The sequence below is a fragment of the Hoplias malabaricus genome, chromosome 10 (assembly GCF_029633855.1).
Source record: "Hoplias malabaricus isolate fHopMal1 chromosome 10, fHopMal1.hap1, whole genome shotgun sequence".
In the NCBI taxonomy this organism is placed as follows: Eukaryota; Metazoa; Chordata; class Actinopteri; order Characiformes; family Erythrinidae; genus Hoplias; species Hoplias malabaricus.
In genome coordinates this window covers 27,050,845-27,122,933 of record NC_089809.1, presented here as the reverse complement: position 1 = coordinate 27,122,933, position 72,089 = coordinate 27,050,845, and the positions used below count along the sequence as shown (strand labels likewise).

At 38.2% G+C, this 72,089-nt stretch overlaps 4 protein-coding genes across 7 annotated transcripts in view; 3 read left to right on the top strand and 1 right to left on the bottom strand.

The window, feature by feature from the left end:
• stx12l (syntaxin 12, like) overlaps positions 1 to 895 on the top strand; it is a 9,745-nt gene extending 8,850 nt beyond the window's left edge. The window contains exon 10 of the mRNA XM_066682891.1: positions 1 to 895. This exon is cut by the window's left edge and continues 2,455 nt beyond it. The gene's annotated coding sequence lies outside the window, so the exon portion shown is untranslated.
• A 13,818-nt stretch (positions 896 to 14,713) lies between these two features.
• On the top strand, positions 14,714 to 35,344 carry LOC136708777 (blood vessel epicardial substance-like). 4 transcript variants are annotated; one of them, XM_066683568.1, is made up of 11 exons: positions 14,714 to 15,338; positions 18,227 to 18,335; positions 18,465 to 18,651; positions 18,774 to 18,785; positions 23,185 to 23,406; positions 26,414 to 26,538; positions 27,939 to 28,126; positions 29,279 to 29,387; positions 29,546 to 29,713; positions 31,606 to 31,747; positions 34,654 to 35,344. In XM_066683568.1, the coding sequence occupies exons 1-11, from the start codon at positions 14,842 to 14,844 to the stop codon at positions 34,776 to 34,778; spliced, it is 1,884 nt and encodes a 627-aa protein (XP_066539665.1). In that variant the 5' UTR covers positions 14,714 to 14,841; the 3' UTR covers positions 34,779 to 35,344. The 4 variants fall into 4 exon arrangements, with proteins under 4 accessions (XP_066539665.1, XP_066539663.1, XP_066539664.1 ...); XM_066683566.1 differs by lacking the exons at positions 14,714 to 15,338; positions 18,227 to 18,335; positions 18,465 to 18,651; positions 18,774 to 18,785 and adding exons at positions 22,078 to 22,195; positions 22,608 to 22,651 and having other exon boundaries at positions 23,154 to 23,406; XM_066683567.1 differs by lacking the exons at positions 14,714 to 15,338; positions 18,227 to 18,335; positions 18,465 to 18,651; positions 18,774 to 18,785 and adding an exon at positions 22,121 to 22,195 and having other exon boundaries at positions 23,154 to 23,406.
• Positions 35,345 to 39,541: 4,197 nt separating this feature from the next.
• LOC136708960 (protein lin-28 homolog A-like) lies at positions 39,542 to 49,543 on the bottom strand. The gene is made up of 4 exons (XM_066683889.1): positions 49,396 to 49,543; positions 48,677 to 48,864; positions 43,506 to 43,693; positions 39,542 to 39,964 (listed from the first exon to the last, which is right to left on the bottom strand). Exons 1-4 carry the CDS (start codon positions 49,403 to 49,405, stop codon positions 39,643 to 39,645), a joined length of 708 nt encoding a protein of 235 aa, XP_066539986.1. The 5' UTR covers positions 49,406 to 49,543; the 3' UTR covers positions 39,542 to 39,642.
• Positions 49,544 to 58,409: 8,866 nt separating this feature from the next.
• The window catches only part of hace1 (HECT domain and ankyrin repeat containing E3 ubiquitin protein ligase 1), a 19,364-nt gene continuing 5,684 nt past the window's right edge, over positions 58,410 to 72,089 (top strand). Inside the window, exons 1-19 of the mRNA XM_066682854.1 lie at positions 58,410 to 58,647; positions 60,051 to 60,105; positions 60,200 to 60,289; positions 60,545 to 60,649; positions 60,819 to 60,894; positions 61,179 to 61,310; positions 62,568 to 62,650; positions 64,946 to 65,042; positions 65,122 to 65,223; positions 65,322 to 65,428; positions 65,534 to 65,684; positions 66,602 to 66,918; positions 68,498 to 68,566; positions 68,684 to 68,771; positions 69,483 to 69,594; positions 69,991 to 70,088; positions 70,308 to 70,395; positions 71,602 to 71,751; positions 71,857 to 72,053. Of these exons, the coding sequence (XP_066538951.1) occupies positions 58,557 to 58,647; positions 60,051 to 60,105; positions 60,200 to 60,289; positions 60,545 to 60,649; positions 60,819 to 60,894; positions 61,179 to 61,310; positions 62,568 to 62,650; positions 64,946 to 65,042; positions 65,122 to 65,223; positions 65,322 to 65,428; positions 65,534 to 65,684; positions 66,602 to 66,918; positions 68,498 to 68,566; positions 68,684 to 68,771; positions 69,483 to 69,594; positions 69,991 to 70,088; positions 70,308 to 70,395; positions 71,602 to 71,751; positions 71,857 to 72,053 (2,208 nt within the window). The 5' untranslated portion in view covers positions 58,410 to 58,556. The remainder of the gene's footprint in view (positions 58,648 to 60,050; positions 60,106 to 60,199; positions 60,290 to 60,544; positions 60,650 to 60,818; positions 60,895 to 61,178; positions 61,311 to 62,567; positions 62,651 to 64,945; positions 65,043 to 65,121; positions 65,224 to 65,321; positions 65,429 to 65,533; positions 65,685 to 66,601; positions 66,919 to 68,497; positions 68,567 to 68,683; positions 68,772 to 69,482; positions 69,595 to 69,990; positions 70,089 to 70,307; positions 70,396 to 71,601; positions 71,752 to 71,856; positions 72,054 to 72,089) is intronic.

The window sequence follows — 72,089 nt, the reverse complement described above, 5'->3', positions numbered from 1 at the left end:
AAGAAAGATAATAATTCTGCTTATTTATGTCCAGGATGTTAAATGTCATAATTTGTATAGGGTGTATATGAATATAAATAAACAACATTTTCACACATGTAGCAAACATCCTACTGATGACAGTAATTGTGCAAGAGTCACTGTTTTTATTTCAACCACTGGGTGGCACTCACTGCACAGAAATAAACAGACATCTTCATTTATTTGTCCAACATTTACATAAAATGTAAATAAGCACAGAAATCCTAAAGGTAAAAACCATAGCCGTTACTGACCTTCAGCACAAATGAATTGTAGTTATGTCTGGGACGCTGGGACCGAGATGCAGGTTTAGTTTATTTCTCCATGGAACATCTTTTATTCTTACAGGTGTCCTTGACTTGGATATTAGCAATTCCCACAGCGCTGTCTTAATTCATATCTATGTTCTGGAAGCTCAATGGGGTCCAAAATGTACTGGTTTAAGCACCTCATTTTTTTAGGTGCCTATTAAATTGATTTATTTATTTTTTTCTGTATGTGCCATTATAGTGTTGTATACCGATCCATGCACATTGAGGATAACATGAGCCATCATTAATTTTTCACAACATACTCCCAAACTGTCCTCAAAGAGACAGAATAAGAACGTCCATAAAGATTTCCTCTGTGTACAGAGCCTGTAATGGTTCCAAAAGAGTGTACTTAATATGATTTAAAAATTAAAAAGTCATTAAACTTGAATAGTGTACGGAGATATCCTTTATGTCCTATGAATGAAATATAAAATTAATACAATTACTGTACAACAATGTGTTATCTTTTTCTGTTAGAATTGTATCAGGGTTTGGTGGAATCTCAGTGTTGCTTTAAGCAGACAGTAATCTGACTGATTTGTAATTTCACTAATGGAATTGCGTATTTGTTATATTTGATTTATTTTTAGCACATTTCTCCTTTATTAAAGAGGAAGACTGCTGCTAATTTGATCTGCTTGCTTTTTGAGGGTGCCCTACTTTGACCTTGGAATCTCAGAATTAGAGTTGTCATAGTGTCATGAATGGAATAAGGACAAGGCGTGAGGAAGCGGACGTAAGTGCTGAGATGAGATGCGCATTTTAATAAACAGAATAAACAAGAAACCCATAACCAAGCTGAACACACTGAACTAAAGCATACGAGTGCTATAAATCAAAACACAAACAGAGACCAGGATAGACAAACAGACTAAAACTAAACAGAGGCTGAGGTGTACCAAGGAACATAAAGAGACAGAGGGAAACCAGGAATAGAATATTAAACAGATAAGGGAGACACAACATGAGAACCAGAACACTTACTGGGAGAGGACACACAGAAACCTTAAATAAAATAAACTAACAGTGGAAACAAGGAAATACAGGGACAGCTAAAAATAGAAAAGGGCTATGAACATAAGAACAAAATGAACGTGTAATAGATAAACAAAATCAGATGCATGAACTACAAAAAAGAAGCATGATTACAACTCTAGAGCAGAGAGAGGGATGAATCGGTGAAAACAAACGTAAATAAAGACTGAGAGAAAGCCAGGAATGCATAGACTCTTGGAACCAAATACCCTGAGTGAAAAAAGCGGGAAAAAGGAGACACTTGGAGCAAACAGACTTTAAATTATGGACAAACAATTTAATCATTAAAGGAGAAGTAGTGGGAGTGGGGTAATCATGATACATGGTGGCGGTGTGGCTTAAAGAGCATAGGCATCAGAGGTATGAACAACCACATGGGGAAGGTAAACAAAGGAACACATGGAGAGCAAAACAGAAAAACCAAGATCCTAGACAGGGAAAGAGAGGTAGGACACACATCTGACACATATGTTATACTGTACTAACTACACTTTCTATAACCTGTTTAAAATGCTGGTGCTTGAGCTTATTTTGCAGTTAAAAATCCACAATCCTCTATAAAAAGGATGAAATCAAATGGGACAAATTGGAGCCAGTCACAAGCATTGGGGAAAGTGTTACATCAATCACCAGCACCGTTTCTGTAGAGCAGTGGAACTGTGCTTTCTGGAGTGATGTCTTTCAATGTAAAGCAAACTTTTAAATATAATTGGATAAACTTGTCCACAAACTTTTGTCCATTTGGCCTAGTTTGCTTCTTAAACATCTGTCTTTGGAATATAACTCATTGTGTTGCAGTGACTTCTTAGATAATGGTGTGTCCTTCGCAGAGAATAGCTTGGTGTCTTTTTGACAGTCTGAGTGTGTGCTGCAGGGTTTAGAGTGATTCTTGAGGTGCTTTTGAGTGTCCCTTTTCTCAATTTTGTGCGTCATGCGTGGTGACAATCAGCCAGAAACCACCCCCGCTGTCCTCCACAGTGCACAGGACTAAGACCCCCATCACTTGGGCATGCACTTCTCTTTTTGCGTTTGCAGCTATTAAGTGTGAGCTTCAACAAATATAGAGAAGAAACCCCCCTTCATTAATGCTAAGCCAACCCTTAGTGAAGGAGGCGCTCACCACTTACAGCCATGTTTGCAGTAAGGACTGTGTGGGTATGCTGAGGATGCATTGCTCATTGCAGTGATTCAGATGTAATTAGTGTTTCCCTCTAGAGATATGATCTTCAAATAACGTCTCACGGAGATGAATGATATTTGTATATTTGTCTGTGAAATCAGACCAGACCAGAAAATATTGGCATCTTCACTCTCATGACAAGAACACTGCTGTCAAGATGTGATTGCATTCCACCTTAAGAATATTAGTGAGTTGGACCTGCTGATGTTGGATGATTTGTTTTGAATCACAAATTGAACTGACGGAGCGGGTTGTGCCGCTGTCACACAGATCCAGGGTCCTTGGGTCATGGGTACAAGCCCGGCTCCGGGTGACTGTCTATGAGGAGTTTGGTGTGTTCTCCATGTGTCTGTGTGGGGTTCCTCCGGATGCTCCCATAGCCCAAATACACACATTGGTAGGTGGATTGGTTACATAAAAGTGTCCATAGGTGTGAGGTGTGTCATCCCAGAGGTATTGAATCATCATTTCCCATCACTCCACAGAAAGCAATTCCTCTGATTTATAAGCCAGTGTTAGGTGATTTATATCACTGTTGGCATTGAGCACTGTGAACTTAAGCTCAAAGGAGTTTATATAAGTTGTATTTACACAGTTATGTTTGCAATTTGAAAAACCACCACAATAATCAGCAATACACTGATTGGAACTGTGTCCTGATGATTTTGGGCATGTAACATATCACAAAATATTTATATGTCAAAAGCCAGTTGATGCTGTTCCTTCGTAAAGGGAAGAAACTACATGTGAAACATGAATGTCTCTCGTGTAATGATCATTTTGGCCTTATCATAACGGTCATTTAGGAGCAGGCACTCCAGTAGATGACATTTAAAGTCAGGGTCTCCTGTATTATAAAACAATGTTGCATCATACGCATATACAGAAGCAGTATTGTAGGGTTATTATACTGTACTACAAGAGATAAAAATAAGCCAGTGCATGATGAACTCAGCTACACAGAACCTGAGGTGATGGGAAATGATGTAGCAAATCTTAAAAGTAGTTGTGGATGTTATCGCCGTGCATTAGCTTCTCTCTAGGTGCATGAAATATGGAGCAGCTGTGTGCCTTGTTTTGCTCGAATGTAGAAACAAGATGGTTAGAGTTTTAATGGCATTGTACTGTTGCAGCCATTTCAGGAGAGCCGAGTCTTTCACTGAGTTTACACCAAGCTATGCAGTCAGTGCTGAAGTCTCTTAGTAAGAAAAGATTCCAAGTAACTCTTCATGCTACACATTTAGGCATCATGTGGACTCCAAACGCTGCTTAAACCAGATGATGCCGGTTTAAAAATCACAAATGTTTTAATAGGTTTGTGGATGTATGAGAACATATGCCTCCTGAAAACAGCTGTGTCTCAGTTGTTGATCACTCAAGTGCACCAAAGTAGAAGGTGAAATCGGTTGCAGTTGTTTCTTTGATGTTGTAGTTAAAATGAAGAGAGAACAGTTCAGCTATATTCTGAAAAAGTGATTCACAAATAGAACACATCCTCCTTTGTTAAACACCAATGTATCAAAAATAATAGTAATAATAATGACAGTATAGGTTTATCCATTTATTACTACATTTTTTATTATTATTTCTTTATTTATATATTTTTATATCAAAGGCTTGACCAAAAACTAGGTTTTCAACCAAGATCTAGAAACTGAGACGTGGTCTATTATTCCATAACTGGAGGCCTTGCAGCAGAAAGCCCCCTGTTGGAGCTTTCATTATTCTAGCTACTAATGGGGAGCCTGCACCCTGCGAACTAAGTCAACATGTAGGTTCATAATAGGAGACTGGCTCACTCAGATTCTGAGAGCCTGTGATTTGAGACAACGGCCTTGAGATGTCAGTTTTTTAAGTTTAAAATAGATAACGTCTGTTTTTTTTTTGTTTGTTTTTTTTTTTTCAGATAGAAATATTAAGCATCAAGTCTAACTAGGTCTGTGCTTCACTGAACATCTCTACAGTTCAGTGTTGCAGGGGTAGTAGCATGTACTTTAGATAGTTTCCCTCAGCAGGGATTGAAGATCTGAAAGCAAACAACAGAGCACACACCACAGAGAGACCCAGCAGGATAACATCTAGCTTGATGTTAAAATGAACATTCAACTTTCAGTAGGAGCATTTAACAAGCGCAAACCCAGCTCTAATGCACTGTAGTGAATCAAATATTTCAAAAGTAAAGAAGGCTGTAACTATTCAGTGCTTCACATCGCTGCTTTGATGGAAGCTAGTTTAGTAAATAGTTTACCCAGCTGTCGATAAGCTGAAACACATTAGCTAGGAGGGTGGCATGGTGGTTGTGAAGGTAGTGTTGCTGCTGCACAGCTCCATTGTAATCCTAATATGGTGATGCCAAATTCTGAATGACACAAGGCTTCAGTGAGGTATGCGAACTGCATTGTAACTGAAATTAAAATGAGGTCTTAGTTCTACATGGGTGGTTCCAGAATTTGTTTACTGTTTATTAAATAGAAGCCTGATATTCCAGCCTTAAGGGCAAGTATATATTTTGACTTTATCATTCCTCCTGCAGCTTGTCTGACCTGAATGTCTTGTAGTTGTCTCATAATGGCACTGCCCCTTTGGACAGACTTGAAGCCAACAGTAATGATGGCCAGCAGGGAGCATGTGCTTGTTCACTGCTTTTCTTCACCCTGCTTCACAAAAAGGAAGAAAGGACAGGGGGGAAAAGGAAAGCCCTTTGTACTTCAGTAGGAGTGTAAATTTCTCCCGAGTCAAAAGAGAGAAAAGGTCAGATAGAATTCATCCGTCTGCTTGGCCCTTATTATGCGGTCCGCATGAAAAGAGCAATGTTTGTTCTTCATATTCCCTTTTGTCGGAGATGACTTTTTCCTCTTCTGCCTCTCTTTTCATTTCCTCCTGCAGACAAAAAGTCCTCCCTGATTCCCAACTGTGATGGGCACTTCACTGCTGATAATGACGGCAAGCTAGTCCCTGGTTCTGCATGAGAGGAAAGGAAATGAGAGTAGCATGCACATAATGTTTGTGTGTGTGTGTGTGTGTGTGTGTGTGAGTGTGTGTTGCCTTGTTCAAATCTGAGAAAATGGAACTCCCATTTATCAAATATTATGAGTGTGTGTCCCTGAATGCACAAGAGATGCTGCCAGCGCTTTGTCTTTCCAATCAACACAGAAGTCTGTTCTCAGACCTGTTCATTCTCTTGACTAGTGTAGTTTCTCCAGCATCAAACCACATAGCATCTGCCGCACTTCTAGTGATTGATTTTCTCTTTGTTTTGGCCATTTCAGGAGAGCCCATACTGTGTGTCTTATGCCTTCAAATGAAGACAATTCTCTCTTTACAAAGTGGATTCTTGGAGGGTTCTTTAGCAAAGGTTATAGAAAGAAATAACACACACATTACTGTCTACATCTTGTGTGTCGTCCTGAATCCCCTGATGCTATGCTTTGTTTGTCTCTGTTTAAACCGTGCCAATTTGTTTTTTTTTTCTGGACCACTCAGCACAGACCATGGTAATCAATTCAAGGATATAGAAAACGTGCAGTTGTTATATAGGCAACAAATACAATATTGGCATATAATTATAAAAATATAATTGCTGTGTTGACACATCAAAGATTATATTTAATTAAATGCAGACAAAAATCAAACTTCTGTTATTAAATCATGGAGCTATTCTCAGTAAATCATGGAATGAAAGTAAAGTCTTTTTGCCTGAGAGCTTGCACTGACTCCTTGCAGGGAATAAGCTATAAATCCCTGAAAAGCTTTGAGACCAGTATAATTACCTGTTTTCTGAAAGCTGATGAGAGGACTCAGAGCATGTGTCATGTTAAACAAGGCACTCCACCACTGTTTAAAATGTCTCCCGGTCTTAATTTACCTCCCTTTGTGTGTGTGTGTGTTCTGCTAATAAGATTCAGCAGGCAGGTTTGTATCTGGAGCTGACAAAAAAGAAGGAGCAGGGTCACCTAATCAACATGCAGGCACCCATCAGCCCTGGTACCATTGCCATAATAGGACAAATTTAAAGGCACATAATTTTCCCATTTGCACCCAAAAATGTCATCAGCGCTGCGTGTACTGTCACTGCCACATTGGGTTCCTGGATTCAATCTTCGCCTTGAGCCAGGAAATTTGTGTGTTCTTACAGTGTTTGTATGGGCTTCCTCTGGATGCGTAATTGTGAGTGTGTAAGTGACTGGGTCAATATCTGATACCCTGAAATGGACCAGCACCCTGTCCAGAGTGCTTTGTGCCTTGCACTATCACTGCTCTACTCCTGGCTGATGTATGGTGAGTGTACTGATATGGATTGGCTGTTGCATCATCCAGGTTGGTGCTACACAATGGTGGAGGCTGAGGCGACTCCCTAAATTTCCTAACAGTGTAAAGCACTGGGAGTGTCAGGAAAATTATTATAAGTGTAAGGAAGTAACTTATATTGGTTGATTTGCCATAGCTTTGCGTGCTTTGTGACTACATTGGAAAGAAAATGTCATATACTCAGATTTCGCCAGTATCTGAAAAACAGCAGCTACAGCTCCATAACAAAACTCTTTTTCCATGAAATTCACTTGAACACAAATCCCATAATTTCATTTTTTTAGATAGTAAAAGTAATAGCTTGTCGAATTCTCCCTGAGCCAAGTGCATTGTAGGATTCATTGAGATCGCAGTCCACAGTCAAGCTCATGCTTCTATTCCCATACCTGATCTGCATGTTTTCCCTGCACTGATGCACCCACTTGTTCATTAGCTGTTTGTACTGTAAAGTCAATAACCAACATGATAAACAGTAATTCAGTTTCATTTGTGATTCAAAACTTGATTTTTTTTTCCTGCAATGTAAATGATTATGGAAGACATTAAAACTATAAAGAAACACATACGGAATTATGTAGTAAACAAACTGTGTTAAACAAACCAGAATATGTTTTATACTTTAGATTCTTCAAAGTAGCCACCTTTTGCTTTGATGAAAGCTTTGCACACTGTCGGCGTTCTCTCAGTCAGCTTCAGGAGGTCATCACCTGGAATGGTTTTTAGTGAACAACTGTGGCCTCATTAAGAGTTAATTTGTAGAACTGCTTACCGCATTAATGTGTTTGAGACCATAACTTGTGTTGTGCGGAGGTAGGGCTGGTACACAGTTCTATACAGTGAATAGCCCTATTCCACCAATGACTAATGAGAATGTGTCCAAACTTTTGATGGGTACTATATGCAGAGCAACAGATGGAGCAACAGTCTTTAATTGTAGTTGGAAAGTCCACTGTATAGTCTGTGGAATTGATTAGATTAAAAAAGTAATTCATTTGGCATGCCTTCTGAACAGCCTTCTGTTGGCATGGTGATAGAGATGGGGTCTAATTGTAGTTTTTTGAGACTTGTTGGCCCCGGATTCTACTCACTCTGCGAGGGTGCAAGATACACTTGTGTCCTCTTCTAAGCTGATTCACTTCGGCTCAAGTTGTGGTCCAATTCTTAATTATTCATTTCAGACGTTGTAAAGCCATTGCTGGATTTAGCTGAGATCGTTATAAAAAAGGCAATTATTCATCCATCCATCCATCCATTATCTGTAACCGCTTATCCAATTTAGGGTCGCAGGGGGTCCAGAGCCTACCTGGAATCATCGGGCGCAAGGTGGGAATACACCCTGGAGGGGACGCCAGTCCTTCACAGGGCAACACAGACACACACACACGTTCACTCACACCTACGGACACTTTCAAGTCGCCAATCCACCTGCAACGTGTGTTTTTGGACTGTGGGAGGAAATCGGAGCACCCGGAGGAAACCCAGGCGGACACGGGGAGAACACACCAACTCCTCACAGACAGTCACCCGGAGCTGGAATCGAACCCACAAACTCCAGGTCCCTGGAGCTGTGTGACTGCGACACTACCTGCTGCGCCACCGTGCCGCCCGCAATTATTCATGATCATGTTTATTAAGGGTGTCAGTAATGAAGAGTAAACTAAATTTGACGTTTATGTACTGTAGCTGAAACTAACATTACAACAGTCATTGGAACTGGTTCTTGAAATTGTTTCATTACAAGGTGAATTTAGCTGTATTTAGCAAGATAGATAGACACCCTGTTGACTCTAAACATTTATATATATATAGTTACAAGCGCTATTAAATGGACCATGAAAAGTACTAAAACATTTAGATTTATTTCACCAGTGAGGTGAGAAGAAAGCTATTTAAGCTGACTTGCTTTCTTCCTTCTCACTTCAAACCATCTCTCAAAAGCACACAGCTATAAATGTAACCAACTGAATCTGTGATCTGTTCAGATTCAGACGGTGAGTAGAATACCACTTCAGAATGCACTTAATTTCATTTCCTTTAAAGACGCTGTAAAATGAATAAAGGCGATATGAGAGATATAAGATACTGTATTACTCAGATTCAGAAAAACATTGCCAGTGCACATCTGCAACTTTCTTAGAAGGGCATGGATTAGATTCATTTACTGGATGATGAGATGAGATTTGAAGCTCTTGCATAATGATTTAGCATTGCTGATTGCATCATGTTATTAGCAATGTCAGCTTTTTGACTCTTGTGTAAAACTCCAGAGCAAAAGTCTGAATGTAAATCCGTGCCTGATTTACTAACAACACTCAAACCCTTAATTTATGAACGTGGAGCCAAATCTCTTCACTTTATTGTTGATGAACTACAAGTGAACCTGGCTATGGAAAATCACAAGAAATATTTGGTTACAGAGAGGTACTAGAAAGAACACTATATGATATATTCTGATATATTTGCTCCTGGGCTCCCACCACAGTTGCAGAGGGTAATCCTCTTTTACATCATTGTCAGTTTACAAAATGAAATTTCTTTAGTGCTGAGACCAGAGTAGGAACGACAGGGGCTACTTTGTCACTATTACAGCTCAGTGGAGCATTATGGTGATTCTGAAGCTGTAATTTTTTAGATGTCATTAATGTCATTTTAAAGAGCACTATTCTTTCATTAGTTTTATGAACTAAACAACACTGCTTTGACAAGGTTCAGAATGTCAGATATTTGTCCCTTTCCCAACACAGGCACAGAGCAGCAGCCCCAAATAATGGACTTTAAGAACCTAGTTCATAAAACTACTTTATAAAACACCTTATTGTGACTGGCCCTTATAAAACCTTACTGTTTCCACAGGTGAAATGTTCTAAAAAATAGAAAAAGTAATATTTACTTTTTAGTAACTACTGAAAATATTCTGCTATTAAATCAGTATGTAAGTTCATAAGATGTGATACTAATGATGAATATTTAAAGGGTTAACAAATGAAACTTTTCTACTGCCACAACTGTTCTCCCCAATCTCTCTGTATAACACATACATGTGCATGCACACACACACACACACACACACACACACAAACAGACAGCTGCATTCTGGTTCTATATATAAATGTGTTTGGTGTCTGATACCCTGTGCAAAGATAGCACTGGGAAGAGCTATTTCTCTGAGCTCATGTTTGTTTTGGACAGTAGAGCTGAGAAACATACTTATTATTCACAGTATTCTTAAAAATCATGGTGCCAGAAAGTGCTCTTAGCGTTGCATTTAATGTCTAAAAGACCAATGGAAATAACTTAGTAAAGATCTCATTGCAGTAAAGAACACTAATTGGCTAAAGGTGGGAAGAACCCAATATATTTGCCTTGTGTTCCCTCTAAAAATCCCTCTCAAAGTGTATTTACAGGCAGCTTGTCCTCTCTTTACTGCAGTAAAGTTGTTACTGAAACATGTCTGTTAGGGTTTGATTTCACTCAGCCACATACACATTAGTGAGGTGAACACCACAGCAAATTATTCTTACACTGCTCCAAAGCTTAAGGCTGGGGGGGTGGGGCTTTATACACCTCTAACCCACACATGCCATTGAGGGTGTGTAATTGCTGTTAGTGTCAGCAATGTCAGCTATGGGTATCCTTTAAAGTAGTGGAAATTACTAATTAAGAGAGGTGTCTAAACATTTTTGAACATACAGGTGCTGGTCATAAAATTAGAATATCATACTATTCATTACACACAGATTGATATATTTCAAGTGTTTATTTTTTTTTTTTATTTGAGAATTATAACTGACAACTAATGAAAACCCCAAATTCAGTATCTCGGAAAATTAGAATATTAATATTAGAATATTAAGAGCAACACAAAAAAATATTTTTACAAATGCTGGCCAACTGAAAAGTATGAACATGAAAAGTATGAGCATTATGAGAATTACTGCAGCAATGTGACGTGGCATGGAGTTGATCAGTCTGTGGCACTGCTCAGGTGTTATGAGAGCCCAGGTTGCTCTGATAGAGACCTTCAGCTCTTCTGCATTGTTGGGTCTAGTGTATTACATCTTCCTCTTCACAATACCCTATAGATTTTCTATGGGGTTAAAGTCAGGCGAGTTTGCTGGCTAATTAAGAACAGGGATACCATGGTCCTTAAACCAGGTACTGGGAGCTTTGGCACAGTGTGCAGGTGCCAAGTCCTGTTGGAAAATGAAATCTGCATCTCCATAAAGTTGGTCAGCAGCAGAAAGCATGAAGTGCTCTAAAACTTCCTGGTAGATGGCTGCGTTGACCTTGGACCTCGGAAAACACTGGACCAACACCAGCAGATGACATGGCACCCCAAACCATCACTGACTGTGGAAACTTTACACTGGACCTCAAGCAACTTGGATTCTGTGCCTGTCCTCTCTTCCTCCAGACTCTGGGACCTTGATTTCCAAAGGAAAGAGACGCTTCTGACACTGTCTCTTGTTCAAGAGTGGCTTGTAACAAAGAATGCGATGCTGAAACCCAATGTCTTGCATACGTCTGTGTGGTGGTTCTTGAAGCACTGACTCCAGCTGCAGTCCAGTCTTTGTGAATCTCCCCTACATTTTTGAATGGGTTTTATGTCACAGTCCTCTCCAGGGTGTGGTTATCCCTATCACTTGTATTATCATTGTATATATCACTTGCACATCTTTTCCTTCCCTTTGCCTCTCTATTAATGTGTTTGGACACAGAGCTCTGTGAACAGCCAGCCTCTTTAGCAATGACCTTTCATGTCTTGCTCTGCTTGTGTAAGGTGTCAATGGTCGTCTTTTGGACAACTGTCAAGTCAGCAGTCTTCTCCATGATAGTGTAGCCTACAGAACTAGACTGAGAGACCATTTAAAGGCATTTGCAGGTGTTTTGAGTTAATTAGCTGATTAGAGTGTGGCACCAGGTGGCTTCAGTATTGAACCTTTTCACAATATTCTAATTTTCTGAGAAACTGAGCCCTGTGAAGGACTGGCGCCCCCTCCAAGGTGTATTCCCGCCTTGCGCCTTATCCAGTTCAGGGTCAAGGTGGGTCCAGAGCCTACCTGGAATCATTGGGCACAATGCAGGAATACACCCTGGAGGGGGCGCCAGTCCTTCACAGGGCAACACACACACACACACACACACACACATTCACTCACACCTATGGACACTTTTGAGTTGCCAATCCACCTACCAACGTGTGTTTTTGGACTGTGGGAGGAAACCGGAGCACCTGGAGGAAACCCATGCTGACACAGGGAGAACACACCAACTCCTCACAGACAGTCACCTGGAGCGGGAATTAAAAGAAATAAACACTTGAAATATATCAGTCTGTGTGTAATGAATGAGTATAATATATAAGTTTCACTTTTTCAATGGAATTACTGAAATTAGTCATTTTTTTCATAATATTCTAATTTAATGACCAGCACCTGCAGTGTAAATGAAGCACATATTATGCCCCTTTATCCACATGTTAACCACACGTTCCCTAGGGTCCTAATTAAATGTCCATGACCTGATTTGATCCAAATACTTCAAGGATCAAACACCACAGCACATTCCTCCTAATATCTAAACAGCCTTTTTCAGAATGTCAGATTCCAGAGACTGTTAAGAACAAGTCTCTGTTTATTCCAAACAAAAGTAGAATCACATGGTTCTCTTTCTTTCTCTCTGCTCATTGTATGTTTTTTTTTTTTTTTTTTTGCTTTAACATAAATGCAGGTTCAGCACTGTGAGCTGCATACTGTCTACATAAGACAATAAGAAATAAACATGTATTTATTCAACCTTTAATATAACCAGGCACGTCCTTAAAAACAAATTCTTATTTAGCAGACTGGCAGCTGTATTTTTTGGTATAATGTATCCTCTTTAAATTTAAGCACATTTTCCACATCTCATCTAAGTGTACCATTTCTCAGATAAGATGTTCTGTTATGACAGTGATATATTGTTGAAAGGAGGAGGTCTGTATAATGTGGCAAGGTCAACTTGAAGTTAAGGGACTGTAGTAGAATTTAAAAAATATTGTAAAGCAGGCAATACTCCACTGAGGATAAAGACTGTGGGAGGTGAGATGTGGAGGGTTTTATTTCTGTGAAATGTAGGTCATATTTTCACACTGCCGGGCCTAGAGCAAACACTTGTCCTCAATCTCTCACTCAGGTGAGCTTTCCTTTCCAGCCCAGAGCACTGCAAAGTCACCTTCCACTGCCAGGTAGCCCAACAGGAACTGTAGCAGCTATTTTAGACCAGAAAGAGCACTGCTGTCTGCTAGAGGGCCAAGGCACTGATTTAGCTCTGAGAGAGGACTGAGCCAATGTCACTGCACACAGATACACAGCATTACACGCATAAGTCCGCAGAGTTTCACCAGTGGGGTTCTTCTGTTCCTTCCTCATGATTACACCTTAAGAGGAAAAGGATGCAGATTCAGGTAAATGAGACAAGAAACACTTGTTTATACCTCAGTTTCCAGTTGTTTTCTTTCCAAACGAGCTTACCTTCGATACAGCACTGAACAAACGCATTTGCCAGGTCTGTGAATTGCGTAAGGCTATTTAGCTTAGCATCTTACTTATTTGACAAATGCTCTTATCCAGACCAACCTACAGGAGTATTGTCAGGGGTCTTGCCCAAGGACAGTTACTGGTATTGTGAAGTGTTCATGTCTGAGCTGGAACCACAGCTTGCTGTGTGGAAATCAAGGGTGTTCTCCAGCAGCAACAGACTGAATATAATGAAGTGAATTTCTTCCTACGCAGGGGCTGGAAGGTACCTGTAAACACTGGGATCTAATTTCTCAGTATTGCGGCTTTAGTGAGAATGATTATATTACTAATGTGTTTCGCACCTCCATTTAATCTGTCTTAAAAAAACAAGTGACAGGGAGTGACAGAAGCACTTATGATTTCCTCAAGAAATAGTGAAAGAGAAATAATGTTGATAGATCTGGTATTTTCGTTCAACAAATCCTAGTGGATGGCTCATTTTCCCTGCCATTTGAAAGATGTTAGTTGCTGGGCTACTTTACATTTTTGAGTTTGAGTTAAACTTCTGGTTAAAGCTGACACATTTGAAGGCACACAATCTTGCTCTGTACCTGGAACTTGACATTCAGTCAACCCTGATGCTGGCAGACATTTTTTTTTTTTAAATAGCCGTAGTGTAAAAAAAAATCCACAATCTGTTTTGGATAAATGCTGTGGTGTCTCCTAGAGTTATGTGTCAATGAGGAATTAAATGAACACTAAGTAGTGATTTACAGATTTGAAATCATTCAAGAGCCACTGACCTGTAATAGGGAGAATAGAGTCTCTGTTACTGCTACTCTTGTGCACAGCACTGCAGACATTGCACTATGTAACGTTTTGAGGAGGATATGACACCAGAACCCACCCCCAAGCTTTTTAGGGGATTACTGATAATGATTCAGATGCACAGCAAATTCACCAGTGTTAAATCAACACTATTAGTGTAAACTTAACATTTAGTGTTAAATTATTACACTAACAATGTTAATTAATTAATAGTGTTGATTTAACACTGGTGAGTTTACTGTGTATGATAAATCTGAGGTGTTATGTTGTATTCACCTTATTTACACATTCTCTACAATGAGGTTTACAACTAAGTGTTTACATCAGTACCATCAGTTACCTCAAAGACATTTCAGACCAGTTTCTGTCTTGTTTCGCTTCTTACAGCAGGAACTTGGTCTGCATTTGAGACCAGCGTTTAGAGGGGCACTGTTGACTTGGCGGACATCAGGACCTCGCAGACGCCGTTCGCGACGCGGATCATATTTTAGATCAGAGTCAGACTGTGACATTTTCGGACACGAGACCAGCTCTGTGGGTTCTGCTCAGAGTCTGATACCTCTGGATCCTAAACGCACTGCACACAATGTGATTCCAGCCCGGGTGTACTGCCTGGACTTGTAGGAGTAGTTTGTAAGGCTGTCCACTGCTGACCATGGATCCAGTGTCTTTCTCGAAGAGCTCGAACTTGTCGGAGGTCGAGCACGCGCCGTGTATCGAGTGGCAGGAGACCCCCGAGGGCGCCGTGTTCCACTTGGGGCACATTCTGTTGGTGCTGGGCTTCATGGGCGGCAGTGGTTTCTACGGTCAGTTGTACATGTTCAGTTTCCTCGCGCTGGGATTCCTCTGCTGCTCTCTCCACGCGTGGTCGGCGGACTGCGCGGCGGGCGCGTCCGCGTGGCCGTGCGCGCTCTCGGTGCTGTGCGCCGCGCAGGCGCTGCATGTGGCTCACCGCGCGCGCAGCGGTGTTTTCTGCGCGGAGCTGCAGGAGCTGTACGCGCGCTTGTTCCGCAGGCTGGGGGTCTCGCTCGCGCAGTATGGGGAGATAATGGCGTGCACCGAGGGCCAGATCCTAACCATGGAGAAGGATCACTTTTTCGCCATCGAGGGCAAGACCCCCATCGACAAACTGTCCGTGCTCCTGTCCGGCAGGTGAGTTGAGACCACTCTATGGCCAAAGGTTTATGGACACCTACTCATTTATCCTTCTTTCTGGAGTTCAGAATACTGGATAATAGGTGTTTGACCCCACTTTGCCCCATGCTGGACCATGTCTGTGAGGATCGGACTGCATCCAGCCTCTTAAGCACTAATGAGGTCAGGTACTGATGTTGGATGCTTAGTTCGGGTTCACAAACGGAATTCCGACCCTTCCCAAAGGTATTGGAGCGCCATTATTCTTAGGAACACAGTTCCACTCTTCCACAGACCAGTGGAGGCTTTATAGCCCTTCGGCTAAGAGCTGAGCCTGTGCTTGTTTGCAGATGCTCCAGATCATCTCATTTCACTCTGTGCTTATTATTTTGGAGATCATAGGCTGTGTCATTAACGGGCGAATATTAAAGTATGATTTCAAATGATTATTTAGGGACTACTGCAAACCAACTGTTATTCACAGTGTAGGTTTACACCAGCTCTCTTTAGTAAACTTGGAGAGGTTCCAGACCCACTGCAATCCTGATCACGCTGAAGCGATTAGGGAAGATGAATGAACGAATGAATGACTGAACTAAGGTGTATAATGAATTCTTAGAAATTCTTTATATTTCCAAGAAAAGATTCTTAAAAATAGATAAGCCTTTTATAGCAACGCTATTTAAATACTACTTAAACAATCAAATAAGTATTTATGCATTCCGGTGGTTCATTACGTTTGCACTGAACCATTACTTTTACCATATAATCCTTGAAAATGTGGTTGTATGTACGGTGGCCGAGAGGGACAAACTTAAAAACACTTTTACAAGCTGTAAAACACTTTTACACACGGCCAAAACTCTTTTACCAGCCCCAAACACTTTTCCAACTGCCAAAACAATTTTATCAGCCCAACGCACTTTTACAAACAACCAAAACACTTTACAAACAGGAAGTTGCTGACAACTTTGTCTGACAGTTCGTCAGACAAACTGCTTCGCAGGGAAGAAGTGAATGTAGTTTGCGAGTGTAATTTCAAACCATGTTTGGTCTATAGCTAGAATTTACAGTCCACTTACTTTCGGTAACATTTACACGTCACCTTTACACGGTTTAGACGTCACCTGTGCATCTCCTTCTTCTTTCTGCTCTATTTAAAAACCCCATAGACTTCCCACATGAAAAAAAAGCTACGAATGGACTCAAAAATGGACTCAAAACTTCCCGAACTCCGTTCTGTTCTTCCCCACCAAGCAGTTTGACTGTCAAATGTCAGCAGCACTTCCTGTATATTGTGCCTACCGTTTCCGTCCGATTTGTCATTTGTAAAGTTGTTTTGGCCGTTTGTAAATGTGTTTTGGGCCGGTAAAAGTGTTTTTAACTGTGTAAATGTGTTCTTTTTTTGTACATTTTTTTGCCCTTCTCGGCCGCCATAGAGGGGTGTAACCTAAAGAACACGTCCTTGGTAACACTTCACTGAAGAGAATTATTTGATAGAAAGATACACTCTTCAAAACCGACATAGACCACAATAATTTCTAAAGAGTGAATGCCACTGAATAACTTTTTTACTCAGTTTCACACCGGAAAGCGCTATGACAATTGATGTATGCTGGAGTAATACATTATAAACTTTTCTCGACCAATGACATATACTTTTGTAAATGTACATTATATCAGTTAAAATTTGGAACAAATAATTGCTACCAAACTACTTCAGAACAGAACAACTGATCTGAGAACAGATCACAAACTGTTTTTTCCTCAGTGTTTGTTGTTGTGCAAGTGAGATTCTGGAGAAATAAAACCACTAATTAGAGAGGAAATTTTAAAAGTATTTTGTTCACAGCTAATGAAGAGTCTTGGGATTGTGGGTTTGAGGCCTGCTCCAGGTGACTGTCTGTGAGGAGTTTGGTGTGTTCTCCCCGTGTCTGTGTGGGTTTCCTCCCGCAGCCCAAAAACACACGTTGGTAGGTGGATTAGCGACTCAAAAGTGTCCATAGGTGTGAGTGTATGTTGCACTGTGAAGGATTGGCACCCCCTCCAGGGTGTGTCCCTGCCATGCCCCCTTGCTCCCACTGGACCTACCATGACCCTGAACTGGATAAGTGGTTACTGACAATGAATGAATGAATGAATGGATAGAGTCATAGTGAAAGTTCTTTGGGTGCTGAAAAAAGCACTGTGAGACAAAAACAGCTCATGTACCAGTACATTTATTGTGTATAATGTGTGTTCCGTAAACATACAGTAAATCATATTTTCAAAAAAAAAAGGTAAATATCTATAAGTATTTCATTCATTATCTGTAACCGCTTATCCAGTTGAGGGTCGCGGTGGGTCCAGAGCCTACCCGGAATCATTGGGCGCAAGGCGGGAATACACCCTGGAGGGGGCGCCAGTCCTTCACAGGGCAACACAGACACACATTTACTCACACACTCACACCTACGGACACTTTCGAGTCGCCAATCCACCTGCAACGTGTGTTTTTGGACTGTAGGAGGAAACCGGAGCACCCGGAGGAAACCCACGCGGACACAGGGAGAACACACCAACTCCTCACAGACTGTCACCCGGAGCGGGAATCGAACCCGCAACCTCCAGGTCCCTGGAGCTGTGTGACTGCGACACTACCTGCTGCGCCACCGTGCACCACCAATTATTTTTGTTTAGCACAAATAAAAAAAAAGGATTTGAAAGGGACATAAGAAAACAATACAGGTTAAAAATCTGTTCCCTAACAAAATGTATTGAAGTCCTACCCTTGATGATATCACCATGGTGACAGTAAAAGGTACAGTACCACAGTGACAGTTAAAAGGCACCACCACGGTGAATGTATGAACAGTAAAGTTAGCTGTAAAATGTATGTAGTTCTGTCCCCTCTCCAACCTCCTCAGAGTGCGGGTGTCAGTGAATGGAGAGTTCCTGCACCACATCTACCCCTTCCAGTTCCTGGATTCTCCAGAGTGGGATTCCCTCAGACCCTCGGAGGAGGGGGAGTTTCAGGTCTGCTGCCAGCTGTGTTTTCCCTCTTCACATTCCAGCTGACCTTTCCAAGCTGGACGCTAGTGATCACTTTCTCTCTCTCTCTCTCTCTCTCTCTCTCTCTCTTCCCCTTCCTGTCCCATTGTCCAGGTGACTCTGAGAGCAGACAGCCGTTGCCGGTACGTGGCGTGGAGGCGTAAGAAGCTGTATCTGCTCTTTGCGCAGCATCGTTACATTGCGCGGATCTTTGCGCTGCTCGTGCGCAATGACATTGCGGAAAAGATCTTCTCCCTGAACACGGCGGCACTGGACGAACGGGGCTTTAGATACGACCTCCGCCTGCCCAGCTTCTGCCACGGAGCACACTCCAAGAGAACAGGCGCTGTGCCCCCTCCCCGGCCCAGCAGAAACAGAAAGAGAGTGCTCAAGACAGTGGACAGCAAGTCTTAAAAACACAAGTCTCTTTTTTCAGTTCATAGCACATTTACGTGAAGTCATGTGGGAAAGTATGGGGGACACTGCATGGTCAAATGGCCAGGCTGATTTCCTAAATGTGTTAATGTTATCATTTCTGCACATTTAATAACCCAGTTACTGTTTATTTGCTGCTATTATGTCATCGAATGTGGAATCTCAGTAAATAATAATCTTTCAGTACTAAAATGTGCCAACAAGTGTTCTGTACTTCTACAATTACAGACTAGAGTCCATCGGTTACTCTGCATACTTTGTTATCCTCCTTTTACCCTACATTTCAATAGTTACAACCTCCACAAACCACATGAGCATGTCTGTTATGGATCATTCTTTTCATTGCAGTGACTCTGACATGGTGGTGGTGTGTTAGCTTGTGTTGTGCTGGTAAAAGTGGATCAGACACAGCAGGGTTGCTGGAGTTTTCAAAGCCAACAGCGTCATCCTGCTTCCACTGATGAAGGACTAGAGGACGACCAACACACACCGTGCAGCAATTGATGATCTTCTGTCCCAGACTTTACATTACTTTACAGTCCTGACTATTAAAGAACAGGGTCAAAAGGGGAATAACAAAATAGGCAGAGCAACCTGTTACAGAGTGACCTGTGTTAACAGTGGAACTGAGTGAACGGACAGTAGGTGAACAACCAAGGAGGTGGTCATCTGTGATTGGAATGTGTATAATGTGACATGGGGTGTCCAAACATTTGCATACTACTCTGTATTTATTTACATGTTCATATTGTTATTTTACACTGTTAAATGTTCTGTTTTTTTCATGCCTTCTCACGCCTTGTTTGGTTGTGATATGTTTATCTTTTCTCTATGCACAAATTCAATAGCGCTTCTGGATTTTTAACGAGGGAATGTCTCAGTCTGACTGTAGACAATAGCTCCTGCCTTTAAAACCTCCAATAAAGGCACTGCTGTAGTGTTTATGCTGCCCCTGTCTTCATTACGCACACCAGTAATGTGATCCATTGTATTTAACATACTTCCGGTGTTTTGAATGACGCTGACCATGGTGCTGATATTCACTTGGTCGACTTCCAAGACAAATACAGTAAATCATGCCCATTATCAACACGTAGTGCTGTTTGAACCGTTTTGCTCAACATCCAGCAACAATCTCTCAAATAGGCCCCTCATGCAGTTTGAGATATTGGATTTAAACTAAATGAAGATTTAATCATTTTTGTAGGAATCCTTCTGCAATGGATTGTTCATCTTCTAATATGATAAAATAAAATAATCCTTTATTCATACAGAAGGAAATTGGCATGACACCTTACAGTGCATTTCTTAGATGTAAGGAGGAAATATATCATTTAAACAACTTTAAACAAGTCCAGCTAATATAACAATGTTGCAAACTGGTTTATTGTTCAAACTGCGATGTCTGTTGTAATATTAAACTGTGTGTAGAGTTTCTCAATGTAGAATTCCTGTCACGATCATTTGCCCTAGTCAGGCCAATTAGGGCCCTCTCAGTGAGAATCAAGATTTCCGCTTGTTGTGATGTCCTTGTGGTGTTGTTAATATGATAAAAGACATATCATAAATGTAATAACTAACTTCCTAAAAATCCAGACCTACTGAATGAAAGAATAAAGATATATTTAATCACTTTTTAAAGGTGAAAGTCATGATGGTGATCAGAAACACTTTTTATAATATTCAGTAGATGTTTCCTCACCAGCTCTCCTTGCTCCTTTGCTAGTTCTCCAGTCTGTTTGCATGCTTGAAACCGAGCATGTTTACAAAGCCCCAGTATCTGTAAATCATTAAAAACGGTCCAGTCCAGGTCTTGGTCCAGTATGCTAAGCTTTACTTTTTTTTTATTTTATTATTATTATTTTTAAACTTTACATTACTTCTGTCTCTCTGCTCATAGCAGAAGGCATTTGGAGATTTTTAGAGACAACAGAGAGAACCCCAAATGGTGAAACGCACGAACCCCAGATGATTATATTGCTCTATTCCTGCTCCATATGGGTAATATTGATATATTTTTGCTGTGTTTTTATTGCTTAAGGTGAAAGTGTCTCTAAATTTGGTAGATGGCTACCTACATTACTGAAAGTGTAACAACTCAAGTTACAATTAGTATCTGTGGTAATTCTAAAAGGCATTATGGTTTTTTTTATATACAATTTTGTTCAACCGATATGAGATTTTAGGATTACTCGTTGGTCTGAGAGGCCTACTGGCTTCATACGTTTCAAGCAGATCAGTAATATATTTTGGTCCAAGGCCCTTTATAGTCAATTCTGTATTTAATCAGTAACCAGCGCAATGACCTGAGGGCCCGAGTAATGTGCTTACATCCTTTTGTTCTGGTAAGGATTTTGAATAAGATGTAGCTGTCTAATTGTGGACTAAAAGTCCAGTAAAGAGACCATTGCAGTAGTCCAACCTGCTGGAGATGAATAATTGAATTAGTTTTTCAAAAAGTCTGGTCATGGTATGTAATGTTTAACTTTGATAGGTTCTTGAGATCATAAAAGGCACACTTTATTTGGCTGTTGAAGTTCAGGTCTGTGTACGGTATTATGCAAATATTTCTGATGTGGTCTTTAGTCCTCAGAGCTCTTGTGTTTAGATGAGCAGTTCCCTCTTCCTGCCAAATAAAATCATCTGTCTTATCTGCTTAGCTGAAGAAACATTGCTTTAACCAATTATTTACTACAGAGTCAAAGGGAGTGTAGTCACCTGATGACAGAGATAAATAGATTTGAGTGTCATCTGCAGTTATGATAAGCAATTTTATTACATTTAAGGATTTGTCCTAGTGGTTTGACCTTTGTGGGACACCTCATGTTTGATGTTTGTTTATATTTGTAGTTACTGATTGTAGTAAAGTTATCTCTAAGCTCCAGATACAATCTAAATCTTAAACGAAAGAAACATATTAATTTTTTGGTCTTATTTTTTTTCTTAGAGATACCTATCTCAAAAATCAGGTTATAAACTATTCTACAGCAGATTACTAAAATATATTTCAAACAAATTTATGGTAAATCAAGAAATTGCATGCACTGTTTTTTATGTAGCCTGTGAATATGTAAATTTACATCTCTCTATCTGTGCTAGTTCTTAATATTGTGGATCAGAGCATCATTTTAGACAGACTGCAAAGCTGGGCAGGGCTTTCTGGAACAATTCTTAACAGGTTAATAATAATAATAATAATAATAATAATAATAATAACATTACACCCACTAGGCTATCTTATACACCCTGGAGGGAGCGCCAGTCCTTCACAAGGCACCACAGACACACCTACGGACACCTTTGAGTCGCCAATCCACCTACCACCTAACCCCCCCTGTATAAATACATTTGAATTCACAGAGAAAATCTCTTCAGGAGTTGCAAATATTTTGTTTGCTAATTATACACGTGTGAGTATTTTCTACAACTACAAATTTCTCATATGCTCAGGGGGTTTGCACGAAATATACCTCCATAATGTAACTAAGGTAGGAAAATGTTGTCATTGGTGGAATACTTTTAATGAACACGTTTCTAAATGAGAGAGAGAGAGAGAGAGAGAGAGAAGTAAGGACTAAGCGCCAGTGTACATTTCAATAGTGTGTAGTCTTTGAATGGCGGCGGTTTCCTCCTGGCGGCGGGAGTAGTCACTGCAGAAGAGAGAGAGGAGATACGGACGAGTGTCGCTACGCTTCTTGCCCATTTTAGTCGATGTCTGTCAGCTCGGAGGAATGCGCTACTCACACTGTGCAGCCCCCCGCTAGAGCTCACACTCACACAACCCCAGCCTCGTCTCTGACTCTTTTTCTTGTTTAACTCCAGTCAGAGGCGGGTACACACTGTGTCACGGCTCAGGACAAAGTCCGGTAAGTGTTGGCTTTTGCTGTGTTTTGGTGTCATTTGATTTGCAGCGTTTCTCTGTCGAAGACGAGGCTAAATGTTGAAAGTTTAGTGCGGTAAAGAAGGGGAGAAAATATGGGAACGTCCGCTGTATGTTCTTCTGCAAAGGCTAGGATTGTTTATATGAGGGGGTTTAAGATCCAAAACCGTGAAGTCAGAATTCAACTATTTGAATATTTGAATGTAGTCAAATATTGTCCTTTAACTTGTCATTTTCTCTACTTTGTCCACTAAGCTAACGATGTATTTGCTACATCATGGAATATCAACATTATAACTGATGTGGTGTTTAGTTTTGAAATGTACAGTTTTGAAATGTGTGAGTGCCACCAAGAGTATTTGGACTGTAAAAGCAATACTACAGATATATTCTCTTCCACACACTAACTCTTATATAATCTGCCTCACAGTTTTTTTCTCAAATCTGTTACTGTGCTTTCACTAGTTTTTCCATTCGTTCCTCTCTAGTCTCTGCCTCTAATAATGTCAGCCACACCAGAGCTAAACAATCTTATCTACACGACCATGGCTCCACTGGTCTCCAGTGTGCCCACTGTCTATGGTCTATCCGAGATAACGCCAAACGTGACAAGCTGCCAGGAGTGGGAAAAAGTTCATCATCTGCTCTTCCACCTCGGAAACCTGAGTTTACTTGTGGGTTTGCTCATTCCCACCACAGTGGGCCTGCACATGATCCTCCTCAGACTTCTACTGATGACAGGTCAGACTCAACGCCCTCTGCTGGCCACCACAAACAAAGACTGTAACTCAGGGATATACTGTTGACATGTCCTTGGAACAGTCTTTAACATCTAGACAGTGTAGTGGTGGGAGACATACCATTCACAGTGTATAATGCTGTCAGGTTCATATCACAATTCTTTGTTTAATTTGTATTGGTGGAAAACAAAAATATTTGTGGTAAAGTCTATTTCTCAGATTGTTTGTTTAATGGAAATGTGGTTTCTGTACGTTTAAACTTAACCATGTGAGACATTCCCATTTGATGAAAGGAAGAGATCACACATAAACAGTCCACATAATCCAAGCAACAAAACAAATATATAAGGCAGAAAATTTGTAGTCACCTATTATAAGGTGATTTCAATTATTTTAAAGAGTTGTGCATGTAGGCTACAATGTCCTTTAACACTCTGGAGCATCGGCAAACCAGCTTAACTTACCATACAACATCACTAATGTTTCTATGGCTGAATGCCATCAAAACCTTCCAAATCAGTGTACAGCCATTTTGTATGTTAAAGGAACATCCACCAATGTGTGGAACTGCAGTTCTCTCTGGTTTGTTCACGTTCAGAAGCTCCACATCTTTTAAGGTGGAACAGTAAATTTGAAGAGAAAAATGACTGTTGTTTGTACATTGATGAAGTTGAACTTTTCTGTAAGTTTTTATTCACTCTTTGCTCTCAGGGTTTCATAAACATATTAGAACAGTTCCCAGGCCACAAAAAGCCTGGAGAGCTAGCACATGGTGAGAAAACATCTTCTGAATTTTATAAAAAGTGTTTTTTGATTACAATTGTGAACATCGCATTTAAAGCAGGAGTTAAACATTTTATATTTTAGCAATTCTAATAGATGTTTAGGAATTTTTAGTAACTTAAGTTTTTATGTCATATGCATTTTTTGACTATAATTTTGCTCCAAAAACACGTATCTGTTTTTTTTTTTTTTTTTTTTTTAGTGTACTACATCATTTGGACACAGTAGCTGTCCTTCAAACTCTGTGAAAATTTAATGATGAATGGACCAATAGAAATGCTCCAAAATGACTAGTTACTTGGAGTAAAACCTTCTGACTCCCATTTAAATCTGTTTATATATTTATCATATCTGTTTCCCTCCAGTTCAAGAGAGAGACTCTTTCTTCCTGGTGAAGGAGTTTAGTCAACTTGTGGTCATGTTCATAAGAGATGGGAGGAGGGATTGTGAGATTGACCACAGTTTTGGTTGTTGCTGTGGTAATGTGGTTGTTATATTGGACCGTTGGGTTGAAGAGGGTGCTTTAAAGCAAAACTCAATTTTGCAGGTTTTTCTCAATTTGCTAAATCCCCACTTTCACCAATAGTCTTGAGTTTGGAATAATAACAAAAAAACATGAGAGCAAAAACCAGAGGATGAATTGAGATTTCTGAATCAGATATCTATGCTCATTTCACAATATGGTGATTTTTACTGGTTTAAAAAGGAGAACTTGAGTCAGTGCAGCGCTCTGGAAGCTGGCTTTGTTTTGGTTACAGAAACAGGTTATTGGTAACTTTGCAACGTTTTGCATAGCACAAGCAGGATCACACACAGGAATTGCTATGAATACAGAAAGGATCCTGCAAAAGAATATTCTTGCCTGCCTAAGTTGACGGTGTGTGTACAAAGTGGTGGAAAGTTCCTGATAAATTTCCAGTAAATTAAATTTCCAGGAACTTTCCATGGGAACTGAAAATATTCCAAAATGTAAACTTTCCATGGAAATTTTTTAGAACTTTGGGAATTTATTGGAATTAATAGGAAATATTGGATAATTTATAGGATCTATATCATACACTATCATAAATGAACTTTTTTTTGAAGGCATAGCAATACAAATAATAACAATGACACATTTGATATACATGGCATTTTTCTGTTAAATTAAATGACAAAGTGTAAAATCACTAAAGCTAATTGTCTTCAAAATGTTAAATAAATAATTAATATGTATTAATTCTTGGTTACAGAAACTCATTGAGGCAAAAAATACAGGTAGCTAGCCTGTGCTAGCCTTGGTAAGCTAACCTCTTGCTAGACTGCTAGCCTTGGTAAACTAGTCTCTTAATTGCTCATTAAGCTTTTCTGATTTACCAGATAGCAAGCAGCTGTGAGATTACACCTTGATTTAATAGTTGCTTAGAGGTTTCAAAGCTATTACTGTCAATAAATATATGAACCTTGTCAAAACTTACCTGACTTTAGGTAGTCCTGGTCCAAATGATTGCTTTCAGTAGGTGAGTGTCAGGTTTCTAGAAATTATCTGGACATGTGCTGTACATGTAATGGAGGAATGAACAGTGCAGGGGGTGTGGTCTCAGTAGCCCTTCAGTGTGTAATGTGCCATGTGCCTGGGATTGAGGAACAGCTTTGCTACTCAACTGTTTTGGTATCATATCTAATTATTTTAGCCAAGATTATGCTTCAGTATATTTTTTATCAGCTATATGTAAGTTTCTCATGTTTAGCTTTGAATATTCCCATTAATTCCCATGGTAAATTTCCCAACTTTGAAAATTCACATAATTTTCCAACTCTTAACAATGTGTGTGATATGGATAGTGCAATTGAATAAATTCCAGTGGAAGAAGAAACTCTTTATTTTAGCCTTAACCAATGATTCAAGCAATTGATATAAATAGAGATCTGACATAGAAATGTCAGAGGTCCTTAGAATCAATCTCAAATGTGAAATATGTGAACTCCTTTAAGTAAAGGTGAAACCGTTGAATTTCTTGAGGCAAACATATTAGTTACATAGTAGTTTCGGGAAAATTAAACATTTTTACAAAACAGTAAATCTTGTTTTTATAAATGAATAATAAGCCTGAGATCCAAGGGGTTTAGGGTTGTAAGTATTAAATGTTCAGCATTGGCATTGACAGTAAAATATGTTCTGTATATCTCCTTCAATATATATTAAGATTGAAAAATATACTTCTGATGTCTTTTAATCTTCACAGGCTGCTCTCTATTTATAACCTGGACCACCCTGTTCAGGTGTACATTGGATGTGTTGGTGTGGAATTCTGTTTTCCTCCTCGTCAATTTCATGCATTTCTTCTTCTTGCTGTACAAGCGAAGACCTGTGAGTACTGAATGTTAATGTACACTGTGTGATGTGATTTTTTTAAAACTGCAGTAAAGACCTTGTCCTCTGAATTGCTATTTTACCAACAGAGTGGATTTGTGGCATATTTTCAGCACCGTATTCATAGATTGAACTGTAGATGAAAGAGTTGAAATGACAAACAACATGTTTTACAGCTATAATGGCTTTATTTACACTCTCATTCTTGGCCCAAGACAGAATATGAAAGATTATCTGAAAGGAGCTACCTTTAAAAATAATGAGGCTTCAAGAAATGACAAGAACAAATGAATAAGAAAATGTTATAGCTAGAAAAAGTGTTATTAATGGGAGTTCCCACTAAAACCATTTTCTCAGTCTTCAGGGAGCCAAAGGTTATTGTTGAAGCCAAACTACAGCTTCGGTGGCTGACAGAATGAGACCACACCATCCCTATTAGCTCCAGAGAACCTCGTATTTGATACCTTAGGGCCTCTCAGTTTAGTTACAGTCCACTCTGCGACTTGATTCCTTGCTAATTCCAACTTCCAACTAATTCCAACGTCTTCAGCTCTACAGGGGGTTAAATCTGGAGACATGTCTGTGTTTAATTGTGGAAGAGAAATGTGATTGGTGTTCCCAATCAGTGTTGGGAACTGGGCTCACAAAAACTGAAGTTTTATTTTAGTAGTGATACCTATACAGACAACAACAACTATTCTATTAATCTGGTTTATTGGTTTATTTAGTAATGCAGACTCTATTTAGTCTCACACAACTCTTCAATGTTTAAAAATAACTATAATACACACACACACACACACACACACACACACATATATATATATATATATATATATATATATATATATATATATATATATATATATATATATCTTTTAAATAAGGTCTTATTCAATGTGTTCTGAAATTAAATTAACATAAAAATCTGAATGAACAATTTAGCAAATATCGAAAATTGGTTATACATTGTAAATTATCTAGAATTATTTATTGTGATATAATGAAAAAGTGCTGAAATATGTTACACCTTAGGAAATGTGTTAAATATGGCTCTGCCGGGCACCTGTGGTTATTTGATTTGCTAGAACAAAAGAAATAATGTATACAAAAATACCCATCCAATGTGCCCAGTCCCCAATGAAACGCCTGACTCCAGTTCAACAGAAAGGAGTTATAGTGTCACCTAAAAACTGAGGCTAATCTTTGTGTTCTAGCACTTTGTAAAAGCAGGACAGGACAGACCGCTGGGACTGTTCTTCAGGCCGGGCTCTCTGTGTCCTTCACACGCTGCTGAACCCTCCTTTACTGCCTTTTTTTCAAATAAATGTTCTCTTTCTTAAAGATTTCACATCCTACTGAGATCAGTTCTGATGGTCCTTTTTGTTTAACCTCAGATTAAGATTGACCGTGAGCTGAGGTCATTGTACAAACGGATGTTTGAGCCACTGCACGTGCGGGAAGCTCTGTTTCAGAGACTGACCAGTCAATTTTGCACGATCCAGACCTTAAAGAAAGGTCAAGTGTACGCAGCCGAGGATAAAACCTCAGTGGATGAGCGCCTCAGCATTCTCCTGAAAGGAAAGTATGTGACTCAGCATTTTCACTAGAAAGACACAAATCATTTTCATCTGTAGCTCTATAGCACAATGTTTTCTAACCCTGCAGCTAGATAATGAGTGTTTTAAATGCCATGACTTTGTTCTTACATGGCATTTGACAACTTTCCAGCAGTTAAATGTGTAAATATAGGATGTTGCTTTTTACATGATATACTCTTTTTTAGCTAATTTCTTATTCTGTGGCCTATTTAAAATGTACAGTACTGTGCAGAAGTCACAGACCATGACTTTTCTTTCAGTTTTTAAAAAAATCTGAATTGCTTTTTTCCACACCTTCACAGTTCAGAAGTTGCTTGCATTCTCTGGTTCCTCACTATCCAAATATTCCCAGTTACACATCCACATTACCACACTACGTCCCAGATTTTCAGGTGTTCTTATGCAAACTGTATTATGTTTTTCAGCTTTTAATTTTTCCTGTTGGTAATTTCTTGATAGATCAGGCAATGAATGAATGGATGAATGAGTGAATTGCTTCATTGCATTCTGACCAATAGATTTTATTTTTCTTTTTTTCTCAGTGAAAGGAATGACCTATCACTTCTAGATGAAAGTTTATGTATATGTAGTGTATATCTGATGTTGACATTAATCTACATCTTATAATCTTTGTTATTCTATTACATTCATTCATTCATTCATTAATTATCTGTAAACGCTTATCCAGTTCAGGGTCGCGGTGGGTCCAGAGCCTACCTGGAATCATTGGGCGCAAGGCGGGAATACACCCTGGAGGGAGCGCCAGTCCTTCACAGGGCAACACAGACACACACACATTCACTCACACACAGACACCTACGGACACTTTTTTTAAGTCGCCAATCCACCTACCAGCGTGTGTTTTTGGTGTTTTTGGACTGTGGGAGGAAACCGGAGCACCCGGAGGAAACCCACACGGACACGGGGAGAACACTGCTCACAGACAGTCACCCGGAGCGGGAATCGAACCCAGATCCTCCAGGTCCCTGGAGCTGTGTGACTGTGACACTACCTGCTGCACCACCGTGCCGCCTATTCTATTACATGCTTATGTTATATGTAATAATGTATATGTAATATTGTATATAATACAGTTTGTTTGCATTTCCTGACTACGTCTTCTGGGTTTTTTGTAGAATGAAGGTGTCATACCGTGGCCATTTTCTTCACAATATTTACACCAATGCCTTCATAGACTCTCCAGAGTTTAGATCAACACAGATGCACAGAGGAGAAAAGTTCCAGGTAATTGGAATTAGTTATAGCTTGTGTGATAGTTATAACATTTTACTTTTATGAGATGATACAGAGCAGCTGCTGATCCTACTGGCTTCTTTGCCGCAACTGATGATGTAGAAACCTGTTGGGAAATCGGTTGGTGATGTGTAACGCTTTATCTGTAGGTCACAATCACAGCAGAGGAACATTGCAAGTTCCTGTGTTGGTCTAGAGAGCGACTGACTTATTTCCTGGAGTCTGACTCATTTCTGAATGAAGTGTTCCGTTATCTCATTGGCAAAGACATCACCAACAAACTGTACTCCCTCAATGACCCCACACTTAGTGACAAGGTAAGACCACAAAGACAGTGGAATATTGTGGAAAATTTGTCAATATATTAAAGTGTATATGTGATTTATTATAATATACAAGAGATGGTTTACATATTCACATATCATATTACCATTAAAGTAAAATATTATATGACCAAAGGTTTGTAGACATTTGTTCAACCAACATTTCTTCAGAACTGAAAGGTCTTTATAGGGAGAATCACCCTTGCTACACCAACTAGCTCTACTCTTCTGGGGAAGATTTATGTTGGATAATTTCTGTGAAGACTGGATGGTGTTCAGTCACAGGTGCATTAGTGCGGGCCACCAGTCCAGTGACTAGAGTTACCCTGCTCCCCAGCCCAATACTGAAAGATTACAAAGATTGGCTTCAGGCATGATGACCTTAAACTGTTTCTTTCTGGTTTTTGTATAGAACTTTTAGAAGCATCCTGTGTGTGCGCAGAACATCTATGTCTGTATTGTTATCAGGAAAATACAAATTAATTGATATTTTAACTAAAGGAGCAATTTTGTAATACTGACAGCCAGAGTTTAAAATGGTTGCTGCAGTCCAACCTTCCCCTCTTCACCAGACGTGAATGTCACAAGCTGCCAAGTTGAGGACCAAACCTACAGAAATGATCACAAGACAGGTTTAAGAGCTGTGTCAACTGCAAGCAACAACACGTCCTACCCTGTATAATAATAGTGTGCTAGTGTGTATATTTGTAATATTTTTATTGTTTGCACACTATAAACCAGGTCATGTGGATTTTATATAACTCAGTGTAAGCTAAATACACAGCTGGCTACGTTAGCAAAGGTTAAGTAGATTATACCAAAATAAAAGCCCACTGCTCCAGACCCACAACTAGTGGTTACAGACAATGAATGAATGCTCCAAAAATACTCACTCTGCATTTGGTTTAACGTATGAATTATTTTACCTTTGTTTCAACTATTAGCCTACTGTTCTTTCTAATTGCAGCCAATGTGACTTACATCTCGCTATGAAAAATGCCTTAATCGACCTATTTACACAAAAAAGTGTACATCATTTCAGTAAAATTATTTGACATATGCTAGTGAAATTTCACCGTATCCATTGATTCAGTCACAAATTTGAATGAACTTAGCACTAGGCAGGATCAAGTTATATAATTCAAATATTTGCTATCTTGATAAGCCAACTCCACATGTATCAATTTGTATGAATTTGAGTACTCGAATGTTGAAATAAAAAAGTAAATAAACCCAACCCTAGTAGTAGTTGAGGTACTTGAAGCTTACTACACCACAGCATCCATTCATAGTTGTGTTTGCCTCCAAGCTATCTCCCTTTTCAAATGCAGCACCCATATTTACTGTCATTTTAATCTGTCACTGGATCATGGAACCATTGAAAAGATGCTGAGGTTTTTTGGTTTGGTAGAATCCGACATCATCTCTGTTTTCATGACTGCAGCACACTGTGTTTGTCTGCTATTCTGTTTCATACCTGGCAACCCGGGGTAGGGAAACAATACTGGGAATAGGGCAGAGGGTGGGATCACAAGCCAAAATGTAAACAGAATTCTTCTCCAGAACAGGCAGTTCTCAAAGAAGAACATTATGACCATATCACTTTTGTCAGAAATGCCAGCGCTTCAACTTAGTGTGTTTCCTTAATCTCTGATCTATTAGTTACAAGGTGTTGTGGAACATATACATTTATTCCACTCTCTTCTATTTTCAGTATATCAATTAGTGTTTAGGGATGACAGTAATGTGATCCAGATCATTTTATTACTAGGAAATTATGATAGTGTTAATGGGTAGGATATGGGTGTAGATGATGTCTGTGACTAACCAAGATGTTGATGATGGTGATAATGATGATGATGATGGTGATGGTGGTTGAATCGCAGGCAGTTAAGAAGATGGAAAGGCAGCCAAGTCTGTGCTCCCAGCTGTCCATGATGCAGATGAGGAACAGCATGGCCAGTACCAGTGACACAGATGACGTGCTCAATCAGATTCTGAGAGGGGGATCGGGTAGCTCATCACAGCGTAAGTTTCACTAGCACCCTGTTATAATGCCTGTGCCGTTAACCCTACAAACACAACTTATTACTGTGCATAGTTACACTCTGTGCATTAACAATAGACCAAGTTCAAGAAAGTTGTGATATATTCTACCTCCATCTCTTGCTCTCTGATTTTCCCTGTCTTCATTTCAGCCTGCATTCATATAACCTCATCTCCACCACTCCAATCATCTCTTCCAGTGTTCTGAATTGTCATAAACCAAATGCCTTCTGCCCTACTCCTTCCATATGCGCTCATAATGTTGTGCTAGTGTTTCTCTGATATTATTTCCTCCTGTCCCTCCTCTAGCTGTGACCTCAGATCGTGCTTGATGAGGCTGTAAGATGTTTTATTTTCTTTCCCCGACCCCAAAATCATTCCAAACATCATGTCAAACATAACCAAATCACTGTATGAATTTTACTATGAATCCCTAACACTCTTCCAGTGTTCTTACAGTGTGTCTTCACTCATAACCTGACCTGTTATAGAGTCCTCCATTAACATCAAAATGGATTGGTTTGTGTGATTCTGAATCAGCTGTCAGAAACACACATTCTTTTTAATCAACTCAAGACTGTATTAAACATCTTCAACATGTTGCATCTAAATGATAGTTTAAGGGGTATAGATATATTGCAAGTTTCATTTATGTGTCTGTACTACAGCTGGGTATCATCCAAAAGTTTGTTATTTTGTTACCAGAATGATACTTGGCTTAGGCACCTATACTTCTTGGATTTACACAGATCAGAACCTTGTATCTCATTATTGTATGTTTTTTTTTTACTTTATTTCCTAATGAATAGATTCCGAAATGATACAAACGTTTATACAGGTCTTTTCAATGGGACATATGAAAAAAATTACATTTATTTGGGTATCTGGAACAACCCACAAGCTGAAATAAGACCACCCAACCAGTAAATTGTTGCATGCATAAGTCAGAAAATATAGGATAAAAAGGGGTTCTGATTTTATTCTACATTTTAAGTAAAATTCAGGTGCGTTTATAGACTACTCATCGGTGTCTCTCCAATCAGAGCACTGGACCTAGTTACTCTGCGTTTAGGTTGCTTCCATATGGCAGATAGGTGCGGAATTACGTGACTAGCTTGGTAGTGTTATTTTAAAAGGACAGTACATGAACACACAGTAGGGACATAACAGAATATAAATAATAAACGTAATCGACATAGACAAGATTATGTCGATTAGAAGAACTGAATTTCGATTAATTTTTGATTAAACTCCCAGCCCTAGCTGGACCCATGTTTTGCAGTGAATAGGCAAAGACAAGGTTAAACCAAGCAAAACAAACACAACATGTAGTAATTAAATATGGCAAATATGAGAAAAGAGATGAAAGAAAACCAAAAGAACATAACTACAAACCCAAGCCTCTGCTTCTCACATCTGGGGCTCCTGTGCCGATCGCCTCTGCAGGTCATTCTCATTTAAAATAATGAAAAGTGCTGAAACACCTTGTTATGAACAGAGCTGTGTAGACAGGTTGAGAATGAGGTTGTGTAATCCTTGTGGTATTTTGACCAAAGCATATCACAGACCCCATATTAACTTGGAAAAAGTGCTACAATATTAACTCCCATGAAAAGGTAAAAATGCTTAGTCCTTCGTTTTAGTAATTCGCAAGATACAAGGTTTTGGTCCAACTGCAATAAAATATTTATAATCCCAATATATTTCTCTAATAACCCTGGTCATATCAAATAATTGATAGGTCTAAGGATCTGAGGCCATCCAATCAAGACCTTGGATCAAGGTTCGAGGCCAGGATTTTAAAATGACCCGCTGGGGTTATTCTACATCTGCAACTGCTAAAGCACCTGAGGGGTTATTGTAAAATCCCAGTCTGGAACCCGAATCAAAGGTCCGGATCTGATTACCTCTGGACTAGACGTTTGAATGCTGAATGTAATGTGCCTTCATTCCAATTCACATGCTGTACGTGTATTAGATTTTATTTTTCAACCACTGAGAATAATGTCACAGAGTGTATTTACAAATGCAACTTCTGAGTTTGGAAAATTGTTAAAAAAAATTGTAACTTCAGCATAAACTGATTTATAGTTCAGCCCTACTCTGTAATACTGAGGCAATTTTGTCCACAGCAAAATATATCTAATGTGGAGAATTTTGATACTCAGACCTAATCATCACTGTTTCTCCTCTAACAGTGGATATTACAGGAACAATATATCACATAGCAGTTGAATGCTGACACATTGCACTTCCGATATGTTTAAAATACAGTGGGGAAACCTCAGTGTGACGTGAATGAAGATCATCCTACTTTTGTTGATGAGATTTATTTGGGAGCTGTCACATGCTTTTATGCGTCAGAACATCTGAGACTAGTTGGAATGTTCACAGTGTGTATACACACACACACACACACACACACGCACACAGTTCAGTATAGAGGAAATTATGCCATAGTAACTACTGAGGTGTCTATAAAATGATGTAAAACAGCAGCTGATCACTTTTGAAGACAACACTCCCCACTTTCACCACATCCACCTTCTTCTCTCCAAAATCTCAGTAAATCCTACTGTGTTTCCAAAAGAAGGCCTGTTTATTTCATAAGACATATGGGGCTGGTCTCAGAGACAGGGATTAAGCTAGGTCCTGGACATTGTCCTCCTTTCAGTGGACTTTCAATTGAATCAGAATTCAAAACGTAGTCCAGGACTATGATTAACCCTTGATGGGGAAACCATCCCATATTCGAAAAATATTATCATTTTGATTTGCTAATCTGACTGCATGTGTTTGACATAACCAGGTTTTTGTTGTTGTTGTTGTAATCCTTAGAAGCACATACAATAATTTGTCACTTTTTTCACCAAACCTTTTGTTTGCAGAACAAAAACCAACGGGTAAGACCACAACAATGAAGCCGATAGAAGAAACAATGGAAGATGATGTTTTTGAAGCTGAATTGCCTTCAGTCTCTAAACCCATTACTAGAACCCCAGAGGAGGTGTAGTATCACACTCTGTATCAGCTGATATTTTGTGGACCGTGGTGTGAAGACAATGTTGACTGCTAGTCGCCTCTAAAATGCCACCCTATCTATTCAGGAATGTAGAATACATAGAATGTCTCAACTGAGATTAGGTCATGAAGTCAAAATTTCATCTTTTTGAGAAAAGATAAATGTAGAAACCTGCTATTTCTCTTTACTAAGATTTTCTAAATATATTAATGTATTGGCTTGTCAGAAATATATTTACATTTAGCATTTGTTGTTTTCTTTTGTATAGATAGTCTCAGCATCATCTACTTGAAAGTGTAAAAGCATTGTCCATGATTTTACAGATTTGTTTGGATGGCAGGCTTGTATTGATTTTTATAAGGATATTTACGTATGCATGTCTGTCCAGTTGGTAATTAGATATGGAACGAAAGTGTTTTTTTCCTGATTCAGTATTCTTAGCCCAAATTTTCAGTTAGACGTCAGTTATTAAATTGGTGAAACATTTTACTGTTGCTGGGGCATTTGTATAAAAGTGTTCACAATCAAGTAGTTTCTTTTCTTTGGTTTGTTTGTTATATGTGTTAAGGATATGTAACTTATGTGTTTTAAGAAAAAATAAACACTTTTCACAATAATTTAAATGTTTCTTTATAGACCTTGTCACTATATCATTATAAATGATGCTGTAATTATATTGATGATGAATTAATGATTGCTGATGGTCACAAAATATTGTCTTATTTAAACAAACACTGGGTAGTAATTTTGTCTTAAATTACAGCATCAAAATAATTGTGATGATTCACCAACCTGTAGAGAATAGAGCCTCTGTCAATGCGGCACGGGGCTCAGCCCTGCAGAAACTGCACTATGTAACTTCTAGAGGAGGGCCGGGACAGTCCTGTAGAAATGAATTACACTTTTCAACAGTAGTGGGAGCCAGGAGCAAACATATCAAATCTTACCTACTGTTCCTTTAAGATTAAAAACCAGTCACTGTGGCAGTATCTGGAAAAATAGAAATCAAATCAAACTTATTTGGCCCAACATAAGCTGCTTAACATTGTATAGTGAGTGTATATCGCTAAGAAAACTTTCAAATGCATTCTGAGCACAAACTGTCATGACCTATGTTCTATTGAACAGAAACGATGGTCAAATAATTACACAAACAACACAATTATTATGATTGTAAATTTATAACACTATATTTCCATCAAAACCTTTGAAATCAGCTGAGAACATCATAAAAAATGTAAATGCTGGCAATAAATTGTCAAAGTAAACCAGTGCTTCATTCACATTTAACAGAATTTACAGATGTTGTGGTAATAACAAAAAAAGCTATCAAAATCTTTGGTAGGAAAAAAACCCATCAACGGTCATTCATCAGTGTTTGGCCATGTTAGGCTTCTTAGGCTTCTGTCTCATTGAGTAACACTTTCAACACCAAATCTTTTGACTGGGTTTAGGCTGAAAAATGCACACCTCAGTAGTTTTTAGATAATTGTCAATGCTGCAAGGAGAAAACCTCCTGTGTCCAACAAAAAACCATCCCATATGGAGAGAAAATATCTGGGCTTTTAGGAAATGCCTGGGTGGTCAAAATTGATTTAACAACCCTATCTGCAAAAAGCCAACCAGGAGGAACATTATATGTAAAGAAAATAAAAAAAATAAAAATAAAAAATCTGAGGTAAGTACATCTCTTGCTATCAGTATGTTTTTCCCAATCCGCAATTTCTTCAACAGCTCACTCAGTTTTTGTATTCAACAGCATATAAAGGCATTTGAATATGAATGTAACTACTACAGGGGCTGGACAATGAAACTGAAACACCTGTCATTTTAGTGTGGGAGGTTTCATGGCTAAATTGGAGCAGCCTGGTGGCCAGTCTTCATTAATTACACATTGCACCAGTAAGACCATGTGCATCCAATGGTTCAAACATTGTGTCCTGAAGGCGGTGCCGTGTATCAGGACGACAATGCAACAATACACACAGCAAGACTGGTGAAAGATTGGTTTGATGAACATGAAAGTGAAGTTGAACATCTCCCATGGCCTGCACAGTCACCAGATCTAAAGATTATTGAGCCACTTTGGGGTGTTTTGGAGGAGCGAATAAGGAAACGTTTTCCTCCACCAGCATCACGTAGTGACCTGGCCACTATCCTGATTTTAAAATCCCTGACCACTGTTCAGGACTTGTATATGTCATTCCCAAGACGAATTGACGCTGTATTGGCCGCAAAAGGAGGACCTACACCATACTAATAAATTATTGTGGTCTAAATCCAGGTTTCAGTTTCATTGTCCAACCCCTGTAAATGATACACTGTGTAGATATGGAATTTTTTCAGATGGTACACTCAGAGGTAGTCCGGTGGCAGCTAGTAAGATATAGTTTTGAGGCTGAATGGCTTTAAAATAAACACCTTAAGCAACCACTATTCAGTGAGCATTCAGATATCAGTGTATGTGCATTGTTGACTGTAGCTATGTCCTATTGCAAATTCAATGTCATTCAACATCTACTACTATGCTCTTCTAAGATATCACTTGTTAAAGACTAAAATCCTTCTTTTGAGCAGTGATCTGATTTTGTGACCAAGTTAAACAAAACAAGTGAGGTAGAATTTACTGTAAACAAAAGAAAAAATAAACAAAACCCCAAAAACAAACTTCCACCTTTCCCACAACAGTATTGAGAATACCATCCAAGGCCACTAGGAGGCACTAGACGTTAAACAGCAGGTCCAGCACTTGCCTTGAATTATTATTTTTTTCCAGTCAACTGATTTTTACACCTACTACCTGTACATATACACACACACACACACACAGATATATATATATATAGATATATAAAAAACACTTACAACAAGCCTTTTTATGTAAAAAGTTTGTCCAGCTGCAAATTAATGTATATAATTTTTTTAATATATTTTGGTAGATATGTCCCTGAGAGAAATTCTTCCAAATAAGAAGCTTTTGTTCAGTCATGTAAATACAACATAATAACAGTCAGGGATTCAGCTTGGCTTAAGTTTGATTATGGAGCCACAGTTAATATGCAGATGTATTAACATGTGCATACACAGTACAATTCAATAATTGCATCTAGGAACTATTAATACTACTACTACTAATAATAATAATAATAACATATTTTATCAGCATAAGCCTAAGCATACGTTCTGCTCTATGACCTGTAAAGGGCTACATGTAGGATTATCATGTCATTTTTGCATTTATTCTTTCATTTTCTGTAACTAATTCCTCTTGTTCAGGGTCTTGGTGGGTTCCTACCAGGAATCACTGTGCTTTCGATGCAGGAACTCATCCTCGACAGGGTGCCAGCCCATTAGAGGACTTCACCCACACACTTATGGACACTTAAACAGCCAATCCATCTAACACATTTAGATTTTGGGAGAAAATTGGGGCACACAGAGAAAACTCCTCAAAAACAGTGACCAGTAGCTGGGTTTAATCCTACAACCCCAGGACGCTTGAGCTGTGTGGCAGCGGCTCTAACTACTGCACCACTGTGCTTCCATGGAGAGTCAGGTTTAAACATTACCGTCTATGGAAGATCTTTACAAATCCTTTGAAAACCATATATAAGCGCCAGTGAATGTAGAGAAAATAACAACTATTACATTACTGTAGAAAAAGATATTGTTCTTGAATGAAGATATTAAAGACTAAACATATATCTGCTTATGAGAACACAGATCACTAAAAGACTGGAGGTTAATCTCCTTTACCACACATTACCACACATTACATACTCGTACATGTAGCCCTGAACAACTCATTCAGTTATCAATGTAAAAAGATCTTTGCTCATACATTTAAAATGTATCATAAAAGCAAACTGCTCACAGCTTTAACATGAAACACCTTCCTGCCTATTCATAAGGTTAAGTATTATTCAGATCCTCTAGACACCAGACAAATATGCTTGGCTTAACATGACTAAAAAACAACTGACATGGTATCTGTTATCTGATAATAGTATTCTAACATTGTGCTGACACCCTAATATAACTGAAAAAAGAGCATGAGTCTACACTGGCCTGTGAAAGGCTTTCTCCCAACAATGCTTCAGAAGCAAAATTACAGTTTCAGTAAAACAGTTAGTGATATTAGAGTCAATATAATTTAAATCACTTCAAAACGTGAACCATTTATACAAAGCAGGTCAATACTATGATGGTTGCAGTTAAGAACCTGATGGTAAGCACGTAAAAGAAGAAATCTCTCTTTGAATCATAAGTGCATGATTGATATCTATGACATCTCACATTAACAGTAGTTAATCAGAAGCCATCTCTGATTTTTGTTCTAAAACCACGAGAAGTGATGACAAAAGACAGCTGTCAATCTCAGTGAGGTAAACAGAATAACGGAATGACAGGTAGCTTGTAAAGGTGAACTGTTTACATTCTTTGGCTCAAGATTGTTCAGTGTGCCTACAGAAATATAGGATCGAAAAAAAATCCCCACAATAGCTTCTTCAAATGTTTTGGACCACATTCACATTAGACAACATGATACAGAATATAAACTTAATCAAAAATGAGCAAAATGATGCATCCTATGCAGATGTACATTGTGCATGAGGTATTAGTTTCTTAAAGCACTGGATTGGAAAGCATTGGTCTTTCCAAATCTTGTTCACAGTTCAGTTGATTACAGACAGCAGCAAGTGTTTCCTCCATTGGATAAGGCTCGTGACTTCCTGAGATGTCACTTTGGGCCTTACGTATCAGTCTGAGGTAGGGTTGGTGCAGCAGAATGCTAAAGATGGGGACCTGGATCACATGAGGCCTGAGAGATTGTGAGGTGTACCAAGAGAAGTTTTTACGTTTTCCTCTTTTTTCTGTGTGATGAGGCAGCTTTTGGCGTGGGATCTTCAGGTGAGCTGGAGGGTTTGCTGGATCTGGAGCAGTCCTGAGATGAGTACAAAGCTCTTTGGCCTGTGTCTGAGCTGTGGGGACCTGGGGCTTGGCCTGAGCAGGAGGCAGACGGCTCTAAGCTGTACCTTCCCTGAGTGTCTGAGGACGCTTTGTGCGGACAGTGTGCCACCATGTGAGTGGCACTCTGGCAGTAGTGGCACTTCTTGGGTTGTGGGGGGAGGCCACACTCTTTGGCATGATGGTCCAAACCACCACAGTTATAACATCTGACAGAAGAGAGAATCTAGGTGAGCAATCAGATAGAAGCCAACCAAATACTGGATGAGTTGAACAAAAGCAGACATCAGGTAAATGGACCAAAGCTGCACTGATAGAGTCAATCAACTGTAACTACAGAGAATAATTACCACAAGGTATCCATAAATTTGGCAACTGTGAGCTGATTATTAACCATATATAAACCATAGGAATAGGAACAAAAACTTGTTTTGATTAGCATTGTGCGACAATTTGTAACATTGATTTCTGTATGATTACAAATGCAGTAAAGTTAGTAAACTGAGAACAAGCCCAGCACTGGTTAAACCTTCTGCCCTTCCAGAGTACAAATCACATCATCCACGATCGCTTAGAGATATCAGTCAAATCTGAACATGACCTACTGATATATACTGATTTTTATTAGCATGGAATTAATTTAGGAATGTGCAATCTGGAATCTATGACAGGGATTTAGGGCTACGGAACTGAAAAAATAATAATAATAAGATTCAGAAAATAAAGTCAGAATTCTGAGAATAATCTCAGAAAAACTCAGAGAAAAATCTTGGTTCTCTTCCACATCAGGACCAGATTGTGATTGGTATTTAAACCTTGAATCGGTGCACAAACCCGTTTATTTAGAAGAGGGCATGTAGTTTCGCAGGATACAATTAACGATCACGAAAAAATGCTAGATGCAGAGCGAGTGGAACTCTGGAGTGACCACGAGGCTCCATCGCGTTACGGCTCATGGACTCGTACAATAAACTAAAGCCTGCTTCACAGTCAGGGGCTGCACTGACAGGGTTTAGTCGTCATTTCGTGTGGATGCGTTTAATAAATAATTCTCTTCACTTCATTGACTGCTTCTTTCACAACTCACTCATGGCGCACAGACTGTGAGTCTGTCTGTCTACATATTGTAATAAATAATAACCCAAACAGTGTTTCTCTAAATATTCTGATTATATTCTCGAAATTATACAGACCCTTTATTTACTCAATTATTCTCAGAATTCTGACTTTATTTTCGGAATCTTTTTTTTTTTGCCGTGGTTGTAGAAATCAGCCTTATTCCACCAAGCACAGACAGAAGGTATTTCTGGTCTTATATATTTCATATGCTGTATTTAGAAATAATAAGTCAGTTCAGCCCATGATTTTCAAATACATTAAATCTCAATGCATATTTAGTAATTTTGCATCTGGCTTTTTGAGAGAAAAAAACATTTCACAAATGGCCCTGATATTGTAGTGAATCATTAAAGCAATAAATTAATTCTGAAATTTATATTGAAACATGAAAACTACATAGTTTCTCAAAAGCAACTTTTTTTCAGAACTATTGGATTGGGAATCCATGTTTTGTCACATTCAATGTTGAACTATATTTATTTGATTGTGGACTCTGGAAATGGCAGCATTTCTTTCAAAACACTCATCTTCCAGAGTCTCTCCCCATCATGCCTCTGCTGTTCATATTTCTTATAAGAGGCATGTAGGGATATCTTCTCACCTGGCACTAAATGCAAACATAAATTTGTCCCCAAAAAGTAGTCAGCATAGGGTTTTGCAGTATTTTAAATAATAATTTTAATTGACATTGTACCTTATTTAACAACAATTATTTTCTTGACCTACACTGAAAGTTTTTGCAACATTAAAATATTTTGGATGCAATAATGTGACTGTTGCTACATCTAATTTACCAGACATTTTTTTTCAGCTGATTATTGTAGGTTTGCCTACAGGTTCTAATAAATTCCAACAGACAATGACATATTTGACTTTCTTTCAACACGCCATGTATTTCCACTTCAAGCTCCTCAGCATGTTTCTATGCCTACATTTTGGGTTTTGCTGCATTTTGAGCTGAGTAACATTTGAACATTTCTAGATATGAATTAACAATATCTTTATAACTTTGGTAGAAAGGTGGCAAATTTAATGCATTCACCAGCTGTTTAAAAGGAAACAAACTTCTGCATGGTTGAGCATGAGGCTTGTGGGGGGTCCTGCATGGTGGCATCTTCAATTAGAGTGTGAACAGGAAGGGGGAAGGGCAGTGGAATTTGGGATTCGTCCTTGCTCTCTGGCCTACCCATCATCCCTTGATCCCTTCAAAGCCAGCATACTTCAGTCATTTTCAGTAAGCTATGTGTTTTACACTTACTACAAACCCATTAGAAGGTTAATGCAGTGAAAATGAGAAAATAATGCATACATCCAATCACCTCAAATTGATCAGAATTTAGAAACCATGAAAAGAACCAAAAAGAGAAATTACTCTGAAGCCAGTGTTTCCCATATTTCTGAGATGAACCAGGGGGAGCTCTGGGGCTGGGCAGTTCATGCAGTTATCCAAACTCATTTTATCATTCTTCTGATTTATTACCAATACTGCAATTAAGATTATGATCTAACTGTGATTTGTTTCTAGAAATTAATTATCCAGGATTTTTTAAACCAAGAAAACCACTATAAATCTCTTTCTGGATTGAGATATGAATGTTGAACATAGTTAACCAATCTATCACATATTTCTGGCTGAACTCTACATTATAAAGCACATGGATATTTTAGGGCATGGAACTGGCTTGATACACCCACAAGACAATCAACAATTTTCTGGAGGTTAGGTTCAATATCTCCTTGTAAAATAAATAGCATAGCCTATAATAAAAATTGCGGTTCCTGTATTTTTTACACTTATAACCTTTAAAATATGATTCAGAAAAAACACATTGAATTTATATTGAAATTGAAATATACTGAATTTGTATTTCAGCTGCCAAATGAATAAACTTAATTAAAATATTATAAGAATATTATGGCCAAAGGTTACGGAGCTTACATTACAAGATGCAAACATCTTGGTGTTTAGAATTCCTTGTTCCTACAATAGAATCTGAAATCTTGCCAACAGTCACAATTAGCATGATATTAGCAGAAAAGTAAAATACCTATGCAGTTTATATTGATGTTTAATCCAATTCATATTATGGATAAAACATGGCTCTCATTTCTCTGCCTAATTTAATACAAGATATGAAACATCACAAATACATTTGGACTTGCTATTTATTTATCAACCAAAAATCATGCTATTACAACTCATGCCTTCACCCAAACCTCAGCAAAAATAGCAGCAATTTAGCAAGGAAAAAAAGCTCACACACAGAATTGTGATAAAACCATGGCAACAGGCACAGACCCACAGAGCAACAGCCTGAGAGGCAGGGCACTCTCTCAAAAGCATACTAAGGGACCACCCATTACTGCTCAAAATAACATGAAACATACAGTAAATATAAGGCATTGTTCACACATTTTTCCAACAAATATAATATCTGAAAGCCCTACAATGGCTTATATGCAGCATTAAAACCATCCCATGACTTAAGCACTTTGAAAAATGCTGGCCTATTTTTCCATGTAACACCAACCATTCTTAATGTATAGAAGAATCCAGATCATCATGGCCTCTACAAGAAAAGCCTGATACTGCACCAGCTGAAAAGAGCTGATGCACAGTTGCCCACTCACCGGTCTCCCTTTGGCTTTCGTTTCTGCTGCATGCTTTTCCCTTTGGGTCTCTTCTCGCTGCCCACACAGTGGGCTCCTCCAGGTCCTGTTACCCGCAGACACTCAAGGCCCTTGGAGGACTTCTTGAAGGTGAACTCCAAAGCTTCTCCTTCCTTCAGACTACGAAAACCCTCCATGTGCAACTTACTCTGAGAGAGACAGAAAAGGAACATCACAAACTATATGATATAGAGGGGAGAAATTCAACCATGTAAGCTAATCAACATATCTACAATGAACACAAATTCCATGTGATCAATGTAGTAGTATTCTATGGGTATTGTGATACACAGATTAATACTTTAAAACAGTGCTGCGAGACATTACACGTAAATATGCTTAGATTTTGTTATAAAACATATGTATCATAAGTATATATTATTTTATTAAAACAATCCCAAAATAAATAAGCTAATAAATATATACATGCCAAATATACATTTAAAAATATATACACGAAATACATAATTTGTGTTATTTTATGCTTTCACCAAATGTTGCAGGTTTGTCTGGGCATTTTTAAAATATTAGCATCTGTTTTACTTCTCTATTAAAAATGTACGATATCATGGTGTAAATGCTGCAACACATTTCATCTCATATGCAATTTGTGCATCATTACATCCCTACAACATTCATAAACATTCAAATAAGTCAGATTTACTGAAAATTAAAAAATAAAGAATGTGTGGCATACAACAACGAACACATGTGGACTCATCAGTAAATTACAAACTTTAATGAATATTAGCATACCACTTTACCAGCTTATTCAGATTTTATTACTAATTCAAATAGATATGAAGAAGTACTGGTATTGTTACACCATATGATTCAACAGAATGTCCAAAAATGTTTTTCCTATCATGTTTAATGTAAGACATAAAAAAATATGTGTAAAATGTATAAATGTATAAAGAGTCATTCATGAGAAACAATTATATTAAACTTAAAAACAATTCTTGAGAACATAGGTTCATTCATCTGGCCAAAATAATACCTTACCTGTTTTATGATACCCATAATAGAAAAATGGATATTAAATTTGGCCACTTAAAGTTATTTATAAAAAATGAAATTCAAAGGTATATGAGAGGTAAGGATTTTCATTCTAAATGCTTTTTCTTGATTGCCAAATTTGTACTTAAAACCAACAAGCAACATTATCAAGAAGAAACAACAATCCAAATAAAAATCTTTTCCAAAAAAGCGTCTTATTACATATAATGAATCCATTATAGCCATAGTACAGCATAAAAATCATAAAAAAAGAACTGCTATTTAATACATATTTATTCTATTTACTGAATTAATATCTAAATATTCAGCAGGCACATAACATTTAAAAAAAATGTTAGCCTATATTATAATCCTGATTAAAGCATTCATCAGGAATGTTTGATGTGAGTAAAATCAATTATGATTAAAAACACATTTATAAATTCAGTAATACCTTATATAATGTGTGTATATAACATGCATCCCAAAGATATACAATTAATAAGTTTTTTTTCACTTTTAGGTCATAATGTTCCAGTCCTATCACAAATCATCACAGAATCATTACGTGCACATAATCACTTCCGTTTAACCAATTTAAAATAACTCAAATTACAATGAATGTGAAAATGAAAAAATACACAAAGATAATTATAATAGAAGTATCAATACTACTAACAGTAAGAATAAAAACATATATATTACTACACAATAATAATAATTCCCCAGCAACAGAAATAGATTTAATGTTTTTTAAATTACATTATACATTATATTCTCCTTTATTAATGTGTAATTATATTATTGCATACGAGTTTACAGCTGGTGAAATTGCTTTTCCTTTATTTAACAATGCATTTAAACTACCTTCTTGTAAATACAAAATAAGTTTCAACTGAGACAAAAAATGTTAATCCTCTCACTTTATAAATTAACCCTAAGTCACTGGCTTGCAGCAGCCTCACTGGCGGCCATCATGGCTGTTTGGGTAATGAATGGATAATAAGAAGACTTGTAATAAAAGAGTATTCCTTGAAAGAAGACATAGCCACCTCTAACATAAGAATACACTGATATACAACAGAACTATAAACAAATAATTTTTTGAAAATCATTTGAAAATAACAGTTAGTAAATATTGTGTATGAAACTTTAAAGTAGTAAATTGTAAAATGTCACAACACATAATATATTTGTTCCTTCTGCTGGGACAAAAAAATAACCATTCGGGAGATATTTATTAATAGAATTTGACAAATTAACAGTAAGATCACAGTATCACAGTATTTATCACTGTTGCTCCAAACGTATTCATGAAAAAGCAAATAATTTATAGTAACCAAACAATTCTTACTTTAGCAAATCAAGCCATTAATAAATTGATAGTTTACAATTACATGCAATGACTGGAGGACTCTGTGAAGTAATGTATCAAACCTATTTTATTCCTAGTTTCTTTTAACCAATATAGCAATGCTTTTAATTAATTCCTGTTACATTTGTTTATAGTTTATGTTTGTGTAAAATATCAGTTTTTTCCATAAGAAAATACACTTAATTCTGAGACAAATAATTTCAATGTTGTTTTTTAAAGAACAGTATCCTATGTTCCATGAATAATGGGCCACATGTGAAATATATCTCTCAGATATTGAAACCAAAAGAAATTCTTATGTTTTAAATTTAAAACAAAACAATAATAACAATTGTATAACGTTTAAAAAACCACAAGAACGGACATTGATTGTCTTTTGTAAAGTGATATTAAATGACATTCTATGTCATTGTTTTCAGGACTGAGCAGAATAATGACAACAACTGATTACAAAATGTTTCTGGCAAGCATGAGGGGCCACTCACTCAGAGGCATTTCTGCTCCTCCCAATAGAGATCAAGCATCTATGGATGACTCACAAGAGGAAGTCACGTGAACAGAAGGTGGCTTTTTTCATCCTTTCTTCTTTTTTGAAGGAAAAGAGAGAAAAAACCCATGAGCAAGAGAAACAAAGCCTGGTATTAGCTGAGAAGGGTGGGGCCTGCATGCCAAACGGTGAAATGGGCTGCTAGTTAATCTTACCAGGGGCCCACACAGTCCTCCCAGTGCACTAACAAAATCAAACCTTCTGAAAGGATGACAACAAACACACCAGAAATGAGTGCAAGTGTCAACTTCCTGCTGCATCTACAGGTACAAAATAAAAAGTAAGCAATTTTGCAGAGTTGAAAATCATAACCAATGCTTTGCTCTTGTTTTTATTCTGTAGTTTTACCTCAGAGAAAATAGTTCAAAAGAAACCCTTCCCCCACTGTCATATAACAGGACTGAGCACAATAACCAGACACTTTGCAGAGGCCCCTAGAAATTGTTTTCATTCTAAAAACAGTTGCAATCGCTTACCAAACCAACTACTTCTTCCAAAAATGTCCCTGAAACACAATCTAATTCTGACTAAATTAAAATATGCAATATGTCACATTCCAAACATGGTAAGCTCAGTTTGGGGAGGGGGGAGAAATCAACCAAAACATGAGCAGTGGCACAGATGAGAGCTAAAAAAAATAATCTTCTGAAACTGTTTGAATAATCAAACTACATACAATGAACCACATATTGTTGGTAGTTTCTGTGTTTTTACAGTGAAAAATGTTTCTCATGTTTTTGCCAGCTTCATTCCTAACATAATTATATTAAACTAAAATAGATTTTCAACTCCTATAATCAAAGTCAATTAGTTTATTTACTAAATGCCATGTAGAAAAGTGATACCTTAACAATCCACACTGCTGTTGTGCAACATCCTTTTAATTTAAAATGTAGGGCTCTTTATGAATATTTATTAACTTTGAGAAGTGATATCTGGCTGTAACGTCAAGGTGCACAAGCAAACAAATCTCAGTTTAAGAGATGTTCTTGTTTTCAGAAATTTACACTGTCAAATTTACAGAGAATAGATACATTTGTTTCAGCTTTGCACAACATCAGCTCACAAAAACAGATTATGTAATTCATGGTAGGCCAGATACCTGTATTAGCCCCTGTTGGCATCAAAGAGAAATTGGGTAGTTATTGTAATATCCCAGGGGGAAAAAATGCATGGTTCTGTAATTATTTTTATAAGTTGCTTTTGTTGGGGGTATTCTTTGAGTTTTCAGTATCTGAATTTGGAAAAATATACACTGTGTTGCAATTATATATCTGTTGAAAAAGAAAAAAAAACATAAGTGATTTATAAACTAATTTAACTGTTTTAATATGTGGGGAAAACTTGAGTTACATTTTTGTATGTGACAGTAACTAAAAATCAGAATACATCCATGCCACTAAACTTGAGAATCTGTTGTTGAAGAGAGGACAAACAGTGGGTTACGGGTTGGACAACACAACACTACTAAGGGACTGAGTAAAGAGTTCAGAGTTGTTTTCCAACATTGGGCTGTGAAACTAGATAAATGCAACTATAGACCTCATATATTACACTAGCGTAACTGTGTGGCATATAGAAGTGTAAATCTTGAAAAACCTGAACAACAAATCATGATGATACCACCATATCACAAAAGAATGTTTTAATAATAGTGTGTAGAGGTACTGTGCACAAATAAGTCTAGACTCATGCTGCTGGTGGCTCTTGGCTTCAGCTCATGGCGGATTGAGTGAATGGTGTCTTTCTTGTTACAACTAAGGTGGTGGTTGGTTGTTAAACCTGCTCCTCAAGAGAGCCGCCAAATGGCTACTGTTTGTTGAAAATGGCGACGTTCACATTAGTCTAAGGTTTAAAAAACACGTTACCGTGAATACCTAATCCCGTCTTCATCTTTTGCAGGAAAGACTAAAGATGTAGCTGGTGCCGAGCGAGGGTGGGGTAGAAGAACCACAACAAGGGTTCGCCAGCGTGGACTGTTTAAAACGTAGCTTGTAACACAACAATAACACGATTGAAATTCAAAAGTAACAGAATGGTGATACGACAGGACTAGACAGTGAGTGTGTGTGTAAGTGTGGTGCTCAGTCTGCTCAGGCCTAATCCTCTGAAGAGTTAAACCAGAACAGGCCTAGAAGCAGCAGAGGAACCAACGTTATCTGCCCCTCTAAGCTCTTTTAGATTTCGGCGGTAAACTTGAGGTGAACTTACTTGGTGAACAAACACATCCAATGGAGGATCAATGGGATTTCCTCCGCGACTAGTCATCGATATGAATCCAAAGCCCATTCGTACATTAAACCACTTACAGTGGCCTGAGCCGAACATGGGCAAGGGGTCAGTTCCTTCCTCAGACTCGGCAGACCTCCGCAGGCTCCCCCGACCATTCCCCACACCTCCTGAAGGTGGAAAGAAAAGAGACACACTTAGCGAGGGCTACATCATTAATAAACCAGTCTTATCCAGTGCTGGAGGAGTAGGATTTCGCTGCTCATTTCTACTCGGGGTGTTTGGCTTTCAACTTCACCACAACCGTACTGTGTTACAGGCTAGGCTACTTATCAGTAAGCCTAAAATGAATATGTAACCTACACCAAAAATTAGACCTGAAACTACGAGCTTAGTGTAGTCTGCTGAAACAAAACAGGTGTTGCCTTGTGTCTTCAACCGCCAACCCGAGGTTAAGGGGCGAGGAGACACCGGCTATATGGTGGTCTCCTCCGGGAGTAAACAGAGGTAAAACCGTGCGGTTCAAACACAAGGCGCCACACTGGACTAGGCTACAACAGCAGCAGCAGCAGGAGAGGGAGAGAGAGAGAGAGAGAGAGAGGGATAGACAGAGAGAGAGAGAGGGAGAGAGAGAGAGAGAGAGACAGAGAGAGAGAAAGAGAAAGAGAGAGAGCAGTGGTCGCTACAACCATATAGGATACCTTCGGCCATGTTTTCCCTTGGCTCCCTCCTTCCAAACTTCTGAGAGTGTAAATCCCTATTTGAAAGCGTTTGATCCTCTTCAGAAATGTAATACAATGCTTTAAACAAACCATAATGTAGCGGGCATGATCTAGCGTGCGCAGTACAACAGACGGTATTTTTTTCCTTACTCCAGTGCACTCCCCCCTTTCACTCCTTTTCTCTCTCTCCGCCCACCGTCCACTTTCTCATGTCCCTATTCCAATGACTCGCATCTCATTTCTCTCCGAGTGAGTGTTCGGAGGCGGAGTTTGCGCAGACTTGGCCTCGGAGCAGCCAATCGTCGTTGAGAAACATTCACCGGGATTGTTCACTGGACACGGTAACTTCTGCTCTGCATCATATGCTTAGAATTGACTTACACACAGCTTTATATTTGTTTACTGGAAAAGAGAGAGAGAGAGAGAGAGAGAGAGAGAGAGAGAGATGTAATTTGAAGTAAGCTCGGTTTTTCTGTATGTGGATCTCTGGCTACTTTGTAAACAGACATTAAGGGCGATTATTGTATTATTGACTTAAAACCGTAAATGGTGAGGTCCGACTCTTTACGCTGTGTCTGTTGGGCATGAAATTTCAGTATTGATAACCAGTGAGGGTTATCGGTATTAGTGATGAGTAAGCTAGGATTGATCAACTACTTTAAAAACTACACTCTATTGTCTAGTCCTGTATCATATTTCAAGTTTGCCTTGTTCTTTATAATGTAACCTCAGGCTGTGGCTATTTTAAAGGCTACAAAATGCTCCCCTAGAATAGCATTAAATCTCAAAAATTCTTAATGGAAAAAGGCAACTCAGAGTGAAAGGATCGCTTCAGAACAAGCCTGAAAAAGATTTAAAAATGTCTGTTAGAAGTTACATGTGCATACTTGCCTTTTACCTTCTCCAGCAGTAAATGCGCTGTAAGTAATTGTTTGCTTACATAAAAATTGACGATCAACCACACTTTGTATGGACGCAGAATGGTTACTGAGATTGTTCCAGTTCAGGGGTCCCACAGAAAGACTGGAGCATTTTTAAACCTTGTGTATACTGTCAATCAGAGGATCAGACAGGAAAAAAACGATATATCTCTTACACGTTCCTCTTCTTTGAAAAGACGACAGACTAAAATCGGCTTGTTGAATTGTGAACGTGGGTTGGACGTGTTTTTTCATCATAAATCATTTCAAGTGAGTATTAAGACTAAGAACTTGTTTATGGTATTTTTCGAAGAATTAAGCAATCATTTTGTACGTGGTGAAAACATATGGATGTACCCAGATTTCTAGAGGAAAGAGATGGCTTCAGAGTGACAGCAAAACAGGTTTTAAATATGTGAGCACCACACATATAAGCATAAAGACCACTTTAAAATATCAGGGAATTATCTGGACATCAGGACATAATTAAAGTGGATTAAACATGCACCAGATTCAGATATGTGTTTGGTTTAATGAAGTGTTTGAATCTGAATTGAACAATGACTGGAACATTGACTTGACTTGCCTCAGACATTGATAAAATTTAAAATAAACGAATGGAAAAACAGGATCAGTTCGAGGTGAGGGGTTTAGGCAGAACGCTTCGAGTTTAGAGTGAGAAACACAATAAGCCCTGGACGAAACAAAAGATCCACTGCCTTAAATCATTTGTTATTCGTTTCCTCCAGGGAAGCGTTACTCGGTTCGCAGTGTGATCTGAATACTGTCGGTGTGTGAAGGAAACGTGTCACGCACTGACTGTCAGCCGCATGTGGGGGATGTTCAAGTGTGGGAGAGTCTCACAGGAATCTCTCTCTCTCTCTCTCTCTCTCTCTCTCTCTCTCTCTCTCTCTGCTTACTTAAAATCTGGGAAGAAAAACTGTAAGTAAACATCAGCGTTTTGAATCCGACTGCTTTTCTTCACGTATTTATATTCCTATATATTCCTCTCTCTGTTTTTTTTGGTAGCCTACCTCTCTGCTCAGCACCTTTCCCAAAGCTCTGGGCTTCTTTAAAGATGAAATATTGCCGTAGGGAATTTTGTATAAGCGAACATAAAGCAGAGATACGACAACAGTAGGCTACTTCACCAAGTATTCCCAGTTCAGTCACATTTCAATGGAATACAAATACCTCATTTTACAGCACATGTCTTAAAAGTGCTTTGTTTACGTTAATAAGCTTGAGGCGACCCAGGGACAACGTGGAAATGGGGGTGGGGTGATCAACGTGAAAATTCACAAGACCTGAAATGCTGTGCACTGCTGCTTAAATAATCTAGCCTCAGCAAAAGCAACAGAAAGCACAATCATTTTCTCACTGTCGTTTTGAAACAACAGGTAGAGCAACAGCCTACTAAACTAATTAGACTAATATTCCATGTTTTTTTTTTTCAGATATGTTCTCTGAATTAACCTAAACACAAATCTGAAGACGTTCTGCCTGATCAAACAATATGAAAAAATTAAATTTTATTTGATTTCATTTTATATATTTTTTCACCTAATTAATCTTTAGGTCACATGACACTTAACCTCAACAGAAAAAAAAACAAACAAACAAAAAAAGCCCCACAAATTAACTGTGAATAAATATGAAAAAGCAAAAGACTTCACATAATGTCTTTACACAGTGATGTCAGACCAAGCAGATAGATTATTACATTTTCCTTGACATAGCTTCACTTGAATGGGTTAAACAACTGACCCACTCAGGATAAGACACTAGGTGTTAGCAGCAGATTGTAGCTTTATTTGAGCAGTGCTCTGCAGGATGTGGAACAGAGCTGAACACCACCCACCTGAAGCTGTGGAGGCAGATCCTGGAGAGCTCATAGTCTTCTTAAAGATATGTTGGAAAAAAGCAAGAAAAATAGAAGAGAAAGAAATACTAATTTTACACTATTGATAATGACAGCTTTATAATGCCTAAAATATCTGCTACAGCATGTTAAAGAAAAAAATCCTTCAAAAATAACATAAACAAATAAATAAAATAAAAATCTGTTTCTGTGTCTTACTTTCCATAGTGGCACTAATAAACAGTGTGCAAGAAGTGTAAGTGGTTTGTCCTTGGTAAGTTTCTTGTATTTGGGTAACCATACAGGCTAACTAGATTCTGTATCTATTTTACTGGTATTAATGTCACACCCTTTTAATTTTATAAGTATTATGCAAAAACAAATATGTGATTAAATAAAGTGGATGTACTGACAAATTAATGAAACATGAATTTGCCTGTCAATGCTGTAAGATTGATATAGTTTTTTTTATAGAAATATAAGACATGAAATCAGACTGATCTAAACAAGCAATGTCAATAATTTAGCCAAACTGAAATACACTTATAATATAAATATTCCAGGTGCTAAAAAGAACCACTTTAGTTTGCCATACAAATGTATTCATTTGAAAATAATTTAGACAATCATTTGTATTTAAATCTCTATAATACGTTCAACACACTCACAAATATATAAAGAATCAGTCAACGTGGTACCTTACTTAAGAGAGCATCATTTTTACTATATTTGCTGGTAGAAATATACTTATTTCTCCAAAAAAAGTAACTTTAAAGGAGAGGGCGGGGGAAACCCTTCTTAATTTTAAATTGTGTTTAAGTACCACTTTTTAATTTGAAGAACTGGTAGTTTATTATGAATATTTTTTCGACTTTGTATACTGTTGGTTTTCAAATTCTGTCAAAAAATGAAAAATGAGAACACAATTGAGAAGCAAGGTTTTGTTAAAATTACTGATATTTTTCAGTAAAATAGTAAACAAATGTGCTTGCTTCACATGCTTAGATCTAGGCGTTATATAACAGCCTTAAACAAAACACCTTATATCACAGCTATATAAAATATTCCCTTAAATAAAGAACCGTTCAGAAACTCTTTTCAAACCCATTTAAAGTTTATATTTGTCATTGCAGGATCTCATTCATGTGTCAGTCTTAAAAATCACAATAGGCTGTATCATATGTTGGTACCAACTAAAATTTAAAAGACCCCACTTATAAAAGTTTGTAAATAGTTAATAAATCTGTTTATTACATGGTTATTTATTATGTTGCAAACACCTAAAATTGTTTAATAATCACATTTAACGATAGAAGGGGTGATAGTAACCACTGCACCACATTACCTTCAGTGTGTAAAAAGTCTGTCTATCAGTGATTTATTGATTAAACTTGGTTAAAGTGTTACATTTATGTATTATTTAATATGTGCTTAATCAGTCAGGGTTAATGTCAACTGAAGGAGAAAACTAAATAAATTCAGTATTCAGGAAGATCTGAGCTTTAACAGTGTAGTTACATGTGGGTTAATTATTTGGCAAATAACTGGTCATAGTTGCTTCTATCTGTGTTATAAATGTTATTAATGATTTTTTTTAATGTGTTTACATCCTAATTAATAAACAGATAGTAAATCATTTATAAAACTTTATAAGTGTAGTCTTACTCTGAAGTGGTGCCCATATGTTTCAGCCACAAAAATAACTTACACTATAAATAAAAACTCCTATGAACTTAAAAAAACTAACATAATAAAATTATAAACTGTATGTGTTTAGTGCAGATGGAAAGAAATGCAAACATTAGATCTAAATAAACAAGCAAAAGTCCCAAAAGGAAGTTGAGAGAACCTAAGTGCCAGACATATGCAGACTACCCAGTGTCTGTATTTGTTACCAATGACATGCATTTCTTCATATATACATTTCCTTATATATTAATTTCCTAAGATATACTGAGATTAATCCTGAGTGTGCTTCCTTGCTCCCTACAGCCTGCATTGGCTGCGTTGTAGGCAGACAATGTTTTAACTCAAACCTCATAAAAATGTTGTGTGTTAGATAGACAGTAAATTGCTGATTGGCCCAAAGCTGATGAATTAAGAATCTTTAGCCAGAGGATTTGTACATTCATGGCTTTTTCTTTGGTTTGCTGGTGGCAAGAATGGGGGCCAGGTATTGCATTCAATTCAGTTGTCCCAAAAGTTTGAGTTTCTTTTGGACAATTTTTGAGCACACAAGTTTTCTGAAAAGGGGCTGAAAGGAAGAGGCTCACGAAAGGTTATTAAAAATAATATGATTTGTTTCATTAGTGCTGCTTTTATTATCTATGCATTGTTTGACATAAAATATAATCAGGAACATTTTCTGCTGTCATTAGTAGCAAAATATTTTTCATTATATTAACTAGAACATATATTATTACATATTTGTATTTAATAAATAAAGATGCTTTGTAGATTAAATATGTTTACTCTGATGAAACAAAAATCAATTTCCTATACCAAATCATCACCAAAGTATGACCATACTTCACAAGGATGAAATACCTAGTAATACTGATCAAAATTAGAGGCATGAGCTGAACAAATACATTGTTCCACATGACCTGTGTCATTTTCAGAGTATTTTTAGTTGTTATGTTTATTAGCATATTTTCAAAACGTGGTAGGAGTTTTTTCCAAAAACTGAGTTTTTCAGAAAGTGGAGTGTACATGTCCCAGTGTTAATAATTCCATAAAGGGAAGTTAAAGATAAAATATAGCTTTTTTTGGTTAGATAACAAAATATCTTTAGCATGCTAACCTTCAGTAAACCTCAGTTTAACAAAACTCTTAAAAAAGTTAAATAAATAAACACATTACAATCGATTTTTGTGGTAAAAAATAAAGTGGTGCCTATGTAGGGATTGAGACATGGTATCAAATGTAATTTTCTAATAGTTCATCAATCACGAGTTTCGCCCCCTGGTGTCCATCAGTGGTCACTTCCTCTCAGATGAGCGGAATGAATAGAGAAGTATGGTTCAATCAGTGTTTACTGGGTCTTTCGGTTGAGTTACAGTTTAGAGAACAATCTAAAATGCAGGAACAGTTTGAGCTCTGTGTGTTTATTTACCGAATACGTACAAAATAATTAACTAATAAATGTAAAAAAAAAAAAAAAAAAAAAAGATAAATAAACAAACAAATAAATGACTGGACGAGAGCCAATGAGCGCGCGTGCGCTCTGTTACGTAGCAACCCGGAAGGCACAGTCGCTCACACCGCTTCACTGCAAATCATATCATAAACTCAGTCGTTTTGGGAACTAAAGTTGAAACTGGAAATACTCTGAGCTCTGGGGAATTTGGGGAAGGTGTTTGTAACGTATTCACTGCGCGCTGAAGCCTGGTGACGAGACGTCAGTGTTTTAAAATAAGGGAAGGCGTAAATGCTGCTTACCAGTTCGCCATCGTCGATGTAAATAAACGGGTTTCTGAGCAGTGGAGGTTGACGCTGATTTGAAGGAGGAGAGATCTCAGTGCAGTGTGGCTCGCTGAGCGATGCTCGCCCATTTCTCTCTCTCTCTCTCTCTTTCTCTCTCTCTCTCTCTCTCTCGTTTAGTCTCTCTCTCTTCTCTCTCACACCCCCCCCTCCCTCTCTCACCTAGATTTAAGGCTCCTTCTCTCAGTTTAGGATCAGCATCCTGAGATTTACACAACATGGGTCCTAACGAGCACATTCACCCGAGTACACTGACCCATAGGCTACCTTAGTAGAAGTCTAGTGAAAATGAACACAGTTAAGATTTTGTCAGAAAGTCTCTTTCTTCTGCACCTAATCATCTAATCCCTTCACTCTGTATTCACATGGCATTTGGTGGTGGTACAAATAAAGCACCAACTGCTCCTGTGAAAGTCTCTGGAGCTTTACACTTGCAGCTGTGAATTACTTCAGATATCCTACTGCATACAGACATGTCAATGTCTCTCTGATACATACAACAATTTATAATGAGATAAACAACATAAAAAAAACCCCAAAACTGGAATATGAACACTTTTCAGAAATGTGTCTGGATCACTGTATTACAAGCCAATCTGTAGCATAGCCTTTCAGAAATATTAAAATCTTAACACAATTAGTTGAGGTTGTTATAATGTAAAGCAATTTATTCACTCACTCACTAATTCATTCATTGTTGTAAAATTTTTGTGTGGTTCGTGGTCACAGTGGGGTCTGGAGGCTTCCTGGAATTATTTGGTGCAAGGCTAATATAAAACCAAAATGGTTTTTTCTTTTTCTTTTCCTTTTTTTTTTTAATTAAAGAGTTAGATCAGATTTTAAAATGCTTCAACCCGTACCTTTACCAACCCAGACCCCCAGTGTTCTATGTCACAACATAAAAATGTGAAATTTGAAAAAGACATGAACAAAACTTTGAAAAAGAACACTTTGGGATACTTTAGGGTCACTGTGCATCCAGGGCCTACCTGGGATCACCGAGTGCAAAACCAGTGAACACACCCTGCCCTGGACAGGGCACTCACTCGCAGAGTCACTCATACCTGTGGACACATTTGAATAGTCAATCCACCTATGTGCTTTTTGAACTGTGAAAGCACCTGGAGTAAATGCACACAGACATGGGGAGAAGACTCCAAACCCCCTACAAACAATTAACCCTGTAGATGGGTGACAGAAACACAATGTACATTTACACTGTGCGCCCCTAAATTATATGACAAACTTATCTGGAAACACTCATAACCGTTATGCAAATTATGAGCCATTCCAAGGTGATTGAAATTCCTGTGAAAGCAGTTTGTTCAGATGAAGCCAGAAGAGGTGAATCTTTCAGCTACTACAAGGAAATCAGTGGTCCCCTGACTGTGATATATAGATTATAGAGACTTTCAATGACACAAATCCATAAAATGTCTCCCCCAAATGCTGGATGTTCACATAAGACAAAGTTTGATATGGAGAATAGTTTTGAGAAACCAGTTCAGCTTTGCTGAAATTGCTTGTCAGTCCAGCACTGAGAGGGTAAGGTTCTTTCTTGCTAGGCTGTGAAAGTTAAAGCTTTTCCTTGAAGCTTTTAAAACTGAAATGATGAAACTGACCTCCCAGAGTCCTGACCTGAATCCAATAGAAATCCTATTATTAATAATAATAATATTATTATATTATATTATATGATATATGAGAGCATTATTATATGATAGAATATGCTTTCTCAAGGTTGTGATAACTTTAAAATGGGACAAGCAGTGATATTCTAAATAAAAAAGAAATTGTATATTGTTCCATTTTGATCTCTATTGTACATGCATCTGTTTCCTCAGCAGTTTAGTTCCACACATTCATGCTGTAGTTATAAGTAGTGGGTATGCTACATTTATTTGTGTGTCTCAATCATTTTCATGTAGTGGTAAGAGAAGGCAGAACGATTTAATGTGACACAGTGTCATGTTATTGGCTCTTATGCAAATTGTCTGTAACCATCCATCCATCCATTATCTGTAACCGCTTATCCATTTCAGGGTCTCGGTGGGTTGGCAGCCGAAATAACTGGGCGAAAGGCGGGCACACACCCTGGAGGGGGCGCCAATCCGCGTAACACACACTCACACTTTCACTCACACATTCACACCTACGGACACTTTTGAGTCGCCAAACCACCTACCAACGTGTGTTTTTGGACCATGGGAGGAAACCCTCATGGACACGGGGAGAACACACCAAACTCCTCACAGACCCAGAGTGAGACTTGAACCCACAACTTCCAGGTCCCTGGAGCTGTGTGACAGCGTTACTTCCTGCTGCCCCTCAATTATGCTTTCGGAATAATAATAACAATAATAATAATAATAATAATAATAATAATAATAATAATAATAATGCACAATATAGTGAGTAAAGTTATGTCTTAAAGTCACAGTAAAAAAAAAGCATGTTCCATTTTAAAGAATAGTGAGATGATGGAAAATAATTGTTACAATATTTTGGTTCATAAAACCATACAAACAAAAGTGGACCTCATTCAAATAAGTGGACCTTGAAATCATTCAAATACCATAATGTATTATGGGATATCAAAAGCAGGGCTTTGGAAATAGGGGAGGAAAAAAAAAATAAGACTACACTTCCCATCGTGCATCGCGGTTATCGAAAACAGGAAGAAAGGGCATAGGAGGAAATAATTGTCAGATGAGTGTGAGAGGAGTCATGTATACCGTTGTGGGGCTGAAAGGAACGACAGAGACCCGCTTGACCGAATGGACCATAACGTAACGGGCTCCGTTCATCAAATGTAGACAGCGGACGCGTCCCAGCAGCTTCGTTACAGCCGCTATAGCAAGGGATTTCCTTGTCATATGATGGAAAGGGCGATGGAGCAGTTAAACGTGCAGCTGAACCGGCTGACGCGCTCTCTGCGCCGAGCCAGGACCGTGGAGCTACCCGAGGGTGAGACCAGCACAAACATACCGCTCACTTAGACATATACTTCAGCATTTCAACTTCAGCAGCTGTGTGACCAGAGCCCCTGTTTCTGGCATGTGTTTCTCCATCTTGCCAGTCAGGCCCTCACACTCTTAAAGGCGAATTCCTCTCATTATTCTGAATTTCCGCCTAATTTAATGGTTAATATGGAGATATTATGAAGTGCACAACTGTTAGAGTGGAGGTGATAGGAACCAGTTGTATGAGGACTGTAGTTAATATCTTTAAATGCTACTGTATAATAAGAGCCACAATGACATGGAATAGCCATGTGATACTATACATTTATGATAAGTATTATTTATTTAGTTTTGGTGTTTTTTTTTTTTTTTTTGCTAAATCATACATTGATCATCCAAACCATTAAAGCAATCTCGTTTCTACACTCCTTGACAATTTTAGCAGCTCCACTTCCCATGTGCACTTGTTACACAATTACAGCATATAGTCCATTGGTTGTTGTATATATTTTTTCTTAGCTGCTTTTCTCCCCTTTTGGATGGAAAGCTAAATGGCTATATTTTCAACAAATGTACAGCATCTCTAGTCGGTAGCATCTTCTGTCAAACCTATCAAGGGGAAATTGTTCAGATAATGGTTAAGATGACTTATTAAATGGGTAAATTAAGAGCTAGCCCTCTAGACAATTGGCAATTTGAAGTGTAATCAGGAGACTAACTTGACATTGTCACAAAGATAAACAGTTTTAGTTTTTTGATTACTTCATGTAGCAATACGACATGTAGCCACTAGATGGGAACAAAAAGCTTTTTCGTTTTCTACATAGTGAACACCAGGTTATGAATTGTGAAAGCATGTTAGGGCATGTTCCTGGAACCCATCAAAATAATCCCTAATATGAGAGTCGGTCAAAAAAGAAAATCTTGGTGATTTTCATCAATACAGAAATCACCCAAAAGAAGTGGTACCGATGCTAAATGGATTATGATATTCAGAGGCAGGACAAACCATCTAGAACAGGCACAGCTAGGATAACACAGTGGTAGTATGTGATAGCAAAATTTCCTCCCTTTTTCTTGGTGTTGCATTGTCCAATCCACTTTCCATTTTAATGGCTTCTGTGCTGTGATTGTACACCATTTCATTATAATTTTGTGATTATTATGGAATAACAGCAAGACCTAGCATGATATCCCTTTTATAAATGAATGGCTCACATGTTAAAGTGACATCTGTATCATTATGTTTGGATAGACAGTTTGTTTCCACTTCCAAATATAGACCAACAATCACAAACATCACTAAATCTAGAATGTAGATAAACATTATTCAGTGATATCTGAAATGTAATACTGTTCCTTCTGATATGTGAAGACTTAAAGTCATTGTTCTCACGCTTCCTATAGACAATGAGACAGCCGTCTACACGCTCATGCCCATGGTGATGGCTGACCAACACAGGTAAATGAGCTTTGGAAACAAATCTTGAGTTACAATATATTCAAAATAAAATATAAATATAATAACATGAAATTGTGTACGGTTATTCCTATAGATCAGTCTCAGAATTGCTCTTGAACTCCAAGTTTGATGTCAACTATGCATTTGGGCGTGTAAAAAGAAGCCTGCTTCATATTGCTGCCAAGTAAGGGACTGTATTTATGTCTTATTTCCTGCTTTGTCCTTACCCTTCAACACAAGTTATAAAATAAATCAAATAAATGTGCTCTTTGGTCCAGTGAGTTATAGCTGCTAAAAAAAACACAATCAGTAGATAAAGTCATGAAAGACGAAGTCTGTTTTCTGCATTAACCCAAGAATTTATGTTATTTGAGAATATTGTGCATACAAATCAGAGTGGTATATGTTGATATGTTTTTTCTTCTCCCTCTCCTCTCAGTTGTGGCTCTGTGGAGTGTCTAGTTCTGTTGCTGAAGCGTGGGGCAAATCCAAACTACCAGGACATTTCTGGCTGTACACCGCTTCACCTGGCAGCAAGAAATGGGTAGCGAGTCTCTCTAAGGGTTATACACTACTGCCATCTACTGATCACAAAATATTCCTTTCACAACATTCAGCATATAACTACTATTGCAATTATTTGGAATTACTGCTCATACTACTCATTTGATATTAGCCCTGGAAATGACTTATATGTATATCAATTTTGACAGACAAAAGAAGTGTATGGGTAAACTCTTGGAGTACAATGCTGATGTCAACATCTGCAACAATGAAGGCCTAACTGCTGTAAGTAAGCTGATGATGTTAATAATACATATTGAAATTGCTGCTGCTGTTGTCTTTTATCCCCAGCAGAATCTGAAACAATCAATTTTTTCAGATTTTCAAGCTATTAGACACTGGTCATTTCTGTCACAGGCTTCAGTTTTCTGCACTGTAGCAGAAATGTGAAACCGATTTTCCAAGTCTCAGAGAACATCATTTTTAAAATATGATACTTATTGTCTGTGGATCATCATAATGCTGTTGTAGTATTTATAGTATAATTGCCTTTTCTTTTTTTTCTGTAGATTCACTGGCTGGCTGTAAATGGTAGAACAGAGCTGCTACATGATTTGGTGCAGCATGTGTCCAATGTGGATGTTGAGGATGCCATGGGTCAGACAGCATTACATGTAGCCTGTCAAAATGGCCACAAGACTGTAAGAAAATATTCTTATAAGAAACCTTAAAAATATTTGTTTCTTTGGTGGCGTTAGAAGGTTTAGACTAATACAAATATACCACTGTATTCTCTAGGGGTGTAACAATATGATTCTAATTCTGACAGTATTTCAAAAAAATGTGGATGAATAAAATTATATGTATTATGTAGCTGCTTAATCTATTAATGAAACTAGAAGTGAAAGTCAGGAGGAGTGCAGCACATGATGTGAGTGTACCTTTCTGGGTGTTTGATTGGTGCAATATATTTGCAAACTTGTTCTTCTGTGATTGGTGTATTTGCCTGGGATAACAGAATTAATTAAATGATTGCCCATTCTCTGTGATGCATCATCACATTTCAGTGATTAACACTATTTCTGTTTGGCATTGTGATTTTATAATATTTGAATGTGTTGTTACATCCCTAGGGTATACCACCCAGACAAACACACACATTCCACTTGCCTTTAGAATCTTTGCATTTGTTTGTGCTTTTTGAAATCTTTGTACTCTGGCTTTTTAATGCTGTGTGTAATTCAAGTTATTCATAAAAGTCTTTTTATTACATTATTATCATGACAATTAAACAGTAATATTTTCCTTTTATATCAAGTCTGTTGTTAAGGACAGAACACTGAAATGACATTTCTTTTAAAATTCAGTTCCACATTGAAGAACTAATATTGGGCGCTGTAATGAATGTGATATTTATGTAAAACATTTTGGCACATTCTGTATTAGCATTAGACAAGGTAAATTCATGATACGAAGACTTGCAAATGCTGATCACTTGTTATATATTTTTTCCAAACACCTGGGGCTTCATGCCATTCATGGGATTCTTGACAGTGTAAATCTTCAGAATGGAAAATTAAATATAATTTCTTTCTCAGAGAAACATGGATTAAGCATTTGAGGTATGGCAATAGCTCCAGTAGGGAACATACAGGAGTGAATGTTTGTTTATGCAATTCAGCAATCAAGAGTTATATTTAAAACTGGTCCAGTGCTATACATACTGACCAAAACATTGTTCTATATGAAACATTTATGCTACAGGTTACCTCACATTAACTTGTACCCCACTCTCCCCTATACCTGCAGCTTTAAAGCAGGGCAGAGGTCTTGAATATTATAATAACCATGTTTAAAACATTGAAAGTAGGAGATTAATCATAGCAGACATTTTCAGTGTTTACAACAGCCAGTTATATTTTCAGATAATAATGCATGTTGTTTGATGCTTTCTGCAGACAGTGCTATGCCTTCTGGACAGTGGAGCTGACATCAACAGGCCCAATGTCTCTGGAGCAACTCCTCTATACTTCGCTTGCAGGTTAGAAGTGTAACCCACGTAATGCTTATTATTAATAAAAGTGGTTGCAATGTGTGCTTCGAAATGATTGTCCTTACTTTAGTGAATATTTTCACTTTTGATTTTATCCTGCTGTAATCCCTGTTGCTGAATGCTCCAGCTCTGTGTTTATAGTTGTGAGTTAAAAGTATCAGGAGGAAACCTATCACTCTCTGCCACAGGGTTAGACTAATGAGGATGCTGTTTGATGAGAATGCAGCAACTGACGAGATGTCCAATCTGCTTTTGTTTTTCCTTGTGTAACATGCCTGACACACTTGGATGAGCTGCGTTGCCGAGCAACAGCACTCCTCGTTCTCTTGTTTCAGTTACAAATAGCAGTAGATATCTGTCTGCTTATAGTTGCTCATGAACATTCAAGTATGGCAGCTTTTCTAATGGATAACCCCAACACATAATTAAGTCTGTGTTCATTTACGGTGTTCTAAAAGGTTTTGCGCCGGCATCATCTTGTGTTTTGTACTTTTGTTCATGATGTGTTTCTGCTTAATTTGTCAGATCAACTGAATTATGTCAGCTGTCTACAATTCATCCATGTGTATTCACTGAATGAAATATTGATATGACAAAAATAATTCATTAACATTCACCTTCATGCATGTTGAGGCACCTAGTGAAACTGAATAATGAAATTATGCAAAGGCAGATGTTATGTGCTTGAGGAGGCCACACTGTCATGTGATATGGGGAAGGCTGATTGGCAACTGATTTTGATTTAGTTTTAGTCTTTTCAGTAAAATGTGTATTAGTTTTAGTCTCATTTTAGTCATTTTATTATTGTTCATTTTAAATTAGTTTTAGTCCCCAAAGCCTGAAAACAGTTTAGTCAGCTTTTAGTCCATTAAATTGAAAAGAAATAGCTAACTCTTTTAGAAATATTACTTTATTTTATTATTTTAGGGGTATTATTTACAATTATTATTTAAAATTATGTTACATTTAAAAACACATTAACATCCAAAATTATTGTAACTTAGTAGACTCCAAGAGTTTGAACTCAAATGAATAATTGGCCAACAGTTGATGTGAGTCACTGGGAGTCGACTACTCTTTATCGTCATGATAACAACAAACAAATGGAGAATTTTTTTGTTTTTCTCTCCTTGCGATTTTCTGATTTCAGATCAGAAATCTTTTAACTTTTTCACAGTACTGTAGGTCGTCAACAAATATTTTTCATCATAGTTTTCATCAACAACGTTGAAACTGGACTCAAAGCAGGAACACACTCATCCATCACAGGGCATCACTCATTATGGACACATTTGCACAGCCAATCTACCTAGCAATGTGTGTTTTTGGACTGTGGGAAGAAACCAGAGCACCCACACAAACACAAATGCTGCAGGGTTTTTAAGATCTCACAACATAATGCAGCTTTGAGAATGATTATTTAAACTTATTCTTCTGAAAATAAATACAAAAACCTCAATTCTTTTAGTATATTTAAGTAATGTTACATTTTAAATAATGTTCTAAAAGATGCTAAATATAAATTTCAATTTACTGGATTTAATTTCATGTACTAAAACATGACCAGAGAATTGTTTTTAAACAATAGTACAAAGTGTGTTCTTGAAACCATCCATCCATCCATTATCTGTAACCGCTTATCCAATTTAGGGTCACGGGGGGTCCAGAGCCTACCTGGAATCATCGGGCGCAAGGCGGGAATACACCCTGGAGGGGACGCCAGTCCTTCACAGGGCAACACAGAAACACACACATTCACACCTACGGACACTTTCGAGTCGCCAATCCACCTGCAACGTGTGTTTTTTTTTTTTTTTTGGACTGTGGGAGGAAACCGGAGCACCCGGAGGAAACCCACGCGGACACGGGGAGAACACACCAACTCCTTACAGACAGTCACCCGGAGTGGGAATCGAACCCACAACCTCCAGGCCCCTGGAGCTGTGTGACTGCGACACTACCTTACTTGATTAATTTTTAAGAACTTAAGGTATAAACAGTGTATAAAAATGTGATTCAGATCACAACACTAAAATATAAGTAATACATTGAAAATATCTATGCTTTATTATCCTGCATTTATACAAACTAGTTTCTATCAACCTTTTAAATAACAGAGATATCATTACAGCAAATGAGTTTCCAGCTTGATTCTTCATGTTTTTAAGGGCAAAAAATATTTACATCTTTTTTCCCCAATATGCCAAAATATGTTGATAATTCAGGTGATGCATTGAATTAACCAGCAACTCGTATTATACACAACTTACCTCTCTGTCTTAGTCATGGCCAGAGGGACACAGCACAGATCCTGCTCCTTAGAGGTGCCAAATACTTACCTGACAAAAATGGGGTCACGCCGCTTGACCTTTGTGTGCAGGTGAGTACCATACAGACTCTACACAAAACACTGTTAAACATCTTCATACACATTCTCATCTTCCACCTCCTCTCTTAAGGGTGGTTATGGTGAAACATGTGAGATTCTGATTCAGCACCATGGGAGGCTGTTCCAGACCCTCATCCAGATGACACAAAACGATGACATTAAGGAGAACATGGTGAGAATTTCACTTTGATGGTCTTAGTTACTCTTCATTAAAAACAATTGTTTTGCTTTGTAACCGTATATGAATTTAAAGCCTTTTATGGGGTTCAGCTCAGGCAGGTTCTTGAGCATGTATCTCAGCAGAGTGACTCCAACTATCAGAGGATCCTGACCAGTCTGGCTGAAGTGGCCACCACCAATGGACACAAGCTGCTCAGGTGGGTTTTACCCCTCTCTTAGGGTCCTTTTGTTCTTGCTCTCAACCACAAGAAAAGTTTTCAGCACAACATTCTACTCTGGCATAATTGCTTTCCCTTTTTTAGTTTGTCTAGTAATTATGAGGCCCAGATGAAAAGCCTGCTGAAAATCGTGCGGATCTTCTGCCACGTGTTCCGCCTTGGTCCATCCTCTCCTAACAATGGAAATGACATGGGATACAATGGGAACAAAACTCCACGCAGTCAGGTTTTCAAGGTCAGCCTCATTATCTTTACTACAGCAAGAGCTATTAATATTAGTGCTTCTGTTGCATGTGAGATGTGCATTGGAGTGATTTCTCCTGAAGAGGGTGCCAGCTGTTTAGATTCTCTGGAAATATATAGTCCTTTACGAACAGTGATGGTTGCTCATGTGAGATTAAAAAGACCTCTTTAAAGGGAGTTTATAGACATTAACATTGTGTGGAATTAGATTTTTATTAATTTAATTATCTATTGCACATTAATTGCTTAATTCTTTTGTATTCTAATGTATGTCTAATGTTTATGTAGATCTAAACAAAGTGACTTTTTTAAGTGTTTCATTACCATGCACCATTCACATCTAACTACTTTGGTTTACTTTGTTAACATCTAAATAATGAAATAATTAAAATGCATTTTAAAAATAATTTTAAATAAAATTGGGATGCATCAGTAGAATTCTACATTAACCGCTGAAGAAATAAGCACTCACATCTGAGGATTTTTAAAGTTCATGTAACATTTTAATGATTGCTCTTAATAAATCCATCAGATTTCACCATCAAACATCTCTATGCTGGGGAAAATATTTTTGAACACTTGTACACTTATTATGGAACATACTTATGGCATTAATATTCATACTGGCCCCTGTCCACTCAGCTGTTATGAATAATAACTTTTCAGATGATGCTTCTCATTTCAACTGATTGGAAGTCAGTTATACAGGTATACAAAGAATTAAAGAAGTACTTTATCTATTTTACTTTAAATTCCTTTGTTGTATAGTACAGAGTTGTCAGGCTGTTTTTAGGTTTTATTTGTCAGAAAACAATATTACCTCCCATACCCTTGCTGTTTTGGTGGGAGATGTAGTTTTAGATGAAACATATTTTTATGTTTCTGATATGTTTTTATGATGTTTGTCAGCCTCTGGAGCTGCTGTGGCACTCTCTGGATGAGTGGCTGGTGCTTATCTCCACAGAGCTGGACAAGAAGTGTGGAGACACGGCCTCATCGTCTCCAGGCACTGACATAGCTTCACTCCTTCTGAAGCAAAGGGAGACAGAGCCTTCTGTTTCCACGGAAACACCTGCCCTTCTGCCCCCCTCATTGGACCAAGAGGTTGACATGAAGACACCTGAGGTTTATGTGGATGGCCAGGATGTCATTTCCATGACGGCCAATCGTCTCAGCGCTGTAATACAAGCCTTCTACATTTGCTGCTCATGTCAGATGCCACAAGGGTAAGAGGGACCCCTCACTACTCGCCCTCATCTTTAGACCATAGAGTCAATTCCTCAGTTTCACTATAAAGCATACATTAGATGCCAATGCTCTAATCTTAGAAGTTATAAATAGGTAGGACATTCTTTTTGCACATTTATGTTAATAATAGCTGAGTTAGTGGTACTGGATTTTTAAATTCATTCATTCATTATCTGTAACCGCTTATCCAATTCAGGGTTTACCAGAGCCTACCTGGATTCATTGTGCGCAAGGCAGGAATACACCCTGGAGGGGGCGCCAGTCCTTCACAGGGCAACACATACACACACACACACACACACACATTCACTCACACCCTCACACCTACGGACACTTTTGAGTCACCAATCCAAAAGTCCAAAGTTTTTGGACTGTGGGAGGAAACCGGAGCACCCGGAGGAAACCCACACGGACACGGGGAGAACACACCAACTCCTCACAGACAGTCACCGGGAGCGGGAATCGAACCCACAACCTCCAGGTCCCTGGAGCTGTGTGACTGCGACACTACCTGCTGCGCCACCGTGCCGCCCCCCGATTTTTAAAATTTATTAATTTATTTTTATAATGATCATTTTCATTTTAATGATCGTATTTACACAAATATTTAAAAGGTCATTGTTTATTCACTTTTATATTTGTTGACCAACCTGCTATCACAGAGTTCTTCTATTTTGTCCCCAGAAGTCACTAAAATGCCCATATAATATGAAATGGGATTATGTGGCACAACCTGTATTTTATTTCAGGAAAAAAAAACATCAAACTTAACATTTTTCCATTTCCACTTCTTGGAAGTTGTGCATGACAGATGGAGAGCACGTAGACGACCGAGGACCAGATCCTACTTGATGGGAAGCAAGAATGTGCAAATAGTTTCTTTGTAACAGCTAGAAATATAGCTATATTATATATATTATATAATTATTATATATATATATATGTTCCAAGCAAAAAAAAGTTATATACTTTACATCTGATCCCAGTCATAGTATCACTGAGAAAGCTTAAAATTAAACCTTTTCTTTCCACTTTGTAATTCCACCATACTGTTTTGATTTAGACTTGGAGAATGTGAATAAAGCTTGTTTCTCACCTAAACAAGTAGTTAATTGGAGCTCTCTTCTTTGTTAAAATTGGTGTCATAAATGGGTGAAAAATGTAGTCCTTCACTTTTGTTTCATCAAGTTGCACCTGAAGAGTATCTAACTGCATGCAATTAATAATGCATTTAAATAGATATTAATTACCAATGAACTGCTGTTCCCATATTGACCATTTCTAGTGAAATGTATCCCCCCTTTATTTTTTTTTTCTGAATGCCCTTCTCATTAGAGGCCAAAATGATGGTTGTTCTCTGTTTGGATAACATCTTTAAATAATTCCTTTTACTGTTTGCTGAGGGATCAATGGCTGCAGTGAGACTGCACAGAGTATCTGTGTAATTAGGGCCCCATTGCGTTGATACAGGCTTTAGATACAGTTTTTTTTTCTTACACTTCATTCTCCTGCCGCCATTTCTCTATGTAAAAATCTATTCTTGTTTTCTTTGCCTAGCATGACGTCTCCTCGGTTCATTGAGTTTGTTTGTAAACATGATGAAGTGCTCAAGTGTTTTGTAACCAGGTGAGTAAAGATTGCTTTTCTGTAACTTTAAAGTCTCCCTGTCTGCTTCAACAACCTTTTTTTTTTAAAGGCAAATTGTTGAAGTTTAATTTTTTTCCTTCTCTTCTCTTTCCACAGAAACCCCAAGATCATCTTTAACCACTTTCATTTCCTGCTGGAGTGTCCTGAGCTCATGTCTCGCTTCATGCACATTATCAAAGGCCAGGTATGCTTGGTGACAGACAGGTTAGAGCAGTGCTCTGATTGGTTTCTGATGTAACCCTTCATCTCATTTCCCTGAAGTGACTTTCTGTGCTGCAGCACTCTTGGGGCTCGTGCTGGAGTGACTTTCAAACACCTGTCTTTCTCTCTCTGCCAGGATCATTTAACTGTGTTATTATGCCGCAGATAACACTTGTCTTAAGTCCCGTTATATAGCTTCGTAAGTTTTAAGTGCCGCTTCACTCTGTAGTGTTCGCAGAGTTTTCTGTATTCATATTTGAGCGCCAGCACTCTGAGCCTCGTTACCTTCAGATTATAGTCCGCTGGGGAATACGATGCCGTTTTAATTACAGATTTTAACCTGCCGAATACGATTTCATCTCCTGATTTTCCTCTTCGTGCGCTCCCGGTGCCCCTGGGGGAAAGAGTTCTTTTCAGTCGGATTAATTTCTACCTCTTGCAGACTTCTCCCTCTCTGCATCAAGAACAAAGCCATTCAAATATTATGCAAATGGATTGCAGCCCCCCCACACCCTCCGTGCAGCTGAAGCATTTCCTTTCCCCATCATCTCCTTTTGCTCAGTCAGATTCTGTGGTTTATAGTGTAATGAGTGGGTGATTAATAGAACAGATGACTCAGGCTCAGGTAAAGGGCTTCAGAATCTAATCAATATGAGCATATTTTAATTACCTTTTTTGCCCCCTTCCTCTGCAGCCTTTTAAAGACAGGTGCGAGTGGTTCTATGAGCATCTCCTGGCTGGACAGCCTGACTCAGATATGGTCCATCGACCAGTCAATGAGAACGACATCCTGCTGATTCACCGAGGTACCAGAACTTATACTGTGTGTGTTTAAAGCTTCTGCCTTTGAGCAGACTCCATTTATATAGTTACTGTAGATGTTTCTAAGGAGTTTGGATTTAAAAATGGGAAAGCCGATGTGGAAAGTAGGGGAAAAAAGGTGTTTCTAAAACTAAAGTTAAAAACTGATTGGTAGCTGTAGAGAAAATGGTAATCTAATAAGTGTGCAAGACATGGTATACCCCATAACTGTCATTAGATAAACAGTATTCAAAGGACAAAACATCATCCTGCTGAGTCACCGAGGTCCCAGAACTTCAACTCTGTTTGAAGGCTTCTGCCTCTGTGCAGACCCATTTTACACATTCACTCTCTAGAGCTCAAGAGCTGTAATCTGTCCCCCTTCATCTTTCCTTTTTTAGATTCTATATTCCACAGCAGCTGTGAGGTTGTGTCCAAGTCCACCAATGAGAAGCTCAAGCAGGGCATCGCTGTGCGGTTCCATGGTGAAGAGGGAATGGTCAGTTTTAATTTATGTATTGTTTGCATGTCTTCAGGAGATGCAGCTTTCTTATGTTTTTCAGCTATTTTTGACTCTGCGGTGCTTTGCTGTGCTTCAGAATGTTCACACATTTGGAATAATCAGAGCCTGCTGTTCATGCTGTGATGCAGCATTCAGAAACATATCTTCTGTTTGTGACAATGGCAGATGGTGCTCATACTGTCCTCTCTGTCTCAGGGTCAGGGGGTGGTTAGAGAGTGGTTTGACATTCTTTCTAATGAGATCATCAATCCAGACTACGCTCTGTTCACACAATCTGCAGATGGTAAGCAACATTCTAACCATCCCTGTGTAATGTGCTGTACTGTTTGTATGTCCCTGTTTGAGCTATGTGCCAGCATAATGCAGTGACTTTGTTTGTTTTGTGTATGTATGCACATGAGGAGAGGGGGGGCAATTTGACAAAATGTTGTCTTCAAAGCGGTCCTGTCAGACTGAAATATGTTTCAAATATGTTTTAAAATAAAATATATACAGTGCCAGTCAAAAGTTTGGACACATTCTCATTAGTCATTGGTGGGATAGGGCTATTCACTGTATAGAACTGTGTACCTGCTCTACCTCCGCACAACACAAGTTATGGTCTCAAACACATTAAGAAGGTGAGCAGTTCTACAAATTAACTCCTGACGAGGCCACAGCTGTTCACTGAACACCATTCCAGGTGACAACCTCATGAAGCTGACTGAGAGAACGCCGACAGTGTGCAAAGCTTTCATCAAAGCAAAAGGTGGCTACTTTGAAGAATCTAAATTATAAAACATATTCTGGTTTGTTTAACACTTTTTTTTGTTTTATACATAATTCCATATGTGTTCCTTCATAGTTTTAATGTCTTCCATAATCATTTACATTGTTGAAAATAATAAAAAAACATTGAATGAGGAGATGTCCAAACTTTTGACTGGTACTGTACATTCACAATGTGAGGAAAAGAGCCTCCCTGAGTGGGCGTGTCCAAATATTTTATTGGTACTGTGTGTGTACGTATGTTTATATTGTTCCATAGTCTTTAAATATATATTACTGCTATTTTGATGGTTACAGGTCATTGTATATACTGAAATTGAATTTAAATATTGGTGATGTGGACTGTATAATTGAAATTCCGTTCAAATAATGATGTTCTATTTTTGCAGTAGTGCCCTCCCCTCCTTTGTTTGTGTTTTTTCTTGTGTCTTTGATATATCTCTGTTCTGATGTAACTTTTCAGACTCTTGTTGCTGTGATTTTGACGTGTATTTATAGGGTCATGATGGTTATATGTCAGTGACTTTGAGCGTCTGTGTCTTTGTCTCTCCGTAGAGGTAATAGGTAATGACACATGATGGGAAAGGAGTGCTACAGATCAAAGCTTTCTCTGTGATTGTTCAGAAATACACCACCACATGATTACAGTCCTTTGTTCTTATTCATCTGGACTTTGTGTGTGTGTTTGTGTGTGTGTGTGTGTGCACTCTGTCTTTTAAAGGCACTACTTTTCAACCCAACAGTAACTCATCTGTCAACCCAGATCATCTGAACTATTTCCGATTTGCTGGTCAAATCCTTGGCCTGGCTCTGTATCATCGTCAGCTAGTTAACATCTACTTTACCCGCTCCTTCTACAAGCACATATTAGGTAATGCACATGAAGGCACATCATAACACAGGCGTGTAATAAATCTAGAAACATTCAGGGACACAATAGGCACAGTATGATATTTTTATCTGTACATCCCTACAGGTATCCCAGTGAATTATCAGGATGTGTCCTCTATTGATCCAGAATATGCAAAGAATCTGCAGTGGATACTGGACAATGACATCAGTGACTTGGGTCTTGAGCTCACTTTTTCTGTAGAGACAGATGTGTTTGGGGCAATGGAAGAAGTTCCTCTCAAGCCGGGAGGAACCAGCATTCAGGTTACCCAAGAAAACAAGGTGCGGCTATAAACAGAGATGCTTCAATTACTGTGC

Bases quoted from the DNA above. Each gene is read 5' to 3' on its own strand.
- LOC136708777 (XM_066683568.1), top strand. From the start codon at position 14,842: ATGGATCCAGTGTCTTTCTCGAAGAGCTCGAACTTGTCGGAGGTCGAG. The intron at 15,339-18,226 runs GTGAGTTGAGAC...CAACCTCCTCAG, and splicing joins TCCGTGCTCCTGTCCGGCAG to AGTGCGGGTGTCAGTGAATG. The intron at 29,388-29,545 runs GTAATTGGAATT...CTTTATCTGTAG, and splicing joins ACAGAGGAGAAAAGTTCCAG to GTCACAATCACAGCAGAGGA.
- LOC136708960 (XM_066683889.1), bottom strand. The intron at 43,694-48,676 runs GTAAGTTCACCT...TGTCTCTCTCAG, and splicing joins TGGATGTGTTTGTTCACCAA to AGTAAGTTGCACATGGAGGG. The intron at 39,965-43,505 runs GTGAGTGGGCAA...CTCTTCTGTCAG, and splicing joins CGAAAGCCAAAGGGAGACCG to ATGTTATAACTGTGGTGGTT.